The sequence below is a fragment of the Eulemur rufifrons genome, chromosome 19 (genome assembly GCF_041146395.1).
Source record: "Eulemur rufifrons isolate Redbay chromosome 19, OSU_ERuf_1, whole genome shotgun sequence".
Lineage (NCBI taxonomy): Eukaryota > Metazoa > Chordata > Mammalia > Primates > Lemuridae > Eulemur > Eulemur rufifrons.
Window position 1 is genome coordinate 43,216,208 of NC_091001.1, and position 56,946 is coordinate 43,273,153.

The 56,946-nt window shown below is 48.6% G+C and overlaps 1 protein-coding gene and 1 non-coding gene across 2 annotated transcripts; one reads left to right on the plus strand and one right to left on the minus strand.

Moving 5' to 3' along the window:
• Positions 1-361: 361 nt before the first annotated feature.
• FER1L5 (fer-1 like family member 5) lies at positions 362-53,041 on the minus strand. The gene is made up of 53 exons (XM_069494353.1): positions 52,957-53,041; positions 50,469-50,521; positions 49,751-49,842; positions 49,036-49,144; positions 47,599-47,653; positions 46,997-47,106; positions 45,559-45,687; positions 43,842-43,904; positions 43,024-43,074; positions 39,092-39,122; positions 38,369-38,484; positions 38,011-38,134; positions 37,515-37,567; positions 35,885-35,953; positions 32,215-32,258; positions 32,044-32,126; positions 31,872-31,966; positions 30,844-30,972; positions 28,589-28,766; positions 18,949-19,073; positions 17,991-18,091; positions 17,133-17,310; positions 16,896-17,051; positions 15,596-15,727; positions 14,319-14,482; positions 13,878-13,992; positions 13,035-13,137; positions 12,261-12,424; positions 11,995-12,165; positions 11,677-11,800; positions 11,466-11,543; positions 10,396-10,577; positions 10,012-10,173; positions 9,603-9,707; positions 8,427-8,573; positions 8,182-8,344; positions 8,009-8,034; positions 7,340-7,390; positions 7,131-7,235; positions 6,720-6,839; positions 6,056-6,217; positions 5,755-5,846; positions 5,156-5,326; positions 4,798-4,946; positions 4,382-4,521; positions 2,965-3,053; positions 2,610-2,705; positions 2,268-2,409; positions 1,959-2,058; positions 1,387-1,580; positions 1,099-1,208; positions 692-839; positions 362-580 (listed from the first exon to the last, which is right to left on the minus strand). Exons 1-53 carry the CDS (start codon positions 53,039-53,041, stop codon positions 362-364), a joined length of 6,153 nt encoding a protein of 2,050 aa, XP_069350454.1.
• Positions 23,036-23,143, plus strand: LOC138400384 (U6 spliceosomal RNA). Its single transcript, XR_011236278.1, has one exon. It is a non-coding gene; the product is annotated as a U6 spliceosomal RNA (small nuclear RNA).
• Positions 53,042-56,946: the final 3,905 nt, after the last annotated feature.

Consider the following 56,946-nt stretch of genomic DNA (forward strand, 5'->3'; position numbering starts at 1 on the left):
TTGTCCTCTGACTTCAAAGCCTCTGAGTGAAGAGACTCTGTGGACTAGAGGTGGTGTGTAAGGATGATATCACTCCCGGTCCCTGTGAGTCTTGTCTGAAGGGCTGTCGTTTTCAGCCTTTCATGTTTTCTTCAATCCCCCCAAATTACAAGGTGGCTCTCTGTCATAAAACTTGTTTATTTCAGTGGAAAATTACAGCTCTGTTCTTCTTGTTGAAAGTGGTTTTTGAACACAATAGCCAGAATATCCCTAGCTCCTTGCATGTGTCCCAACGACAGAAACAAGGAACTGGTAGGAAGCTCAAGGGCAGGGCTGCTGGTAGCCAGGGGAGAAAAGCCAGGCAAACATGGGAGAATTAGTCTTACGGGGCTGGAGGTTCTGGGAAAATATCACTCAGGTGATTCTTGGGTCCCTGGAGGAGTTTGAACTCACGGTCTATCATAGGCTTTAGGTTCGAATCTGGGATTTGGAGGATGGAAGAGTCGGCATTGCTGGTGTTTCGTTGAGTGATGATGTTGAATATTTTAATGGGAGGAGATAGCCGAAGTTCAGGTTTGATCCAGTGCATGGCCAAATAGTGCTAGAGAGAACAGACAACAGTTAGCCTGAGGTAGCAACGTGAAGGCGCTCTCCTCAGAGTCATCTCAAGACCAGCCAGTGCCTTTTCCCTGTCACTATGGTTGCCACTCACCGGAGCTGAATACATAAAGTTGAACAGCAGAAGTGCTATAATCACTGTGACCCCTAGGGCTAGGAGTTTGAAGCGGTAGCGTTTCCAGAAAGCACGGCAGATGTTTCGAACAGGTGACCGAAACCACTTGAAAGAGCTATCAGTGCGTCTGTCCGTGAACAGGAAAGTTGTCAGAGAACAGAGGGCAGAGGGAACCTTTGGGTCAAGTAATCCTGAGCAAAGAGCTTTCTTTTTAAACAAAAAAGCAACTTCTGCTTACCCCGAACCCCACCCTCAAGTCTGTTCTCTCCCGATAGAGCTGCGGTGTTAGGAAGTAATTACCCCTCTCCACGTGTAGGCCCACTGCTCACCACCCCATGCAAACTAAGGACAGAGGATTGGGTGCCTTTGCCCCATAGGACCCTTACAGGGGAGGATGAAGTGTAGGGTATTGGTTGGGTTCCGACTGGCCTCGCCCAGCTGGCTTGATTAAGGCTTCCTTCTCAGACAGCATCTCAAGAGTCATCTTCACTTTGCCCTAGGAACACCACAGGTGGTGGGAGGCCAAGTTCAGATAGCAGGAGTGAGGTAGTTTTAGGACCTCATCCCGGGCTCCAGAGAGGAAAAGGGATTTAGTTAAGGTCCCCAAAAGTCTGTTAAAGCCAAGTTATGTGGCAGAGCAGTCCTATTCAATAGGCACCTTCCCCAGCTCCTACCGACAAGCGCCATTTGCCATCGTCGAGGACCTGACAAGGCCACCAGCCAGTTACAATCTTCTTCTTAAAGAGGGAGAAGTGCTTGTATTGGAGGAAGGCAGGCCACTTGGAGTCAGCATCCATCATCCTGATGGAGCACTGGCTGGCGTGCCGAGCTGGGAAGGGCATGTCAGACAAATCCAGCTCCAGGACCCCTGAGCCCAGAGAAATGCTGTCAGCAAGAAGGAGCTCCCGACAGGGTGCAGTGGCTCATGCCTGTAATCCTAGCACTCTAGGAGGCTGAAGTGGGAGGATCACTTGAGGCCAGGAGTTCAAGACCAGCCTGAGCAAGGAGCAAGACCCCATCTCTACTAAAAACAGAAAAATTAGCCTGGCATGGTGGTATGTGCCTGAAGTCCCAGCTACTCAGAAGGCTGAGGCAGGAGGATCACTTGAGCCCAGGAGTTTGAGGTTGCAGTGAGCTATGATGATGCCACTGCACTCTACCCAGGTGACAGAGTGAGATTCTGTCTCAAAAAAAAAAAAAAGGAGCTTCCTGTCCTGTGGTCATAAGCCCTGTGCCAGGACCTCACCTAGGAAGTCATCAGCGGAGAAGATGTCATTGTCCCAGACCTGGATGATGAGCCGGGCTGGGAACTTCATCGATGTGGGGTCCAGGCTCCAAATGTAATCCTGGAGGATAGCAGAAGAGTGTCCCTTGGATATCTTGTTAGCCCACTACCCAGGAGTGATGGATTATCAAGAAAGAGTTTCTGCCTGAGGACATGTTCCCTATGTTCTGGAACAGCCGCCAGGCCTCTAGGGGATGTGGGGGAGAAGGAGGTCCTGGATCCTGAGGCTGTTTGTATGTTGGGGGCCCTCCACGCCCCCAGGACTGTTACCTTCTGGCTGTGGATGCACACACGCTCCGCTGCCAGGTAGTCCATGGTAAAGATGAACCGCCAGTTGAAGTTGCCCTCCCCAGTCAGGGAGTAGTAGTGGATATCTGTCTTCTGCATGTCATCCTCTAGGCCGTATAACCACCTGGGGCCAGAGTCCTTTCACCTGGGGTTCATGTGTACTGTCCCCATCCCTGACCTGGAGCCCTGTGGGAAGGGCTACCCAGCTGGCACCAGACACAGGTAGAATTGGAGAGGTGTTCCCTCAGGATTGGGAAGCCCCAGCAGAATGACAGAACTGGGGGACCACAGGGGCTCTGCCGGAGCCTGACTCCTCTCACTCACCCTTTGACATAGATGTCACTCGTCTTCTCTCCACTTAAATTGCTATCCACCAGGTCCACGTTGGCAGTCTGCCAGATGATGCAGCGCAGCTCATACCTGTAGCCACTGTGCTCTGAGGCTTTGCTGAGGAATAGCTCCCCAGCTGCAGCCTTAGTGAGGGAAGAGAGGCCTGGGAGGCTGCCCTCCATGCTCTTGCTGAATTTGGGGAATTCAGGGGAAGAAAGCTCCCAGTAGAGCTTCCCTTCCCAGTAGAGGAAAGAACTACTACACCTAGGCATTTGAGGACAGTGGTGTTCTGCACCCAGGGGAGGCTGAACTGTGAAATGCAGTAGTTAGGAAACGGGCTGTCACTCACCGTTTAGGCTTTCTGGGGCTGATGTTGACTGGGGGGCCAGGAAGCCCCAACTTCTTAGGGAAGATATCCACCCACATTTGTATCTTTCCCTAGAGCCAGGATAGATTAGTTGTTTTGTGTATTTCTTTGTTTGTTTTTCTTTTTATTTGGTAGAGATGAGGTCTCACTGTGCTCAGGTTGGTGTTGAACCCCTGAGCTCCAGCTATCCTCTGGCCTCAGCCTCCCTGAGAGCTAGGATTCCAGGCGAGCTAGGATGGGTGAGCGGTTGGGGGTTGCTGGCTTCTGTCCTCAGCAGGCTGGTCTGGGGGTCCCTGTCCCAGGTTCTGAGGTCCACTGAGGCTGCATTCCCAACGCTTAGGGGTTGGGTACAGAGGTATCAGCGAGGCCCCAGGTGACCCCCACCACTTTCCTTTTTCTTCCCTTTTTTGGCTGAGGGAATAGTGCAGTGAGGTTAGGGCACGATGGCTTCGAGGCGGATGGTGTGGTGCTGGGATTTCACTTAAGACCGGGATTTGGAGGGTTAATGCCACACAGCAGGTCATGCTAGATGGCCAGATTGAGATTGGGGGACTTCATTTATTAAGGAGCTCAGTAACCCCGAGTATGAGGCAACTAGATGATCAGTCCAGATTTCCAGATCATTTTATGTTCTGTAACCACAACCTAAGGATGTAAGGCTAGCCACAACGTACAGAGGTCTAAGAAAGAAGATAAGGGACAAAAATGGTGAGAAAAGAGAAAAAACGTGAGGGCAGAACTGCCAACATTGGAAAATAGATGTGTTCTTTCAAAGTACCTGACCTGATTTTATTCTTTTGAAGTTGACCTTGTTTGAGAAAATAGGTTTAATGAGAATGGTTTTTAAAAAAATGCTAAGCAGAGGACTTTGTATCTATAATGTGGTATCAACTTGAGAAATTAGGAGAATGAGATAAGCCGTTATGGTGGCTGCAGGGTGAATGATAATTAGGGTGTCTTTGGGGATTTTTATTCCTCTGTTTGGGGTTCCTTGCCATGGAGAAGAGACAGCCTGCAATTAACAGCCAGAACCAGGGCTGTAATGTCTGCACTGTCTGAGCTGCTGCCACCTTCCTGCCCCTCGGCAGAGACTGAAGGCAACGGAGACATTGGCTGGGAGGGCTTCTTAGTGCCGCCCACAGGGGTGCATGGCCTCGTTTCTTGTAGATGACTTTTCCAGCTCTGAATTTCTCCATTCTAAGTGGCACCACTATCACTGGAACGTCTGGCTTATTAATGAGTAAAACATACTTGTCTTCTGTGCATGTACAAACCCAAATGCTTAGCCTGGCCTTCCCCTCTCATAGTGGGCTATGTCCTGGGTGGGTGGGCACCCTTATCTCCTGATCAAGCCTCGACCCCCCCATAGGAGGCAGGAGTGGCCCCTCCAGTCTCATACCTGCTCGATGCCTGGCTGGCTGTCGCTGTACAGTGTGCGGGTCTCCACGTGCTCAGGTACCAGCCCCTGGGTGTGCAGGAGGTACAGCGCAAGGCGTTCCATCTTGGGTCCCAAACCATGAACAGTAGGGGGTTGGGGCTCTGGGTTGGAGGGGATGGAAGGAGTGGATCTCGAGGTCATTAGCCTTCCCATCACCCTGGTAGGCACCCCCACCCTCCCTACCCTAGCCTGGGAGTGGACTTGTTTGCCCTCTACGGGAGTAAAGGGGAAAGTGCTGGGCTGCCCTCTGGCTCAGGGGAGATCTTTCCTTGTCCTCCCCCTTCTCCCAACTCCAATCTGCAGCTCTTTCATTCTGGAACCTCACAGATTTCAGAGGCATGTGTCTGTGCTGTCTGACAGTGTGCTGTACTTCTCACCAAAGCTTTTCAGCTTGAAGTTTTTCCCATTGTAAAAAACAGAGTCTTCCTCAGGGTTGAACACAGGCGGAGGCAGCCCTTTTCGCTTGGCATAGCGTTCCAGGAGGTAGGTTGGAGACATCTGATCCCGCCACCTAAAGGGCCCTGACCTGTGGGGAGATATGAGAGGAAGAGGTGGGGAGGTCTGGGTCCTGGAGGACACTGCTTTGAGCTGCAGGATAACCAGTGGTGGATGCATGGGTGGAGACAAGGTGGGTCTGGGCCCTGGTTCCCAGCCCAGGATGTAGGCCTCTCCCAAGGGAGTGGTGGGCTCACTCCTCCCCACCCACACTCCCTTGCCCTGGACGTGCCCACTCACAGGCAGTAGGATTTGGAGAGCCCACAACGAGCTCCAAAGCCAGACAGGAGACGGTTTTCGAGGTCGATGACGGTGGTTCCAATCTTATCATCGGGTGACAATAGGTCAAAGTCATATAGCTGGATCTCTAGATCCTTCTCCAGGGGGATGTTGCAGGTGAGTTCAAACATCCTATGGGTAAGGGTGTTGGAGCCTGCAGAGGCTGTGGGCCATGTTGTCTCCATGCCCCGCTTGCCAGTGTCTTGGCACCCTTGGCCCCTGCTCCGCCTCCTTGTTTGTTCATGGGGAATGTGGAGAGCAGAGTGTGGGCTAGGCTCCTGTCCGCCAATAGCCATCTCCAGTTATAGCTGAAAATTTGGGATAGGGCTGGGGTGTGAGGCTCTGAGCTCCCTTCCCAGGCAGAGTTTGAGAAACAGGGTAGAACTGGACCACCTATGCATTTATCTTCTGTCTGCTGAGCACCTGGAGTGGGTAAGACACCACGCTAGGACCTCAGAGACTGGAGAGGAGCATGAGAGTTCTTTGTCTTCTGGCGCTGGCTCCTGACACGGCGTGGGTGGGAGTGGAGAAGTGGGATCGGGTGAGTTGGGGCAACTCACGTGCCAAAGATGGGGTCCAGTGTGTTGGGCTGGTACGTGTCCCGGTTGCCAAGCTCCGTATTCCCCAGTTTCAGGATCACATAAGGGTCGCACTGGGTCAGATATAAGCAAGGGAAGGATAGAAAATGGGGAGTCAGTCTCAGTTGGTCAGGGAGAGTGGGAGTGGGGCAGAAATGAGCCCCTTGTGCTGGATGGAGCCTGTGGGGAGTTGGCAGTATGTGTATCAGTGTGAGGGAGCTCCGGGACACGGGTTCAGGGCAGGGTGTCGGAGGCACCTGTGCTGGGTGGGGCTGCTCTTTACCAGGCCGTTGTAGTCCTGGGGCTGCAGGTTGATAGCTCGAACCATGTAGACCCGCACCAAGCACAGCTGAGGGAAGTCCTCTCTCTCAGGCCAAACCTCGAACTGGTTCGGGGGCGTGGGGGCTTCTGGATTCTCAGGAAATGGGTAGATCCGGAAAAGGCCCTGGTGGGGGAAGGTGGTGGGGACCCAGCCTGGCAGTGCTGGCCAGCTCTGTAAGCCCTCCAGGAGGTACCTGCAGCCCACATTCAGGGTGGCAGGGATAGAAGGCCATGAGGACAGTAGAGGCAGGTGCAGCAGAGGTGCTGGGCAGGGGTCACTGTGTTTAGGAGGGTGCTGCACAAAGGAACTGTGGTCATTAGGTGAGTTGCTGGTTTCTGCAACTTTCATCACCTCAGGTTAGGACTTGTTCTCTGGCTCTGCAGCCTTGGGAGACCCAGCACAGGCCAGAGCAGGGAGTGAGAAGGCCCTCACCCTTCCTGTGTGAGGGGAGGTCTCCCCGAGTCCCTGTGTTGGGTATTCTCTGCTCCTCTGCTCCCCAAACTTTCCCAAGCCCTCCCTCCCCAATCCTCACAATGAGCTTGTAGAACCAGGGCTTCTATTAGATTCCTCTGGGGACAGAAAGGGAACAAGGAGATGGGGCAGCCAAGCTGGGGTGGACACACACCTTGAACTCCCCTACCACAGGGCTGTCCAACTTGGGCTGCTCCTGGTAGAGCCTGAAGGTCTGGCAGAAGTCCTGCAGGCCTTGGAAGGCTGGCACAGCCTCCAGCTCACAGTCATACACCTGCAGGGGATGTGTGGGACCCGGGCTGGTAGGGAGACCATTCCCGGGATTCGGAGATGGAGGGACCACCAGCTCCTGGGTCTTGCTCCAAAGCATCTGCCCAGTCAGCGGCCCTGTCTGCTTTAGACAGGGTGGCTGGCGGAACTGTCTCCAGGAGTCTTGGGAGACAACGTGGGAACTCCCTCACTTGTTGGTTCCCAGGGAATCAAGGCTAGGTCTGCTGGCCTCTCCCAGTGGGAGATTTTATTCCATCTTTCTTTCAGCATTCTCCCCTCCTGGGGGCCTCCAAACCTTTAGAGTGTGGTAGTCTTTATACTTGTACTTGGGGGACTTGTGATCATCTCCCGTGGCCCAGAAAAGCTTGCTCCACCAATCCACTTCGTGCTCATAATGATCCTGGCAGGGAGGAGGGGCATTTTGGCCCTTGGGCAGGGAAAGCCCCCCACCTCCCTGAACTGACTGGGGTTGTTCCTTGTTCTCTGTGGCTGAGCCTACATCACCTTGGTTGTGCTCGACTTGAAGAAGAACTTTTTGTAGAGGTGCTCTAGGAACTGAAAAATGAGAGGGTCGGCAAGGTGAGGCCAGGCGGCCCACAGCGCTCGTTGGCTCTGACCTCCAAGGAGGAGAGGAGTCAAGGCTGGGGCTTACTTCCCTGGCTTCCTTGCCATTCACATAGGATTGGGGAGTAAGGAGGAGAGGAAGCAGAGTTCTCGTTTCACTGCCCATGGCTATAGACTAGACTCGGGAAGGGGCTCAGAGAGGCAGAACCTCCAGCCCTACCCCAACCTACTGAACCAGAATCTGCTTTTGATGACAATGTCTAGAGGATTCCTGCACATTAAAGTTTGACAAGTGCTGCCCTAGAGCAGTAGTTCTGAACCTTGAAAATGTTGGGATCACCCAGGGGCGGGGTGAGGGCAGCTGGAAAAAATTCTGATGCCTGGGTCCTACCCCCAGCAGTTCTGATGGAATTGGTCAGTGGCCTGGGTCTCAGAGTTTTTAAGAGTCTCAGGTGATTCTGATGTGCATTCTGGGCTAAGCATCCCTGCTTTAGCGTTCTTGTGTCCAGCCAGGCCTCACACTAGGGGCACAGATAACAGGACTCTTTAGTCTACACCCCTCCTCCCTGTCAGCAGTGGGAGAAGGTGGGGCCCCAGGCCCTTACTCACGTCTTGGTGTTGCTTCATGCCCAGCGCTGTGTGGAGAGAGTACAGCCATGAGTCTCAGGAGGGCAGAAGGCTGAGGAGGAGGGGTACCAACCGCACAGGGGAGTCTGCGCCTTGCCCCACTCCCAGGGGCCTGTTTGTGAGGCCTGGGGAAGGGCAAGGAGAGAGGGCCGTACTTGGAAGCCGTGGGGGCACGTAGTCCTGAGCCCAGGGGTCACAGAAATAGGGCTGGAGGAAGTCGATGTTGGCTTGACCCACCACAGTCTCCTGGCCGAAGATCCAAACGTCCACCACCTTCACCACAAGGGGCAGCGCGTAGGCCTCCTCCGTGGGCATGTACTGCAGCCCCAAGGACAGGTGGGGAGCATGAGGCCCCCCAAGAGAAGAGAGCTGCCCCAGCCCTTGCCCAGGGGCCTCTTACCACTATGAGGAGGAGGATGGACTCAGGGAAGTTGGGGTTGGTCTGGAAGTCACTGATGGGTTCTGTCCTCAGGGACTCCTCCCCAAATTCCACAAGGAGCTGTGGGGAGCTCACATTCTTCATGTTCCGAAGGCCCCAGGCCAAGATCTGCCAGAACAGAGAAGGGCAAGGCAAGGGGCAGGCAGCGCCTCTGTAGTGGGGTCCTGGCCAGCGTGGGGCTGTCTGTGCTGGCAGTGATGGTGCGTTAGGGAGCATGCAGGGCTGGGAGTGAGGCTGTGCGGACTCGCCAGGTCTCCCTATCCTGAGGATGGGTGCTTGTCCTCAAGCCTGGACGCTGTCTTCCCTCCCCATGAGGGAGGTGCCCTCAGGCCACTTGCTGCATCCTCCACTGTCCTCCAAAGCCCTCAACTATTGCTCTTCCTCACCTGCCGCCCTCAGTTCTCAGGCGTGAATTCCTGAGGCTGCTGCCTCTGAGGCCCACAGAAACAGTGGGTGCCCAGTTTCTCAGGGGTCTCATGCTATCTAGCTCATTGTTGACCCATGCCCCACAGGACTCTGGCCAAACAGTGACCCAGCACCCTCCAGGGAAATGTCTGCACCTTACTCATGAGTACCACTTCAGGGCCCCAGAGTGGGAACCAGCCGGGTTGCCTATCTTGGGGAAGTCTTCAGTCCCCAGAGGAACTGATCATCTTTTGCTCTTTGCCAAATTTGTGGCAGAGCACATGGGTCCTGATGTGAGGACCTCCATGCTAGCTCAAAAGAGGTGAGAAACATCCTGGCATTGGGAGTCAGACAGGGCGGGGCCTAAATTCTGGCTCTGTCCCTGAGTCCTTATATCACTGTGCATGGAATATGTTGTCTCTTGGAGCCTCAGTTTCCTTCTCTGGAAAGTAGTCCCTACTGGGCAGGCGCGGTGTGAGCCTCAAATGCCATAATGAATGCTGCAGCCCTTTGTCTACTACTCACTGCAGAGATTTGCAGTAAAATAATTTACAGTGTTATATCAGAGCCTCTGTTCTTCATTTCTCTCCTGTCTCCCTCCATCTCCCAATAGCATTTCTTGGGGTGCAAACTTTGGATCGGGCAGTCAGGGAGAACCAGCAGAGAGCTCCAGCACACTCCAGACTGCTCAGGGTGATGCTTGCCCCCTGCCCACCCGGCACCCCCCAGCACCTCAATGGCCATCTTCTTTAGCGTGGGCTGGATGCTCTTGGGCAGCGTGTAGACCCCATTCTTCCAGGGAACACTCAAGATTGGCAGCTGCTTCTCTCTGAGCCTCTGGAGGAATGAGGTGGGAGAGAAGGGAGCATGGGGCACCTTTGGGCTGTCCTGTTTCTCTGCCCCTCACGCCCAACTCCAGCGAGTCCCTCAGAGGGCTCCATGGGGGCCGCAGAGCCCCTGGGCAGGAGCTGGTGGGGGAGAGCTTGGGCAGGCCAGCATCACCAAGCCCAAAGTTCTGGTTCCTGGGCCCAGGCCCTTCCTGAGGGGGTGGAGCTGGGCCCTGCTGGCTGTGGAGACTTGGGGACAGGTGGGTGTGGGGACGCTGAGCACTATGTGTTCCAGCCAGGCCCTGTCCCAGTACCTCAGTCTCGAGGATCAGCTCACAGGATGCCAAGATCTCACCCTCTTCAGCCCCCAGCTCATTTACAATGGGGTGCCACCTCATGGGAGGCAGGGTCCGGTCATGGAGATCCAGCCAGACCACCGGGGGCCACATACTCCGTCCCCACAAGTTCTCCTTGCCCTGGAGGGGAGTGGAAGTTCACAAAGCATGGAGGCCAAGCTGGCAGGGTTCCAGCTCGTCCCCTGACAAGGAAAGGACAAGGCAAGGACAACAGCTATCTTTTATGTTTACATGTTGCTCTCTGCACGGCAGGCCTCATTGGAGTACTTTCCGTATATTTTCCTCTAAAAACCCCAACTCTTCAAGGTAGGTCTTCCTCCCGCTCAGCCCAGCCTGCCTTACCCAGGAGTCGCGCTGCCACAGTTCCAGCACCACGAGTGGTGGGCTCTCTTTGGTGTCCTGCGGGTTCTCATACAAAGGAAGGTGCTGGAAGATGAGCGTCTGGGCCCACGTGGGGCCTGCCGAGCTCCTTAGGGTTTGGGTGCACTGGCTATGGTTTAGGAAGACCACCCGAATGAAGGGCCCTGTAGGGTGGAGAGCAAGGAGAGAGTCGTGTCTTCCAGCTTCCAGGTGAGGCTCTCCTCTGCTGCTGTGGCCATTGCCCCAGGTACCCAGGGAGGCCCAGGCCAGGCAGCCACTGCCACTGCCAGCTGCTCAGAGGCTGCATCAGCGTAAGCCACAGAGCAACTGGCCATGTAACCAGAGGTGAAGGGATCATTTGGTTCCATCCATGTGAACTTCACACCTACCATGTTTGAGGCCTGGGCTTCACCAGTATGGAGGGCAGAGGCTCCTCTGGGGACAAGGCTACATGAGGCTGCCCTTCCCCAGCAGCAATGAGTGGCCCTTTCCATATGGGTGGTGATGCCCAGTGGACACAGCTCCCAGCAGACATCCCTGAAGCCATGCCACCCACTGCCCTGGCTCCCTACAAACAGTGCTACTAACAGGACAGAGCTGGAGCACACAGCTCATCTGAAACCCTTAGTGAGTCTCCCTCACGTGACCGAGGACAACCTCCTCCTGCCCAGGGCCTCCTCCCCGCCCCTCCTCTTCTGTTCAGCCACGAGTGGCACACGGTTCCCAAGCATGCCACCGTCCCTCTTGCCTGCATGTCTCATCAGTACTGCCGGGCCAACTCCTCTCTCTTCAGTGCCCGGCTAAGTGGTCACCACTGGGGTGAAGCCCCCTCAGCTCTCCTAATCCACAGCATTGGGGTCATACCTCAAGAGGAGCCCCACCATGTAGTCTTTGTTTTTACGCTTTTTCCCCAAACAGGGCCATGAGCTGCTTGGGAAGAGGGGTCTGCATCTTTGTCACCCCCATCCGAGCCACATTCTTTATACCACTGGGTGGCCATGTCACAGGGCCCCAGGGCCTGAGGACAGGGACAAGAGCTGCAGGCCGCCTACCTTGGAATGTCAGGATGTGGTTGGACATCAGGTTCCGGGCCTGGTAGATGTAGCAGAAGAGCTGGTAGTAGTGGGGCTCTGGTAAAGAGGAGCCATGTTACCACCTCCCACCAGCGTGCCCCCAGGCTGCCCTCTGGCTCTCCTACCTTCACCCTTCCCCACTTTGCTGGCCTCTGGGGCCACCCAAGCAGACTCCCAATTCAGTGCTCACTGTTGAAGATGCAGTAGATGAAGGGCATGTTGGGGGGCCGGGTGTCCTCTGGCATACGCCTCATGGAGCCCACCCACGACTTGTCTTCCTCTTCCTTCTTAGCATGCTGTTTCGAATCCATAGCCTGTGCCCAGGACAGTCCCCCCTGAGGCTCTTGGGTGCTTCTTCTAGCCCGAGACCAGGCCCCCCGCCTCCACTCGCAGGCCCTACCCTCCCAAGCCTGAGGAGTGGGGGCTCAGTCCTCCCCGCCCCCACCCAGGTCGGGCCCTCGCTCTGCTGGAGGTGGGGTTGCTGGCAGGCAGCAGGCTGAGGCTTTACCAAAGACCCCTCCAGGAGGAATATGGGTGCAACGCCCTTGTCTTTGTCAGGGGCCAGCCTGCGATGCCAGCAGCGGCGGCGGAACCGGCTCTGGGGCTGAGAGTTCAGGTGGAACTTGGAGCGGAAGGTGCCGTACTCCCAGCCCTCTTCTTCCCCCTTGGCCAGGTTGTGCTGTGGGGAGGAAAGCAGACTCATGCCCGAGCCATGGCCCAAGGTGGCCCCTGCCCTGCCATCCTGGCCAGGGCCCCTGCCCGTGGGCCCCTCACCTGCTCCAGGAAGGAGAGGGTTTCCTGCTCAAGGCCCAGCTTGCCGTGGTTCCGGAAGCGCACACGCACCCAGCGCCGCCGGCGGCTCGAGTGGTAGGTCTTCTCCACCGAGTTCCAGACCTGGGGCAGGCCGGAGGGCGGGATCCCCACTCCATACTCCCAGCCTGTGGGGGCAGGACCGTGGCCTCTGGGTCCCCAGGTGACGGCAGGCTGGGTGTCTGGGACAGGCCTGAGAGATGGGCCCTAGAGGGGCAAGCTCAAGGGTCTCTCTGGCCCTGAGGCATGGGAAGGAGGGTGTGGCCACACTGTGTCACCTGGGTGGCTTGGGCCCAACTGCCCATCTTACAAATGAGGAAGGTGGGGCTCAAAGACATCCTGTGAAGTGCGCAAGGCCACACAGCCTGTAAGCAGCAAAGCTTGGGTCTTGAGCTCAGGCCTTCAGGCTTCCAGCCCGTTGCTCCTAACCTGGAGCTACCTTGGGTGAATTCAGTCTCCACAACCAAGACCTTGCTCTGGGCCATGCCTCGGGAGGCAGCTGGGAGCTGCGCTGTCTCAAGACTACGGCCATGTGTATGGAACAGGTAGAGACCCAGCTCTCTGGAATTTGGGGGACCCCCAGGAACTCAGGCCCATCCCACCAAGAGCTTGGCTGCTCCAAGGCCGTTGGAAGCATCCAACACCCCTGCCTGCCCAGAACAGCCCCCAGCAGCTGCAGGGATGTTGAGGCCCCAGGCACTCCCACCCCCAGCCCTTGACCCTGACCAGAGAACTGACCCTCATTGTCCACTGCCCGGTTCAGCTCCACAATCCAGTTCTTCTTAAAGTGCCAGCCTTGGGGGCACTTCACATTCTCCCGGGCCTCCACGGCCTGTCCGTTCTGTGGGTGAATATCGACGGCGAACCGAGGTGTGCCATGAGCTGGAAGGAGGCCACCTCCACTCCCTCTTCCCACACGCCTGTGTGTGCCTGCTGTGGCCGCAGCGGCCTCCCACCCCTGGCTTGCCACCCATGTAAGCACTTGATATGCTTTAAGGACTTGCCTTTCTGCAACGTAAACTGCTCACTCTGTGTTGAAAAGCAGAGACTAGCATGTGTTAGAGGTAAGTTAGACCTGTGTTGTCCAACACAGTAGCCACCAGCTACCTGGGGCTTCTCAAAAATTTAAATTAATTAAAATAAGACAAAATTCAAATTTCAATTCCTTGGTCTCACTAGTGCCACATTTCAAGCACTAAATAGTCACACGTGGACAGAGCAGATATAGAATATTTCCGTCACCACAGAAAGTTCCGCTGGACAGGGCTGGGTTAGGCTAGTCTCAGATTCTCTCCTTCAGCGTAAGCACTGCCTTTGAAAGAGGCCTAGAAAGGAATCACTGCCTCCCTCTGTTGCTTCTTACAGCCTTATTTAAGGTATCTCTGGCCTGCCATCTTGGGATACAATCCCCCCTCCCCGCCCCGCACAGGGCTGGAGCGCTCACCCAGTGTCCCCTGGAATGTGTAGGGAGTGGGGCTCAGACTACAGCTCTTTCCACGGGGACACCCCAACTTCCAAGCCTCCGCACTTGGTTGCCTAGCCTGCCCCCTAATCCCCTAAGGCGACTTTGGCTCTGCTCACCACATCCGTGTTGGGGATGGCAGCGGGCACCCAGGCACCTCTGGCGTTACGGCCCTGGTTCTCATACACCTCCTCCAGCACCTGGCTCTTGTTGATGTCTATGTCCAGGAGGAGTCTAGGGCAGAGAGACCCCACATTCCCAGCACATCTCCCTGAACTTGCAGGCCCCAGGGGTGTCCTCTGCCAATCAATCACTCCCCTACATGGCATCCCTCCCTACCTTTGCCCTGGGCAAGCCAGGGCCAGGAGGTCTGGCATCCAGGGCAGGGTGGCAGGCAGGCCCCTGTCTTGTGCACCCCGGCCCACTGGGACCAGGCTCCGTGGCTCTGTGCCCACCTTGCTGGGCTGCTGCTGATTGGCCCTCCCAGGTGACAGGAAGTGTCAGCTTCGGCAGGGCATGCCAAAGGGCGCACAGGCTCAGGGCCTAACCTCCAGCCTTACCTCCTCTGAGGCTCCACTCTCCAGTTGTCCGACCAGTGCCATCCTGGGGGAGGCTGGAAATCCGTCTTGGGGAGGGCCTTGTTCCCCATGACATCTGAGAAGTTGGGGCAGCGGTACAGCCCCTCCATCCCCCACTGGTCTTTGTACTTGGCCTGATTCTCGTACTGGGGGAGGGAAAGTCTTCAGTGCCTGCCATGTCCTTCATCACATTGTGCTGGGGACACTGGGCCCCACCGTGGGCCCCCCACTCTGGCCTGCCAGTACATCCTAAAAATGTGATAGCCAGGCAAGAAAGGGCCACATCCCCACTGCACAGGTGAGCAAACTGAGGCTGAGAGGTCAACCCTGCACTCAGCTGGCAGAGTGGGGTGGATGCCTGAGTCAGAACCCGGGGCCTTGATGCGACCTGCCTGCTCACTGTCACTGCAGACCTGGGGGAACCTGGTCCTGCTGCACCTCTGCTGCCCCTGGGCCTTCCCCTCCATATTCCCCTGCTGGGCACGCAGCCCTGCTTCCTGCACCTCTCCCCAAACCCCTCACCAGCTCTGCGTCTCCAGGCTGGTTAGACATATTATATAGCCATCCACTCATGCAACTTAGAACTGTAAAAATATGTTTTCATTCAGTAAATTAAAAAGCCTGACACTCAAATTTTAATTCACCTCTGCCATCAGAGTCACCTCCTGAGCCATGTCCTCCCCGGGGAGCAAAGCTCATCACCCCCTCCCTGATTCTAGAGCAGCCTCTGGGCAGCTACTCGCCCGCTCCCTGGGTTTATGGTTCTGTGGGCAGACGCCCCATATCCTGCTCCTCTGACCATTCCAGGCCTCCCCTTCCCAGGACCACCAGCCTGGCCAGCCATGTCCCAGGCTGCCATGTGACAGATGAGGCCCCCTACAGTGCGGAGCCTGGTTCACCTCACAGGCTGTGGACGAACTGGGAGGAAGGTCCCAATAAACCTCCATCAGGGAGAGAGTGACTAGGCCCTGGAGGGTCACTCAGTCTCCCCTTGTCACCAAATGCCTATGGCTTGTCAGCATGGAACCCTGAGCTGGCAGCATCCGAGACTGCCTTAGTCTCTGCCACCTCTATCAGACCACTCTCAAGATTCTCAGATTTGGTCAGTAACGTTTTTCTCCAACTGCAGTGGGTTACTAAAGCTTCGCCCTCCCTTCCCACATGAAACGCCCTGCTGGGAGGCCATCTCTGCCCTGTGAGGCCATCTACCCCCCAACCCCCACCCCAGTGCTCCTGCCTGGGCCCTGGGCACTGCTCACCGTCTCCGCGTACACCACCATGTCGCCTTGGCGGAGCAGCTGCAGATCCTTGCTGTCTGTGACATTGCCCAGCCACATGCAGACCCGGAGGTGGGCTGGGAGCATGTCCTTCTGTCCTTCACCCTCAGGGTACTGAGCCAGAGATGGATCAATGCCATGGGGTGCCAGCCCCTGGGTGTAGGGGAGGGACACGGCATACACAGCCAGAATGGGTCACCCCTGCCCCTTCCCTCTGAGCCCCGGGAGCAGGGGCCCTCACACTGAGCTAGGTGCTGGAGTTGCAAGTGAATGGTATGGAACTCTGCCTTCCAGAGTGGGATGGCTACGCCTGTGAGCCATGTGACGCACAGAGGTAAGAGGAATGGGGAGATGGGCGACGCTGCCTAGGGAGCTTGGGAAGGCTCCACAGAGGAGCCGTGATAATGGGGACATCATAATGGTACTTGCAGTCATTTATTGTCAAGTATGCCTTGATCCTCACGCCCTGTGAGGCAGGCATCATAAGCACCGGGCCCATTCTACAGAGGACCACACTGAGGCCTGGCCGGGTCAGGAGTTGGCCCAGGGCCACACAAGCCAGTAGCAGCAGAGCCAGCATGCAAGTCTCAGTGGTTCTTGCAGGATAAGAAGGACTCGGATGGGCACGGCAGGAGCCTTGCACATTGGTGGGAAGGGCACGGGCCAAGTATGTCTGGGGCCGGGAAGCCAGAGTGGCCTGGCTGTTCAGTCTATGGGCCAGAGGGAGCTGATGCAGTACGTGGCTGGGGGCCAGGCCAGGGAGGCTGCACCTTCTCAATGCGGAGCTGGGGAGAGTCTCTGGGGAGGGAGGGAGCAGCCCCCCAGTGCCCAGGAGGACTGGAAGCAGGGAGGCTGTGGTCACGGCCAGGTTGGTGTTCAGGGTGTTTAGTCTTATCTATAGCTTGATCTGATAGGATGGGCTGCTGCCTAAACCTTACAGGTGTTAAATATTTTGGGGATCACCCAATCATGGTCCAGGGAAGAGATGACAGAGGCTGGACCAAGTGGTGGCCATGCGGATGACAGAAGAGACAGATTTTAGGAACATTTATGAGGGACATGGACTCGGTGTCAGCCCACACGCTGACAGCCACAGGCTCCCTGCCTTCCTCTGGGGACTGTTTAAACCCCATTCTATCTGGTAAAGGGCCAGAGAGAGGAAGTGGACCATGCCCTGGGAGAGGCCCCATGGGGACTGTCCTGCGAGTTCAGGGGCTCCCCCGGGGGTGTTTCTGGGCCCTGTCTGTCCACCCCCACCCTGTGAGGACCCCCTGCTCCCCACCTGTAGGAGGAGTGTCTGTATTTTCCCACAGAACCTGCCGGAGTACAGGCCCCCTGCCTGGGAGAACAGGACGGAGTGGGCGGGCACCCGTGCGTAGGCCACTCGCTGCTCCTTGGCCATCAGCCAGATCATCACGTCTGGGAGGCTGATCTGGGGCTGTCGGGGTGGGAGGACATCAGGCCCTATGTGGCCAGCTCCCAGCCCTGCTCCCGCCCGGCCAGTGTGTCCAGTGCCTACCTCAGGGAGCACAGTGTTGAGGTGGTACAGCCAGCCCTCCACGGTGGCCACCATGTCCCTGGGCTTGGCATGCTTGGCCTTTTGGGCCAGTTCCTGCAGGAGGAGGCTGCGGAGCTGCCACCTCTTCCTATCCAGGTTGGTGGCTGCGGGCTGATCAGTCATGCACGGCAGAGGGCGCCTGTGGCCAGGACAGGGTAGCAGGGGCTGGACCTCTCTATTGCCTCCCAATGTCACCATCTCTGGTCCTTGCTGGCCTCAAGATCCTGCCCCATTCATGGCTAGCCTGCCCTGGGAGCCCTTCCCACCCCTCCTCAGGAAGCTTGCTCACTGCGGCTCTGGCTCCAGTTCCTCCTCAGCCCTCTCCCATCCTCCCAGCCCCTGCAATGCACTAGGCCCATGCCCAAGGACCTCCTGTGGGGAAGAGTGTGTGCTGTGAGACAGGGTCAGGGCTTGGAGAAGCTCTACGGTGAGTCTTCCAGAATAGGCAGATGCCTGAGGAGGGCATTTTGGATAGAATTAGCCAGCGGTGGGGGGAAAATGTGCAGAGATGGGTCTGTGCAGGCTTGTCCGGAGAAAGGGGAGAGGCTGATTAGTTTGGTGGGAGCCTCAGGCACAGGTGTGGGACAGCAGGGACCATGCTGATGGGGAGGTCAGGGCCGTTTTATGGAGGAGCCCGAACGGAAGGGGAGAAGTGACTCTGTTGTTTGGCTCCCGGGTTTCAAGCCGGGGAGAGATCTGAGCAGCACTCCTACTTCTGAGGAGGTGGGCGGGGGGGGGGTGTTCTGTAGCCACCAGCCCCCTTTGTAAGCCTGATCTAGCGCAGCCCAGGCCGGCCCACCAGGGGCGCCCCAGTCCTACTTGCAGTCCTGTACCAGCTCCCGCAGCAGTTTCTCCCACTGGCGGAGCAGTGCCGGGTCCTTCGGATTCCGCATGGATTTCAGGGTGTCCAGATTGGCTTTCTGCCCAGCGGGAGAGAAACAGCGAGAGAGCTGACGTCGGAGTGGAACTCATCTGGGACAGGCCACAGAGCTGACTGGCCCGAGATGTTTTTAAGGACCTTGGGACCTTTGGGGGGCAAGCTGGTGATGTCAGTCTAAGGTTGTCACATGCCCTTGCAAGGCTAGGACCAACCCCCACTGCCACCCTTCCCACTACCCAACAGAAGAAATGAGTGGCAGAGAGGAGCCAGGATGGGGTGGGACCGGGAAGCAGTGCAGCGTCCTGAGCCCCCGAGTAGGTGTGAGAAAGTCATGTCTGAGGTGGAGGCACCAGGGCACTCCCTACCCTCCTTGACAGGCAGCTAAGACCCCTTATGATCTGATCCCTTCTAGCTTCTCTGCCCTTATCTTCATGTCACCTTCATGCCTTCCCTCCCCCCTGAACTTCAAAAACTGGCACATTGCCATGGCTTTGTATATTATTCCCTTCTACATACCTCCCCCACAAACTCCTATGCATTCCTCAAAACTCTGCTGAAATGTCACCTCCTTTGCAAATACCACTGGCTATCCTCTCTTCCCCTCCCCTCCCGCACCCCCAATCCCTCTGACCCCATAGCTCCGGGTACCTGTACGCCCACTGCTGCCCTAGTTGCACTGCACAGTAACTGCATATCCAACTTCCCCAGATGGTGAGGACGGGGCTGTGTTTCTTCATCCGTGTGCCTCAGTGCCTAGCCCTGCGTCTGGCACATTCGTCTCAGTAGTGTGGAACGCGTCAGTGAGCTATGTGACTGGCTTCCTGACTGTGATGCAGTTTGCCAAGTCTCCCACCCACGATCTGAATCCTTCCCTGCATCTGCTTCCACGCCACTCACCAGGCGGTCCCGAGTGAAATGGAGGAGGTTGAGGCAGTTCACTCGGAAGCTGATATCCTCCCAGCTGGAGGTCACAGCCACGACAGGCTTGGTGTTGTACCAGGGCACATAATGGTAGATGTTCCCTGAGACACAGAGATATATGGGGTAGGGGCGACTGAGGGACTCTGGGAGGTCTCTCACTGTGTCCCCTCAGAGGACTTCCCCTGGGCCACTTCACTCTCAAAGATGCGATCTGCTAACAGTGCTAACTGGAGCCCTCCAGACAGAGGCTGGGCTGGGGACAATTGAGAATGTGTGCTCATTGTGTGTCATGTCACATGGCCTGTCAGAGTCCCCAGTTTACAGTGGCAAAGTCCAGGCTGGCCAAGGGAAGCAGAGTGCCTGAGGTGGCACATCCCTCTGGTGGTCATATTCTGACCCTCAGGTGAGATGCCAAGGCAAGTGGCATGCCTCAAGGTAGGACTGGGGCCATGGGTATGGCAGACTGGGTTCCTGGGCAATGTTCCTTATTGAAACAAGGGGGAAGCTAGATGAGACACAATGGATTCTTTTTCTCAACTGCACTGCTGAGTTGGCCTCAAAGGACGAAATCCACAGAAATAAAAAATTAAAAAGACAAAAAGTCTGTGAGGCAAGAGAAACAAAGCTGACTTTTGTCCTCTGACATTCCGGAAAGTTCTTGGAGAACTTGTGTTCCTCTGGGCAACTGCAGAGGCACTGGGGGCAGGAAGGAAAGCCCAGGGCTGCCCACGGTGGGCAGTCTGCAGAAGGTCCCACGTGTTACGGGCTGAACTGTGTCCTTCCTGCATGAAGAAGTGTTCAAGTCTGAAACCCCAGTACCTCAGAATGCGACTTTGCTGAGAGATGGGGTCTTTGCAGAGGTCATTAGTTGAGAAGAAGTCATATTGAAGTAGGGAGGGCCCTTAATCCAAAATGACTGGTGTCCTTATAAGAAGGAAGACAGAGATGACAGCCATGTGAAGACACAGAGAAACAGGGAGAACCCCACATGAAGACAGAGGCAGAGACTGGAGTGACGCGTACACCAGATAAGGAACACCAAGGATTGCCAGCAACCACCAGAAGCTGGGAGAGAGATGCGGAACAGATTCTCCCTCGGAGATCTCAGAAGGAATCAATGCTGACACCCTGATCTCTAACTTCTATCCCCCTGACCTGTGAGAGAATTGGTTCTGTTGCTCTAAGCCACCCAGTCTGTGGTACTTTGCCGTGGCAGCCCTAGGAAGCTAACACGCCATGCGAAGCTGGCACTCTGAAACCCAAAGCCTCAGGGCCGGAGTGAATGAGAAATAAGCTGTCACTCAGAAGGAAGCGGTGAGGAAGCTTGCTTCTCTCCGGTGTGGCCCTGGGTGGCAGGGAAGAAAAATTTCCCCCAAAGTAGTAACAAGTGGGCTTCACACAGGTTGGCATTCTGAGTTCACACTGTATAGTCTGAAGAATATCAAACAAAAAATTTAGTGTGAAGTGGTCCCTAGGCTGGGCACGGGGGCTCACACCTGTAATCCCAGCACTTTGGGAGGCCAAGGCAGGAGGGTCATTTGAGGCCCAGAGTTCAAGACCAGCTTGGGCAAACAGCAAGACTCTGTCTCTACAAAAACAAAAACAAAAACAAAATTAGCTGGGCATGGTGACCCGCGCGTATAGTCCCAGCTACTCTGGATGCTGAGGTGGGAGGATCACTTGAGCCCAGGAGTTTGAGGTTCTAGTGAGCTGTGATGGGACCACTGCACACCAGCCTGGGCAACAGAATAAGACTTTATCTCTAAAAAACAAACAAACAAAAAAAGTGGTCTCTGCTTGGCAGGGCCCCAGGTAACTGGAGGAAGCAAAGGCAAGTCCTCTCTGGAGAATGCATCTTTAGCTAGAACCAATGCGCATGCTCCCTAACCTGGCACTTCCACACCCCATGGAAAGTCACACAAAACAGTATCTAGAGACATGTAGAAAAATGTTCAAAGCAGCTCCAATCATAATAGCCAAAAATTGGAAACAGCGAAAATATCTCTTAATAGTAGAAGGGATAAATAAATTATAGTACATTCATACAGTGGAATGCCCTCACAGCAAGGGGAGTAAATCAGCTACAACTATACCCAACGTCATCTAGATTTGTGAACACATTTCATGAATAAAACAACGAGCAAAAGAAGCTAGATACAAAAGAATACATACTATATTATTTCTTTTATATAAAGTTTAAATACACAGAAAAAACAAAATGGAGGTGAGGAGAGTGGTTGCCCTTGGGGCCTCTGGGCTGTGGCCACTCTACTCCATGAGCTGAGCGCTATCACATGGGTACACGTTGGCCTCATGATTCATCGAGCTTGACACTTTGATTCGTGTACTTTTCCATAGGTGTATTATACTTGAACCAAAAGTTTACTTAAGAAATTAAAACATAGTGGGGGCAAAAAAGGACAAAATATATATGTAAAATACAGTGTGTGTCAAACGGTGGAAAATGCTATGGAGAAGAATAAACGGGGAAGCGGGAAAGGGAGCTGCCACGCAATTTTAAGTAGAATGGTCACCTAAGGCCTTTCCACAAAGATCATCTAGAAGAAATTATCCAGGATGCAGCCCAGAGGGATAACAAGATAAAAATATGGAACAGAGATTTTTAAATATAAAGGACAGAATGAGAAGGTCCCCAGAGGATAGAGTGAGTTCCAAAAAGAGATAAAAGAGAGAAGAGGAGGTCATTTTCAGGGAGAAAATATCGTACAATTTTCCAGAATTGTTGGATGACAGCAGCTTCAGACCCTGGCACTGAGTGAATCATTAGAATGATAAATAAACAAAGATCCGTGACTGGGGTTCTCAGTATGAGCATAGGATACAAGATGGCAATTTTCCTCTTCTGCTCTTGGATGGCTTACAAAAGCAACAAAGAGAAGGGAAATAAAACTCCATTTTCATCAAAACAAGGAGACAGATATAATCTGCAGACCCAAAATACACATAAGGACTGCCAAAAGCAACTGTGATCATCACAGAAGCCCTGAAGGGTAAAGTGCAGCAGAAGCCACCTGGGGGAAAGTGAACAGCAAGACAGATAGCAGCAAGCACAGCTTGATGGCAGCAGATAGCAGAAAAGGCCGGCAAAAACACACTCCCTGAAGGAGCTGTGAAACACATGAGGAAATGTGAGCCAGCGGAACTCAGAAAACAAGTAGAAGAAAAAACAAAAACATCAGAGAAAGGAAGACAACAGAAGAAGCCCACGGGAGATTAGTCCCTGCAGACAATGAATGAGAGGCATAGAAATAAGGATAGAAATAAGAAAAGTGACCAAAATGAAATGGAAAGAGTCAAAAAAGGATCAGAAAGACAGACATAGAGAAAACCAGAGAGAACCATTAAACCTATAAATGGAGCCCCTGAAATAGAAAATTAAAAAATGAAACGGAATGAGTATTTTAACACGGGACTTATGAAAACTTACATAGGGAAAAGATAGGCTTTGCCACCTTGGGTAGAGTGCAGTGGCCAGATCATAGCTCACTGCAACCTCAAACTCTTGGGCTTAAGCAATCCTCCTGCCTCAGTCTCCCAAGTAGCTGGGACTACAGGTTCGCGTCATCACACCCGGCTAATTTTTCTTTCTTTCTTTTTTTTTTTTTTAGTAGAGATGAGGTTCTCACTCTTGCTCAGGCTGATCTTGAACTCCCAACCTCATCCTCCCACCTCAGCCTCCCAGAGTGCTAAGATTATAGGCGTGAGCCATCATGCCCTGCCAACGATATCTTTTTTAACAAATGGTGCTTGAACAATTGGATATCCATATGCAAATTAATTCAAAAGGAAATCATAGAGCTAAATGTAAGAACGAAAACTATAAAACTTGAAAATCTTCATGACCTTGGGTTAGGCAAAGAGTTCTTAGATATGACCCCATAAAATAAAAAATAAATTGGATTTTATCCAAATTAAAAATGTCTGCACTTCAAAAGACACCATTAAGAACATGAAAAGACAAGCCACAGACTATGTGCAAATCATGTATCTGATAAAGGACTTGTATTCAGAATATATAATGAGCTATTATAACTCAATAATAGTGCTCGCTTTGGCAGCACATATACTAAAATTAGAACGATACAGACAAGATTAGCATGGCTCCTGCGCAAGGATGACACACAAAATTTGTGAAGCATTCCATTAAAAAAATATATATTATAACTCAATAATAAGAAGAAAAACTCAATTAAAAATGGGCAATAGATTTGAATAGATATATCACCAAAGAAGATGCATGAATGATTAATGAGCACATGAAAAGATGGTCAGCATCGGCCGGGCGCGGTGGCTCACACCTGTAATCCTAGCACTCTGGGAGGCCGAGGCGGGTGGATCGCTCGAGGTCAGGAGTTCGAGACCAGCCTGAGCAAGAGTGAGACCCCGTCTCTACTAAAAATAGAAAGAAATTATATGGACAACTAAAATATATATATACAAAAAATTAGCTGGGCATGGTGGTGCATGCCTGTAATCCCAGCTACTTGGGAGACTGAGGCAGGAGGATTGCTGGAGCCCAGGAGTTTGAGGTTGCTGTGAGCTAAGCTGACGCCACGGCACTCACTCTAGCCCGGGCAACAGAGTGAGACTCTGTCTCAAAAAAAAAAAAAAAAAAAAAAAAAAAAGATGGTCAGCATCATTAAATATTAGGGAAATGCAAATTAAAACAACGAGATACCATTATGTGCCTACTATAATAAATACAATAAAAAGGACAGGAAGTAACAAATATTGGTGAGGATATGGAGAAACTGGAATCGTCTTAAGTTTCTGGGAGAATGTGCAGTTACCATAGAAAAGTTTGGTAGTTTCTTAAAAAGCCATTCCACTTCTAAGTATCTATCTACCCAAGAGAAATGAAATCAGATGTCTGCACAAAGACTAGTACACAATTGTTCATAGCAGCTTTCTTCATAATAGCCAGGAAGTAGGAACACTGTCCATCAACTGATATGATGGAACACTATTTGGCAACAAAAAGGAATGAAGTCCTGACGCTCCACCGTGGATAATCCTTAAAAACATTATGCCAAGTAAAAGAATTCAGATGCAAAAGACCACATATTGTATAATTTCATTTATATGAAATATCCAAGGGAAACTATATAGAGACAGGATTAGTTTAGTAGCTGTGTGGACCTGGGGATGGGAACAAGGGAGTGACTACAAATAGGCATGAAGAATCTCTTGGGGTGATGGAAATGTTCTAAAATTGAGCATGAGGATGGTTGCTCAATGCTGTAAATTTACTAAAAATCATTGAATTGTATAAAACAAGTGAATTTTATGGTATGTAAATTACACCACTAAATAAATTACTAACAAAATAAAAGAAGATTTCACTCATAAACATAGATGTGAAAATTCTAAACAAAATATTAGCAAACTAATTCCAGAATGTATAAAAATGGTAAGGTATACATGTAATTATACTGTTATAATTGCATTGTATATTATATAATAAAACATAATTGGCCGGGCGCGGTGGCTCACGCCTGTAATCCTAGCACTCTGGGAGGCCGAGGCGGGTGGATCGCTCAAGGTCAGGAGTTCGAGACCAGCCTGAGCAAGAGTGAGACCCCGTCTCTACTAAAAAAAAAAATAGAAAGAAATTATATGGACAACTAAAAACATATATAGAAAAAATTAGCCGGGCATGGTGGTGCATGCCTGTAGTCCCAGCTACTCGGGAGGCTGAGACAGGAGGATCGCTTGAGCCCAGGAGTTTGAGGTTGCTGTGAGCTAGGCTGACGCCACGGCACTCACTCTAGCCTGGGCAACAAAGTGAGACTCTGTCTCAAAAAAAAAAAAAAAAAAAAAACATAATTATATTGTTTATGTGAAGTGGTATAATAGTAACTCAAGGTAGACTATAATAGGATAAAGATCAATACTGTAATCTCTTGAGCACCCACTAAAAATAATCTAAAGGTATATAGCCAGTAAGTCAATAGAAGAGATAGAATACGATACTAAAAACAAAACAAAACAAACAAAAACACTTGATTAAAACAAAAGAACACAGGAAAATTCCAGTGGGCTTTTTTGTAGAAATTCTCAAGCTTATGCTAACCCTTATATGAAACAGAAAGGAACGAGAATAGCCAAAATTATTTTGTAAAAGAACATCAAAGTTGGAGGACTTACACTACCTGACTGCAAAACTTGTATTAGAGCTACAGTAATCAACACAGTGTGATAGTGGCATAAGGATACACGAATAGATCAATGGAACAGAATAGACATTCTAGAAAGAGACCACAATACACGATTAATTGCTTTTTAACAAAGGAGCCAAAGTAATTCAATGTGGGAATATGAATAGTTTTTTCAGCAAATGGTGAATTAGATATCTGTATAGAAAAAAAGAGTCTCAACCCCTCCCTCATGCCATATGCAAAAATCAAGTCAAGGGCCTGGCACTCAGTGGCTCATGCCTATAATCCCAGCACTTTGGGAAGCCAAGATGGGAGGATCACTTGGGACCAGGAGTTCGAGACCAGCCTGGGCAACATCGTGAGACCCCCGTCTCTACAAAAAAAAAAAAAAAAAAAAAATTAGCCAGTGTGGTGGCACATGCCTACAGTCCTAGCTACTCAGGAGGCTGAGGCAGGAGGATCACTTGAGCCCAAGAGTTTGAGGTTGCAATGAGCTATGAGGATGCCACTGAACTCTAGCCCAGGCAACAGAGTGAGACCCTGTCTCAAAAAAATAAGAAGAAAAAGAAAGTTATGTGAATGGCCAATAAGCACATGAAAAGATACTAAACATCATTAATGATTAGAGAAAGGCAAGGTAGAAATTACAATTAGGTACAATTTCACACCCACTAGAAGGACTCAAATGAAAAAGATTGGCAATACCAAAAGTTGGTAAGGGTGTGGAGCAACATCGTGTGTGGGTGTAAAATAGTACAACCACTTTGGAAAACCCAACTTTCATTCCCTAGCTATTTACCCAAGGGAAATGCAAGCATTTTCACAAAAAAGACTTTTACAAGAATGTTCATAGCAGCTTTATTCATAGAACTCCAAAACTTGAATCAATCCAAATATCCACAAACAGGCAAATGGATAAATAATCATATTCATATAATGGAATACTAACAGAAATAAAAAGGAATGAAGTACTGCTCTATGCAACAAGACGAATGAATCTCTAAAACACTACGCTGAGCAAAATAAGCTACAGAAAAAGTAAGAGTACCATAGTATGATATTTATGTAAAGTTATAGAACAAGCAAATCAAATCTACAGTGGTACATATCACAGTGATTGCCCCCCAGGGGCTGGGGAGATTTACTGAAAAGAAGCACATGGCAGCTTTCCGGGGTAACGAAAATCTCTACCCATGGTGGGTATACACTTAGATTTGTCAAAACTCATCAAACTACATACTTTAAATCTGTGAATTTTATTATTTGTAAACAAGACTTAAAAAAAAAAAGTCACCATTAAAAGAATGAAAAGCCAAGCCACAATCTTGGAGAAGATATTTACAACACACACGTCTGGCAAAAAATTGTTCCCCGGGAAAGAAAAAAGAAAGTGCAAATCAATAAGAAAAATATAGCCAAATGGAATAATAGATAGAAAATATGAATAATTTTTTTACAGATGAGGAAAAACAAATGTCTGTATATATATGAAAAGATGCTCAACCCTCATTTTTAATCAGGAAAATGCAAATTAAGGCCATATGAGATACCATTTCACATCCACCAGATCGGTAAAAATTAAAAGACTGGGCAACATCAAGTTCTAGTGAGACAGCAGAGTAACAGGAATTCTCATACCATGCTGATGAAAGTGTAATTTGGTATCTTTTGCTTTGAGTTTCTCTTCCACTCCTAGGTATATAATTTAGAGGAAGTCTTGCACTTGTGACCAAGAGACATGTATAATAATGCAACAATGTTAACAACAAAATTATACCAGCAAAAAAAAAAAGATATAACCTAAATGTCTACATATACCACATAATTGGTGGTATAATCATATAATGGAATATACACAGAAATAAAAACGAACTGCAGTTACACATACCCATATAAAAAATTTAATGTTGAGCAAAAGATCTAAGACAGATAAATACAGACTGAAAGAATCCATTTATATAAAATAAACAGTATGCTGTTTAGGGTTTTCTACATAGGTGAAGAATTAAGAAGAAAAGCAAGCAGATAATGAATGCAAGAGTCAGGATCATGGTTATTTTTTGGGTGAATGGATCTGCAAACAACAAACAGGGACCTTCTCAGATGCTGACAATTTTCTATATTTTAAGCTGGGTGGTGAGTTTATGGGTACTCATTTTATTCTTCTCTAAATTGTACATATACATTTTGGATACTTTTGTGTATATATATTCTATAATATAAAAAACAAGTATAACATTATGCTAAGTGACTTAAGCCAGTCACAAAGGATCACATATTATATGATTCCATGCATACGAAATGTCCAGAATAGGAAAATCTATAGACACAGAGAGTAGACTGGTGGCTGTATAGGGCTGGGGAGGTGGGAGAGAAATGGGGAGTGACCGCTAATGGGTACAATGTTTCTTTTGGGAGTGAGGAAAATGTTCTAAAATTGATTGTGGTGATGGTTGTACAAGTCTCTGAATATATAAAAAAACTATTGAATTGTACACTTTATATGAGTGACTTGTATGGTATGTGAATTGTATCTCAATAAAGCTTTTATTTAAAAAAGCAGGTAGATAAGTGGGATGCACAGAAAGGCTCTGAATGGGTGACGAGATGCTAAAGCTGACCGAGATGACAGTGAGACAGTATTACTCTGTAGCAGTAGTTCTCAAACTTTAGCATGCACCCAAATTACCTGGAGGGCTTGTTAAAACACAGACTGTGGGGTCTCATCCCCATATTATCTGATTCTGTAGGTTTGGGGTGGGGTCAAGAATCTGCATTTTTTCCATTTGTATAAATTTAAGGGGTACAGTGCAGTTTTGTCACATGGATATATTGCTTAGTGGTAAAGTCTGGCTTTTAGTGTAACCATCATCTCAATAATGTACATTGTACACTATTACATTAAGTAATTTCTCATCCCTCACCTCCCACCCTTCTGAGTCTCCAATGACTATTAAGAATCCGCATTTCTAACAAGTTCCTGGGTAATGTTGAAGCTGCTGGCTCAGGGACTTCACCTTGAGAACTGCTACTCTATGGTGTCCAATAAAGGTGTCCAATAAATACACATTAGATGAGTGGACGAATGGATGGATAGGTGGTTGGCTGGATGTTTGGGTCAGTAAGAGCTGAATGGTTGGATGGATAAATGGATGGATAAAGGGTGAATGGATGGATAGGAGGTGGTTCAGAGTGGCAGGTCAAAAGGCAGGGTTGGGGAAGGTGTAATGTGGAAAGTAGTGTAAAGAAGGAGTTGAAGTCAAGACCTAGTTTCTACTGAGTTCACCACCTACTAGCTACGCAGTATTTGGCAAGGGACTTCGCCTTCCTGAACCTCATTTTTTCTCAAGTGTGGGTCAATAATGCCTATGAATCTTCCATGAGCTAATACCCTTACAGTGGCTGCTCTCTACTCTTTGCTTAAATCTGACTATTACCATCATATATCACTGGGCTGTACTGTGTGGTTGAGACAAGAGGCTTGTAATTCAGGTCCAACTTGTTTCCATAGTGGCCAATGCTGACCTCGAACTGGATCAGGTCATTGAAGTTGGGCATCATGGTACAGGAGAGGAAGATAACACACAATCCATACTTTTGGCGGTTCCGGTGCTTCTAAAATGATACCCGCCCCCCCCATCCCCAGTACATGAGCCAAGGGATGAGCAAGACTATACAGACAGGCAGGGAAGCAAGGATGAGGTGCCCTGTTTCTTTGAAAAGCAATCTTTGCTTCTCTTCAGGGTGAGCTAGACCATAATTGAAACCCCCCTCATCACCTGGCCCACTCTACTCAACCAGCCATGGTTCCTTCCCTTTCTGAAATCAGGCAGGTGGGGGGAGTCTCCCTGGTCAGGCTAGGCTCTGAGTTGGGCCACCCCATCCTTATTTCAGGCAGAGGTCCCTCTCCCTTTTTGCCTAAACTCTCTCCCTCAGAAGAGACATAGTGAGGAGTGTACAGCTGAGATTCAAAACACATACACATACATACACACACAAACATGCTTACATCTGCTCTTCATGGCTCTTCTCAAGCTCCCCTCCTTCCAGAAAAGGTTAACCTTTCCATTTCCTGCCCCAGCTGCCTACTATCCTCCCAACTTCATCTGTTCCCAGCATGCCTCCCATGTGCTCAGGCCCTCTATCCATCACATCAGCCCCTCTCTTGTTTCTGTTGCCAACCTCCAGCCTATTCTTGCATTCCCCCAGTTTGTTGACTAGTTCAAGTCTCCCCTATCTTAAAAAAATAATTCTCTTTCTTCCATCTGAGCCCCTATTTAGCTGTCACCTCATCTCATCTCCTTCAACTTTTTAAAAAATTAATTTATTTTTATTTTTTAAAGATGGGATCTTGCCATGTTGCCAAGGCTGGTCTCAAACTCCTGGGGTCAAACAATCCTCCCACCTCAGCCTCCTGAGCCTTGCTTTCTTCCACTTCTCAGCTAGGGGAGTCAGCCTTACTTCTTATGTCCTGTTGGCCTCTGGCTCTGACCATTCTATTTTCAAAGGGTCTCTGGGACTTGCCTCCTCCTCCCAATAAGGCTTTATCCCCATTTCTCTATTTTTTTTTTTTTTTTTGAAACAGAGTCTCACTCTGTTGCCCGGGCTAGAGTGAGTGCCGTGGCGTCAGCCTAGCTCACAGCAACCTCAAACTCCTGGGCTCAAGGGATCCTCCTGCCTCAGCCTCCCGAGTAGCTGGGACTACAGGCATGTGCCACCATGCCCGGCTAATTTTTTCTATATATTTTCAGTTGTCCAGATAATTTCCTTCTATTTTTAGTAGAGACGGGGTCTCACTCTTGCTCAGGCTGGTCTCGAACTCCTGACCTCGAGCGATCCACCCGCCTCGGCCTCCCAGAGTGCTAGGATTACAGGCGTGAGCTACCGCGCCCGGCCCTATCCCCCTTTCTCTTGATTGAATGACCCCAACTTACTCCCCTCCAGTCTATTGTTTTTTTGTTTGTTTGTTTTTTTTTTTTTTTTTTTTTTTGAGACAGAGTCTCACTTTGTTGCCCAGGCTAGAGTGAGTGCCGTGGCGTCAGCCTAGCTCACAGCAACCTCAAACTCCTGGGCTCAAGCGATCCTCCTGCCTCAGCCTCCCGAGTAGCTGGGACTACAGGCATGCGCCACCATGCCCGGCTAATTTTTCTATATATATATTTTTAGTTGTCCATATAATTTCTTTCTATTTTTAGTAGAGACGGGGTCTCGCTCTTGCTCAGGCTGGTCTCGAACTCCTGACCTTGAGTGATCCACCCACCTCGGCCTCCCAGAGTGCTAGGATTACAGGCGTGAGCCACCGCGCCCGGCCCCAGTCTATTGTTAATACTGCCCCTCCTACCCTTTCCTGCTTCAGTGGTCCTCCACTGGCTTCAGGAAGAAATCCAAATACCTTAGATTGTTTTACAAAGCCCCAAGAAACTAGTTATTTGTCTTTAACTAGATTAGATATTTGTTAAACTGAAATCTTATCTTGTCTTTACTGGATCCTCTGACCATCTGGGACTTGGCACAGCATGAAGTCCCCAGCAGAGGTTTCATAAATACTCAGGCAGATTGATCAAGCATTCTTAAAACCCAACAGCTTGTAGCCAGAGCCTCTAGCAGGGTCAGAAACTGGGGCCCACAGTAGATCTGGGGCAGGCAAAGGAGCTCTCTGTTTTTCCCTGGGTTACCTGTTTCCTGTGGTTACCTCTATCATGTTCACTTCATGGGAGAGGTCCTTCATCCTGGAGTCTTGCTGGGACTTGATTTGGGTGATTAACTCTAGGAAGACTCGGCCTCGATAAGCTAAACCATCTCTAACAGAGTCAGAAATACACTAGGGCAACAGGGAGGAAAACGGAGAAAAGGGATGAGAGAAAAAGCAGGCAAATCTCCCCAGAAAGCCACTGCGGCAAAGACAAAGTCGTCTGCTGACTGCTTGCCTGGGGCTAACTCCAACCACAATCCCAGGGAAGAACTCCTGACAGCCCAGGCACCCCCATGCCAGGAAACCTCCAGGCCCTGAGCCACGCCCTGAGCACTCACCACTGCCGTTCACACACCGTACTTGACCGCAACTCCAAGGCCCCTGCTCCCCACAGTGCTCCAGGCTGGGCGGGGACTGCCATAACCACTGAGTTTGCGCCTCTGTTCTGACCAATCAGGGCATACCCCGCCTCCTTCACAACAGTGATTGGTCTAAGGTGAGCACACATGACCTGAGGAGGCCAATTAGAATGCTTCCCGGGCTTCCCTATTAGAGGCAGGTGACCAAGTACCCTGCTTGGCTGTGGTAGGAGGGGATAAGGCGAGGGGGGACGTCAACAGTGGGAGAGTGAGAGTCTCCTAATGGCATCCAGGCTTTGGGGACTGCGGCTCCTCCTCACTCAGAATCCTTTTTTTGTTTAACTCATCAAGAGTCAGGTTTCTGGCGTTTACCACCAGTCTTGAATATCCTGTGTGCTTTCCCTCATTTACCTGTGCTGTGTCCTTTGTCTTGCATGTCCTTTACGCAAGCTGAAAATCTTACCCAAGGTCTCATCTCAAAGCCCCTTCCTCAGTGAACGCCTGGAACACTCCATCTGTTCCTTTCTCGTGCCCCAGGTTTCACGGCCTCTGCCAGAGTGTGGTGGATGGAAACCAGGGCCAGGGCCTCCTGGGCATTTCCCAGGCCCCAGTGCTTTAAACGTGGTCGGTTTTACCTTCACTCTTCCCTAGTTGACATGAGAAGCTTACATCGCCTTCTTCCTGGATCCTGAAAGGGGCCTTTTTCCCCCCATGGAGAGTCAGGAAGCTGGGGCCAAAGCAGGGTAGGAAGCCAGAGGACACTCCTGGAAGAAGAAAGGGTGAGAGGGAGCAGGGCACAGGTAGGAGAGGCGCGGGAGGTAGGGTCCAGGGCTTTGCTTGCCTTCTATCTCTTCTCCAGTGGACGAGATCTGGTTGAGGAACAGGCTGGCAGTACCAATCTCATCCTGGCAATCCCTCCTGGAGCTGGGGACAAACACACTCTGCAAGCTGAGCCCTTGCCTGGCTCTCATTTCTTCCTTGTGTGTGCTTCATCCTCTGCCCAGTTGCTCACCAGTCCAAGACTCTGAACTTGATGTAGCTGGAGAGGCAGGGCAGCTGTGAGGAGAAGGAGAGAGGAGCAGTGGGTGCACACTCAGATGGTCTGGTCCTCGTGAAGAGTTTGAGAGCAGTTGGGAAGTCCTGAGTCTGGGTCCAAGGCCTGGTTCACTTACTAATGAGCCATTTAATCACAGACAAGCTGGATTTAGCACAGAGCTTATGGAGCTTTGGCTTTAGGGTCTCCCACTTGCATGGGGCCTGGGACTTGTCATAGATCATTTCTTAAATGCCCCCCTAATTACATAAGCTTCAAGACCCTTGAGACGTGGGTCTGCCCTGGCTGTGGATTCACACAGCCCTTCACAGTCTGAATGCACATTCACCAAACCATCTTCTGGAGAGGTTGTAGGCCTAGAATGTCTTCTTCAAGTCTAGCAGTTAACTTTTTAAACAGCAGGACATCTATCTCCTCAAAGAGTAAATGATAATAGCTGCCATTCCAGGAGGATTTCTGTTGTCCCTTGCCTGTGCTGAACAAACTCCATAGACCAGCTGAGTGAATTCTCCCAACAGCCTCATGAACCAGGTTCTATTAGTGTTCCCATTTTCATATGGGAAAACTGAGGCACAGAGAGATTTAGTCCCTGATATTCTCATGCTACATGAAGGTGCTGAAATCTCAGAGCTCCTGACCAGTCTGCCATAACCCAGCGAGAGCTGTGAATGTCCCTATATATAAAGACATGGAATGAAGCCCATAGAGGCAGAGGGACCTGCTCAAGGTCACATAGTAAGCGGTGGAGTCAGGATTTGAACCCAAGCTTTGGAGTCTTATCTGTACTCTGCGATATGCTTCCCTTAATTATTACAGACACACACACACACACACACACACACACGAAGAAGAAGGAGGAGGAGGAGGAGGAGGAGGAGGAGGAGGGAGAAAAATTTAAAAAATGGGAAAAGAAAAACCCATGTGTAAAACAGAGCTGCTGTGGTTGAGTCCAGAGTAAGACCTCAAATCCTCTCAGCTGGGGCCTTTTCTCCTTATAGCAGTTCTTGGGACAGAACCTTCCAGTTTTCCACTCTTCTTGTCTATTCTCCCCCTGCCCTGGTGGCTGAGGGGCCAAGGAGAATTGAGGAAAGGGCTTTTCAGGTGGACACAGGTTAATAACAAAGAAGGAAATTGCCCAGGTTAAGAAAGGACAATGGAAGGAGAGAGATGGGCACCACAGGTGGCCAGGTCTTCTTCTTCTTTTTTCTTTTTTGAGACAGAGTCTCACTCTGTTGCCCAAGCTAGAGTGCCGTGGCGTCAGCCTAGCTCACAGCAACCTCAAACTCCTGGGCTCAAGTGATCCTCCTGCCTCAGCCTCCCGAGTAGCTGGGACTACAGGCATGCGCCACCATGCCTGGCTAATTTTTTCTGTATATATTTTTAGTTGTCCATATAATTTCTTTCTATTTTTAGTAGAGACGAGGTCTCACTCTTGCCCAGGCTGGTCTCGAACTCCTGAGTTCAAACGATCCACCCGCTTCGGCCTTCCAGAGTGCTAGGATTACAGGCGTGAGCCACCGCGCCTGGCTCAGGTCTTCTAAAGTTACGAATCCTCTAAATTCAGATTTATGGCTGAACCATCTTTTCATCCACCCTGCTGAGACTTCTCCCCTTCCTCAGTTCCTCATCTGGTGTGCTGTCTCCCCTCCTGCCCTGGGACCCTCGGACTGGCCACTGGCACAGGCCCATGCTCAGCAGTGCCCTCAGCTGTGCTCCCTCCTGACCAGCCGGCCTCAGATGCTCCCATTTGTGTGGCTCCTCTAAAATGTCTTCCTCCTTTACGAGTCTATAAAATCAGTGCACCTATAGTCCTAGATAATCGGGAGGCTGAGGCGGGAGGATCACTTGTACCCAGGAGTTCGAGGTTACAGTGAGCTATGATTGCACCACTGCACTCCAGCCTGGGTGACAGAGTGAGGCTCTGTCTCTAAAAAAAAATTTTTTTAAAAAGAGTCTATAAAATCATCCAAGGAGGGGGGGATTATGAAGAATGGTTGAAAATAATGACTCACCAGGAGGTAGACTGGGGAAGCTTCAAGAAGCAGCAAGGAGGGGGTTTAACACACTGACTGTCATGTGAGTTGTATTTAACTCAGGCTAGTTTTGACCCCGGGCTGCATGAAGCAAAACTCTGCAATTGGTTCGTAAAAACCTTACTTGTTGATGTTCTTATTGTTACAATTAATATTGACAATTTAATTCTAAAAATGTGGATTCTGTTGCATATGACTCACGTAAAGAAAACAATAAAAAATAACAAATTAGAAAGGATCATTTTGTTTTAATAAAACACTGTGGCCCCAGGGAAAATTTTTTTTCCCTAGTGTGGCAGTCAATGTGTTAAAGGAGGGAGGAGGGGAGCTTATTAGCTAAGGTTGTATCTCAAGTAAATTACAGGAAAGCTGAACACTCTTTGGGTAGCAAAATCAATGTCACATAAAGTGCTATACACTTGTACTTATGAGAGAACTCAAGTTCTCCCAGCACTGTTTGTCCTTATTTTACACACAGCTTTTAGAAGCCTGACATAGAGTCAAAAGGCCAATGAGATCCACCAGAGCTTCAAGAGAACTGTACAAAAGCTGATAGGTGACTAAGAAGGACTGAAACACTATAAAAATCAGACTATAGAACCCCACAAAGAAGAGCATCTTGGGGCCATTTAGTGTAAGGACAAATAGCCCTGTACCACATATAGCCCATATAAAAACTGTTTCCATAGTGCCTCTAGGCCATCATCAAAGAGCTGTAATTACACCATTCAGGGCAGTTTGCCTAGAAGATAAGAAAATGTATGATATAATTTAGAATGACTCTTTAGAGTGATTTGTTTTGTTTTGTTTTTTAATGTGTATGAAAGAGCACATTTAAGTTCTCCAGAAACTTTAGTGTTGCTTAATACTGGATAAAGTTAAACATAAACCTATCATACCATCAGTCATTCTGCTGCCACATATTTTCCCAAGAGAAATGAAAGCCCGTGTCCACACTAAGATTGGACACAAATGCTTACACAGCTTCATTGTAATAGCCAAAACCTGGACACTATCTAAACATCCATCAGCAAGAGAATGTAGATGCAAACTGTGGTGCATCTATGCAATGGAATAGCACTCAGCAATAAAAGGAATGAACTACTGATACACACAGCAACATGGATGAGTCTCAGAATAATTAGGCTGAGTGAAAGAAGCCAGATCAAAAGGGGCGCATCCTGTACGATTCCATTTATACGAAACTCTGGGAAATGCAAGCTGACCTATAGTGAGATAAAGCAGATCAGTGGGTGCCTGGAGATGGGAGGAGGGATTGCCAAGGGGCACGAGCAACTCTTGGGCTGGTAGATGTGAGAGATAAATTCATTATCTTGATTGTGATCGTTTCACGGGTGTGCACATATTTAAATGTACAATTTGATATGCGTTAAAATATGTACAACTCACTGTATGTCAATTGTACCTCGATAAAGCTGTAAAAGTAAAGCTTTCCATAACATATCCTGGGCTTCCTCATGCTCCCTTTCAGCCAGAGCCCCCCTTGCCGTGCTTGTTGCCCCCCTCTTCCATCCACACCCCTACACCTGAACTTCCCTTCTGTGTGCAGGGCAGTGGGGATAGGTCAGCCATACCTGGATCTGGAAGGTCAGGATCTGGTTCCATATCGGGTTGTCAGTTGGGGCCGGTACATGCGTCTTGAGCTGGGAATGTCCCAAACATTGTTAGTGCCAGCCTGTCCCCTCATCCCTCCACTGGCCTCACCTTCCGGCCCTTCCTGTCTGCACCACAGAGGTGAACGGGCTAATTACTGGTCTAAAGACACTTGGACAATTTCTCAGCAGCTACAACTTCAGTCCTTTGGGTACATATCTCAAAGAGTTTGGCAGATCCAGATTCCTCAGTATTTTTCTTTAAATCAACTTTCAACTGACTTAATTTTTAAATAGGTATAGGTATAATAACTTTATTATATGAGTGTAACACATAGATTTTATTAGATAAGTTCCAATATCCCAACAGAAAAATAGGCAAAAATACAGCCAATGGCAGCGGCAATACCCCTTTTAAAACCATCAATTGATTTAATTTTTAAGCCTAGCCTTATTCTAAGCAATGATATCTGTAAAATCAAGTGTTAGTTGGCCTTGTTAAACTTTTTAAGGTACACTAAGACAAACACAGAAATATCAAAATTTTTGAAAAATCTGTATCACTTACCACCCAAGAATATCTCACCTGCCTCCAGGGGTACCCAAACCACTCAGCAGGAAAACAATATTCAATGAGCTAGTTTTAAATATGCCCAGAGGCCAGGCGCGGTGGCTCACGCCTGTAATCCTAGCACTTTGGGAGGCCCAGGCGGGTGGATCGTTTGAGCTCAGGAGTTCGAGACCAGCCTGAGCAAGAGGGAGACCCCATCTTTACTAAAAATAGAAAGAAATTATATGGACAGCTAAAAATATATATAGAAAAAATTAGCCGGGCATGGTGGCGCATTCCTGTAGTCCCAGCTACTTGGGAGGCTGAGGCAGAAGGATCGCTTGAGCCCAAGAGTTTGAGGTCACTGTGAGCTAGGCTGACGCCACGGCACTCTAGCCTGGGCAACAGAATGAGACTCTGTCTCAAAAAAAAAAATACATATATATATATATGCCCACAAATTATTTGGAACGCCTCCCTTCAAAAGGCGGACATTAATTTCCCTTTCCTTATGTATGGGCTGGATTTAATGACTGGCTAGCAACAGACAGAGTGTGGTAGAAATGATGGTTTGTGAATTCTGAGAAAATACATTTAACTTTAACTCAGCATTCACCAAATTAGGGCCCTTTTTTATGCATAACAGCCATCAGCACACTTTCGAAAATTCTAATTTGTATTCATAGAGGTTTATGGAATGTCAGCAACTCTCTTGCCCAGAACCTTCAATTTACAGATGAAGAAACTGAGGCCCAGAGGGGTGGTGACAGTTTTGGTGTTGTTTGTTTGTTGGCATGTTGTTTTGTTCACTCATTCATTCCTCCATGTGTATTTGGTTTTTAGTGGGCACCTTCTCCATACAAGGCCCTGGCACAGCTCTGGCATGCCGAGGGGAGACGTGGCCGCCACCTCCACAGAGTTCCAGGTCCAGGTCACACTGCCCCTTAGTGGATGAGCTGGGATACAATTCCTGGGGTCCTGCCCATAAGCCCACTCTCTTCCTCCACACTAGTTTTTCTAGGTGCCAATTTCTCTAGGTCTCACTTTCTTTTCTACACTTACCTTTTCCCCAATTAGTTCCACCTCCAACATAGGATTCGCTGACTGCAGTTTCCCTGTGAACAAGAAGTTAAAAGAATTCTGAGACAGCAGCATTATTTTCTTTTCAGAAGGAGGAAGTGGGGAGGTGACAGAACTTAAAAACCTTCCCCCATAATTTAGTTTGGTGCCCCCTGGGCAGACCTGTCTCAAGTTACCACTCTGTTCCTTCTCCATCCACATAAAGGCATGGGGTGGGGGTGGGGGGCCATAGGGAACCCTGAGTCTGCATCTGGGCAACAACAGGCATCAAAGACAGGTCGGGGGCCGAGGGCCCATTAGAAAGCGTGTCCACGGGACCCTCATAAAACAATTCTTGGCGGATTTCAGTCTCAGCCTGCCACCCCACTCCAAAGCTTAAGTTACTGTCAAAAGGAATGGGGAAGCTTCCTGAGGATACAGGGTGCCACTGTGTAGGGAGCCTCAGGGCCACTCCCTCCCCTGCCACCCTGACTCTAACTGAAGTGAAGGTCCTCTGCGCAGTAGATGAAGAACTGTAAATAAGCCATGTGGATCGGAACTGCCGCTGACTTGAAGATCTGAACTTCGGTGTCATCGGCCCTATAGGGCAGCTTTTGATCTACCTGGAGAGACCAGAGAGCTGATAAAGTCAGGGCCATGGGAGGTCACAGCCAAGGCCACCAGATCTTGCTTCCCCAAGCTCCCACTTGGTGCAGGGGGAGTGGGACAACCCTGCAGTGACACAGCAGGCAAAGGAGGGATGTGAGGGTCCATGGCCAGTTTGAGAGCCGAGGGATGCCCCCAGGAAGTAGCCAGGGTAGGAATGTTACTGAGGTGTGGGGGAGGGGCAGCCTCACCGGGGCCTGGTCTCCCACACCAAGAACAGAGATGCTGACTTTCAGGTAGCCTGTCACGCCACTGGCAGGTTTATTTGGCTGGCAGAGGCCTAACCATTTCCTCAGGAGCGAGTGACCTGGAGAGGCAGTGGGAGAAGAGCCCACCAGTCTTTGTTTCAGGAGGAGAAGGAGGTGGAAAGCTATCTCGTGTATTCCAATTCCCACTCAGTGGCAGAGGAAAATGGGAGTCACTCCGACAACAAAGCAATGAGAGTATACCCTCAAGCCTGCCAACTGTGGCCTCTAGGAAAGAGGGATCCCCTTTCCACCCTGGGAACCTACTGTTGTTACTGGCCTGGTCTGGAACCAGACACTATAGAGGCAAGCATTTTTCCCAACCCGAATCCAAACCTCAACCTTGTATGTATGCTATGGTAAGATCGTGGTGGAAACCTCCACTGAAACTTCAGTCTCCCAGTACTGGCCTCAAAAAATAGAAATCCAACCGAGGCTTGCAATAAAAGGTTAGCATTTGACCCAAAGGGATACCCTGAGTTTTTCAGAGAAAGATGCTATTGTTATAAAATAAGATAAAATACTATAAAATACAGTAAAATATTATCAAGTACAGAAAATAATTTGTACCCGCTACTACTCCCCCCACCAATATGTTGAACATAAGGATTTTGACCTTTGGCTAGATTTTTCTCAGAAGACATATATGTTTGCAACAATGTTACCTACCTGGAGAATGGTAGACAAACCCAATATCTGTCTGAAAAGACAAGAGTTGCGTGAGGATTAGTTAGGGCCTCCAGCCGAGATTTGTAATACTGGCTAACTGGATGAAAACACTAGCTACCAGTGTTTGAGCACGTTCTCTGCTCTAACTCATTTAATCTTTACAGCAACCTGGAAGGTAGGTCCATTATCACCTCCACTCTGCAGAGGAGGATACTGAGTTTGAGAGAAGTGCCCAAAATCTTACAGCTAGGACGTGAAAAAGATCCTTAATGCTATGTTGCACCACCCACCTGGCCAACACAGCCTTGACTCTTCCCTATCCCTGGGTGGGAGAGGGTGTCGCCCATCTTGGGGGAAGAGCATGGCCAAGGTAGAGTTGGCAAAGAGAGCACGGGTTTTCCCTTTCCCCTGGTAGACGGTTTCTGATGAAAGGCTGAGGGATGTGGTGCAGGATTGGAGGTGATATGTGCAGGGCAAGGCGCCACAGAGCATTCTGGCGACGCTTGTAACCCACATCTGAAAGCTCCATAGATCAATCCCAACATTCTATATGTAGGCCTGCTCTAAAACTCAGTCACCCCTTTGGGTTAGGTAGGCAAAGACTTCTTAGATACAACAACAAAAGCACAATCCTAAATAGAAAAGCTTGATAAATTGCACTTCATCAAAATGAAAAACATCTGCTCTTTGAAAGACACTGTTAAGAAAATGAAAGGGCAGTCATATACCGTGAGAAAATATTTGCAAATCGTATACCAATAGTTAGAAAACAACCCAATGAAAATGAGCAAAAGATTTGAACCGACACTTCACCAAAGAAGACATAGATGACAAGCACATGAAAAGATACTCAACATCATCAGTCATCAGGGAAGCATAAATTAAAATCATAACAAGATACCACCACACACCTTCAGAATGGCCAAAATAAAAAAGAAGGACTATATCAAGTGTTGTTCAGACTGTGGAGCAACTGGAACTCTAGTATACTGCTGGTGGGCATATAAAAATGGTACCTGTTTGGAATTTTGGGGGAAAAACTGTTTAAACATAGACCTACCACATAATTTAGTCATTCTGCTTCTACATATTTACTCAAGAAAAATAAAAGTATATGTGCACACTAAGATTTGGACATAAATGTTTACAGCTTCATTGTAACAGACAAAAACTGGACACTATCTACATGTCCATCAGCAAGGGATGGAGAAGCCAACTGTGGTGCACCCGTGCAATGGAATAGCACCCAGCAACAAAAGGGAATGAACTACTGATACACAACAGCAACATGGATGAATCTTAGAATAATTATGCAGAGTGAAAGAAGCCAGACAAAAAAGGGCACATACTGTATGATTCTACTTATATGAAGCTCTATGAAATGCAAGCTAATGTATAGTAAAAGAAAGCAGATCAGTGAGTACCTGGGAGGGGCCGGATGGGAATGCGAGGGAGGCATTACCAAGAGCACAAGGCAACATTTGGGAGTGACAGATGTGATAGATATATTCATTATTTTGATTGTGATTTTGATTTCATGAGTGTGTATGTATTTTTAAATGTATCAAATTGTATATTTTAAATACATGCAATTTAGTGTATGTCAATCGTACCTCAATAAAGCTGTAAAAAAAAAACAACACAGAATAAAATCTCAGACACCCCTAATGAAGCAAAAGATCTAGGCAGTGGCCATCAATAGCTGTTAACAACATTAAAAGAGAGACCAATATACATTCTGTGCCTCCTGCTGAAGTCACTTTGCCAAATAATTGACCCAAGTCTGACCTAGGCTCTAGATAGGAAAAAGGGAGCAGGGTATACAAAATGATCCCCTGGAGATGAAATCAGCAAAATCCAGACTGGGGAAAATGCTATATAGGTCCAACTAGCCAGTTTCCTTAACAAATAAACTGCAAGTTAAAAAAAAAAATAAGGCAGAGAGGATCAACAGAATAAAAAAGACTTAAAATGCCTATTAACCAACTGCAATGAATGAACCTGGTTTGGATCCTCATTTGAACAAACTAAAAGAAATTTGTAAGACAATTAAGGGAATCTGAACACTGACTAAATAGTTAATGCTATCCAGGCATTATAAAGGTTTTTAGATGTGATAATTGTATTGCGGTTATACTTAAAAACATCTTTACGTTTTAGAGCTATGTACTGAAATATTTAAAGATAAAATGATAGAATGCCTGAGATTTGATGCAAAATAATCCAGTGAAGAAGGGGAAGGAGGCTGAATGTAGGTAAAACACGAGTAACTATGAAATGATGAAGTTGAGTGATAAGGATGTGGGAGCTCATGATACTATTTTCTCCAATTTTGTGTATGTTTGGAATTTTCCAAAATAAAAAATAATATTATGCCTAATATTTTAAAAATTAGCTTAGCAAAGGTCAGGTTTTCTCTGACCTCTACAACTTATTCAACAGTTTATTTTTGGTTGTTGTCTGGAAATTGTGCAATGGCCTTTATCAAAAACACAACATTTTTTTACCTCCTGTCATCTAACCTCACTAGAATCTTTTCTTTTCTTCTCTAGAGAAGGGTCTCACTATGTTGCCCAGGCTAGACTCAAACTCCTGGCTCAAGTGATCCTCCCTTCTTAGCCTCCCCTGGTAGCTGGAACTATAGGCATGTGCCATAATGTCCACTTAACCTCTCTAGATTTTAATTTCTAATCCTGACTGCTTCTGTAACCACATCAGACAAATCTGGTTCAACTTTTATGTAACAAAGTTGTGAGTTGTTTTTCAGTTGCCACGGACCCCCAGGTTGAAGGTCCCTCTAAATTTCTAAGCTTGCCCAGATGAACCAAGTGTGCAATCATGGGTGGAACCTAAGTGCTCAGACTGAGGAGCAGGGACTGAATTAAGAACGGGACACTGCATGGCAGGATCCAGGATCCAATCAGATTCAACCATGGCATCACCTCAACAAAAGATCCAATCAGATCATGCCTCATTACCCTCTGACTATAAAACCTGCACCAACCCCCAACTCCAGGGGACAGATTTGAGTCTGAGTCTCTGCAAGTACCAGGTGCTTCGGTGTTTGGCTTTCCACTGCAGGCAGGCAAAGTGAACCCTTCTGTGGGTGAAATGGGGTAAGGGCAGATCATGACTCTTCATGTGATTACAATAAGTAGTGAGAAAAAAACCTTACTTCCATTTGTCTTAACTTTGCCTTTCCCAAGTGTGGTGCCCCTTTCCTAAGATTGCCAGATTTAGTAGATAAAAAAAACAGGATGCCCACTTAAATTTGAATTTTTGATAAACAACTACATTAGCTACATAGTATACAGTTAGTATACTTATGTCCCTGCAATATTCGGTGAAGAGCCGTGCAATATTTGGGACATGCTTATATATTAAAGTATTTTTTGTCTAAGTTTCAAATGTAACTGGGAATCCTGTATTTAATTTAGCAACCTACCTTTCCCTGATCTTCTTGGATTTGGAGAATCTTAGTTTAGCCCATCATAACTGTGTAAACTCTCATCTCATCTCTCAGCCTGTGTCTTTCCAAATCACATCTTTTCACCCTGTCCTCACAGGCAACAATCTTTCTCTGGGTTTCTCTAATACTTAGATTGGCCTTTTTGGATGCTCTGTTTCCATTTCCTGGAGATTTGAACTGTGTCCACAGTATTAGGGATGTGGGGAATTCAACATGGTACCCAGCACTTTCATAAATGTTATGTACTTTAATTCTCACAGTGACCCTATGGGTTGGGTATATTATTATCCCCATTTTACAGATGGGGAAGTAGAGGCTCAGAGTAACTTGTCTAAATCACTCAGTTGGTAGGGGGATCCAAGTCTAGATCTTTGAAAATCCAAGTCTTTCCACTAGAGTTGAGCATGGAGCCCAGTGTGAGTCTCTGTCTTTCACCAAACCTGCTCCCTTATACAGTGCTCACTTGGAATCTCCCAATCTCTGCTTTATATCTCATCACTGCGGAGTTCACCACCTAGAAAGGAGTTTCCAGAAACATCTTAATTATTCACAATCCCAATTTCCCTCACCCCCCACAGAATGAACAGTAAGGACACATCCAGGATCCTCCAGAATTTCTCAAATGCTTCCTAATGGCTGACACTTGCACACAGGTTTTCTCATTTAATTCTGAGAGGAATGCTGTGGGGTTTAGATTTTTAGTTCCATTTTACTGGTGAGGAAATTTATCAAAGAAGCCAATTCACTTGCCCCTCTCTGGAGTCAATGCAAAGCAAGGTGTTGCACTCAGCTTTATCCATTACATGTCCTGGTGGTTTCCTCTGTGCCTATGTTACCAAGAACATGTAAATTCTTCAGAGGAAGGGGCCTCCTTGTTCTCCTTAGCCCTGTGCTGGGCACATAGCAGGCACCTGATAGACCCATGTTCATCATTGTTACTGGGCTCCCTCTGGCCGGGGAATGGAGTATTCACTCTGAGGGGCCTTTGGTGGCAGGAGAATTCTGGCATGTAGGAAGGGCTGCTATGCTCACTTCAGTGCCTTGTTTAGGGCCTGGCAGTTTTCATTCAATCCATAATGTTTGTTGAATGAATGAATGAATGAATGAAGAATCTGGGGTACCAGGGGTTGAAGAAAGATGGAGATGCTGGTTTGGGGTCATAAAGACAATCTGGGGTGACCCTGGCTCTGAGGCTGAGGACTGGGGGCTGAAGTGCTTCTCAGTGTTGGGGTGGAACAAGAAAGTGGGCCCATCATGCCAGGGACCAGTCTGGGCCCTCACCTGGATTAAGATGATCTCATCGAAGAACTTCATAGGAATCTCATAAAAATTCTGGAAGAAGAGCTGAGGCAGAGAAAATTGGGGTGGGGGAGATGATGTTTCTTCTACTATTTCACTCAGGGACTCAATAGACCTGAAGGCTCAGAATAATGTTCTTCTTTGCCCATTTCAATGACTTTTCTTTTTTTTTTCTTTTTTTTTTTTTTGAGACAGAGTCTCACTCTGTTGCCCGGGGTAGAGTACCGTGGCATCAGCCTAGCTCATAGCAACCTCAAACTCCTGGGCTCAAGCAATCCTCTTGCCTCAGCCTCCCGATTAGCTGGGACTACAGGAATGCTCCACCATGCCCGGCTAATTTTTTCTATATATATTTTTAGCTGTCCATATAATTTCTTTCTATTTTTCAGTAGAGACGGGGTCTCCCTCTTGCTCAGACTGGTCTCGAACTCCTGAATTCAAATGATCCGCCTGCCTCGGCCTCCCAGAGTGCTAGGATTATAAGCATGAGCCACGGTGCCCGGCCTTCAATGACTTTATGAGTACAGGTTGAGAACCCCTAACCTAAAAATCTGAAATGCTCCAAAATCTGAAACGCTTTGAATGCTGACATGACACTCAAAGGAAATGCTTATTGGAGCATTTTGGATTTCAGAATTTTAGATTAGGGTTGCAGAATTGATATAATGTAAATACTCAAAAATCTGAAAACAATCCAGAATCTGAGACACTTCTGGTCCCAGCATTTTGGATAAGGGATACTCAACCTATATACTATCACTCTTGGGGGCCTCCGAGGCTCCTGGAGAGTTTTTTGTCCAGAAAGGGTAGGGGTAAGGAATCCCTGGAGAACCTAGCAGTCCAAGGCCCAGCTAGCTGCCCAGGATGGAGATTTGAGCACGCACCTCCTTCTAGATTGCTCTGCTAGTTCACTCTACCCCTACTCCCTGTGGCAGCCAGAACCTCCTTTCCCAAATGCAAACCTAGGCCTGTCATTCTCCTGCTGAAGTCCTCATGGCTCCTGGGTGCCACCCATGATGAGACCCCAGCCCACACTGTAGGCTCACCTCCAGCCAGTCCCCTCCAGCCACACCCATATTTATGAAGTCCTGCCATCAAGTCATGCTACTTCTCACTTTGAAAACACTGTTCCTTTTTCCTGAATTATTTTCTCCCATCCTGCCATCTTTCCCTGGTAAACTCTTCCTGCAAGGTTTCTGGAGTCTTTTCTGAGTGCTCTCCCGTTCCCCGGGCCTCATTACTCACTCCTCCCAGCTGCCACTGTGCTCATCTTTTATTTGTTTGTCTACGTACCAATTAATTCAACAAGTACTTATGGAGCACCTACTGTGTTCCAGACACAATGCTATAATCTGGGGCTCCAGCAGTGATGGACTGTAGGTGGTCTGCGCCTGCTCTCATGGCTCCATTAACAGTGCTCCAAGACCTCTGTCCACCCCAGTCTGCCCCGTTGTAATTGCTTATGTGTTCACATGCTATGCCCCTATCAGACCACCAGCTCCTCAAATGCAGGACTCTGAATGATCCCATCAGCATTCCCAGTGCCAGGCACAGCGCTTGGCCCTCAGTAGGTGCTCAGTAAGTGCTTGTGGAACACAAAAGTGAAGACATGTGAGTGAAGACGCAAGCTTGCTGGCTGCCAGCAGGAGATGCCCAGCCCCCAGTGGGCCCGCTTGCCCGCTGTGCCCATTCCACCCACCTCATCGAAGAAAGGGTTGTTTCCCATCTTGATCCGGGTCTGCTGCTGCTGGCCCCCAATGGACAGCTTCACCACCGGCTTGATGTCGTTGCCCATGAGCTGTCGGGCTTCAAACACCCTCACTCGAACCTGCAGAGGAGAACACCTTGGCCCCACTTCTCCAGCAGGGACTCTTCCCCCAAGAACAAATGTCTGATAAGAAACATTCTACCCATTATGGATAGAAAGAGAACCCACAGGAGAAGGCATGGAAGAGGTGGACTTGGAGAGAGAGGTTTGGGTTGTCAAGGGCTTGGGCAGCCGTTGTAAGGAGCTGGGTCTTGTCCCGAGGACATTAGGGCTTTTTTTTTTTTTTTTGAGACAGAGTCTCACTCTGTTGCCTGGGCTAGAGTGCCATGGCGTCAGCCTAGCTCACAGCAACCTCAAACTCCTGGGCTCAAGCAATCCTCTTGCCTTAGCCTCCCGAGTAGCTGGGACTACAGGCATGCGCCACCATGCCTGGCTAATTTTTTCTATATATATTTTAGTTATCCAGCTAATTTCTTTCTATTTTTAGTAGAGATGGGGGTCTTGCTCTTGCTGAGGCTGGTCTCGAACTCCTGACCTTGAGCTATCCTCCTGCCTCGGCCTCCCACAGTGCTAGGATTACCCGCATGAGCCACCATGCCTGGCTGACATTGGGGCTTTTTAAGCAAGTGCATGGCATGATGAGAATGACCTCTTTGGCTGAAGAATGGAAAGGAGAGAGCTGGAGGCCAGGAGTTCAGGAGGAGGTGACTGATGTGGTCCAGGGAAGCAATGGTGGTGGCTTGGGCCAGGCAGCGGAAATGGCAAGGGAGAGGTGGGGGCAGTTGGTGACATTAAGAGCTAGGACTTGGCATCCAGCTAAGATACAGGAAGAGGGCAGTCAAGGAGACCCCCAGCCTCCTGGGCAAGCAGGGAAGCAGGCAAAACCATGGCCGGAATGTCAGGACTCAGGCTAGAAAGCAGAGGGAAGTTGGTAAGCCATGGGATGGGGGTTCCCGAATTCACAACAAACCGTAGACCTTCCCACAGGTCCCCCATACACTTCTCAGCCTCTCCTGTACGGTTAATTTAACTTTGCATGTGCCTCGCCTTATTTTGCCAACAATCTGAGGACTCTGGAAGGGCGAGATGCCAGCCTTCCTCACTGCCTTCTCTGCATCTACCAGGGCCTGCGGTGCACAGCCAGGCCCTCCTACTGCCTCTCTGGAGCTGCTTCTAGCTTCAGCCACAGGCAGAAGTTCCCTAGAATGGCCCCTGGAGGAGCAGAGGATGTGGTTGGTGAGGGTCTGAGGACCTGAAGCTGGGTCTGAAGCTCTGCCCTTCTACCATGACCTGCAGGGAGGAGGAGACGGCCAGGGAGCACAGCAAGGGTGTCAGGTGGGTCACTTGGACTTTCAACCTGAATCCTCACCTGGAAGTGCTGAGGCTTTGAGCACAGAGCCCTCTGCATGGCAGAGCTGAGAAGTGGCACGTTCTGCTTGGCTGCCTCTCTTGTCATTATGCCCAGGCGGTCTTTATACCCTGGGGAAACACAGTCCAGGTGAGCTCAGAGCCCCAGGGCTCAGGAGGTTTGGGGGCATTTCCCCCATTTCATTGTTCTTTCTCTAATACCCAGCTCCTGGCTAAAAGCACCCCAAGAGGTCCTGATAGCGGCACATGTCCTCCCCAGTACATCTCCATGGACCCCTCCTACCCTCAGTAACTATGGACCCCTGGACCCCACTCTCTATACACTGGGGCTCTTGGAAATAACCATCCTTGTCTCCCTCTGCAGCCCATTGGAGGCTTATGTCTTATATCTTATGGGTCTTATGTCTAGAGATGATGAGTGGACATACTGGGGTGGCCTCAGCCAGACGTCTGCAGATCTGGTCTCTAGCCCCCTGTAGCTTCCAGAGACCCTAGTGGTCACATTCCTTTTGTAGGCCTCAAGGGGTAGGTCTCAAAGATCCCAAAGAGCCCATCCAGCTCTACTTGCAGGAGGGCAGAGGTAAGCCCTAGGGAAGGACATACCTTTCTTCTCAGTGTCTCGGTGGGTCATGTGGGCTACCTGTAGGGTGATAGTACACTGCAAGGCAAAGGCGGGGGAGCTGTAAGCCAGACACTGTGATCCTCAGCCAAGTCACAGCACCCAAACCCTGTGCAGCCTGGCTGGGTTTATACTCAGGGTTTATACTCCTGGGGGGAGTGACGCTGGCCATGGTAGGGTACCACACCACAGGCACCTGTGCAGTCTGCATGGAGGGAGGTTATATGCTGGTGAAGTGAGAGCAATGGTTGATGGTGGAGGGGATTTGGAGGATAAGGAGCCACATGGTGGTGATGGTGGCAGAAGAGAATGCAGGAGAGTGGGGAGGAAAGGGAGAAGTGACTTGGGACAAGTCCAGAACCATGGATGCTAACAGCTTTTCCCCTAGCCCAGCATCTCATAGCTCATGTGGGCACTCCTGCACACGCCTCCTAACTGACCTCCCGCCTCCAAGCTTTCCTGCTTTCTATCCAGCCTCCAGACATCACCAGGCTTGCCCCGTAAACAACCCCTGCGTGTCTTAAATGATCAGAGTAAAGTCACAACTCACCAGCATTGACCACAAGGCCCTTCATCTCTGCCCTGGCCGGCTGCCCAGCCTCAGCTCTCCCACCCCTGCCTATACCCGCTACCATGGGCCAGGAATGCAGGCAGTCCTTCCTCTTGTAAGGAGTCAGACTTCTATCTCTAGCAACAATCCAGGAAACCAAACAATAAAAATCTGCCCCAAATGGCAAGGACTTGATTAATAACTAATGGCTGCCATGGTTTTTGTCTCCACTTCCAACTTAGGACCAGCCAAAGAGAGCCGAACATTCCCCCTAACCACTCACACAGGAGGCCCCATTCCTAGTAACCCACCTTTGGCTTCCCCAGGCCAACTTCCCTTCTGTCCACTATGAGGCTTTCCCAGTCCCCTGCCTGCCTCCGTGTTTCTGCCAAAGCACAAGTGCTGGTGGCCAAACTCCTTGCTAAGGCGAGCTCTGAATACATAGCCTTTGCTTATTCTCGTTTGGTTGGTCTTCATCTATTTCCATACATCTTAAACATCACCTCCTCTGTAAAGCTGTCCATTTCCTCCCAAGCAGAACCCTTGACTCTCTCCTGACCTTGGCGGCCTAGCTTTACTGAACCTGTCCAATGTGTGCTGGAGTGCTTGTCACTGTGAGTGGCACCTACTCTAACAGACTGTGGGCTTCAGTCAGTTCTGTCTCCCAGTGCCTAGTACAATGGCTGACTCCCGGTGGAAGGCCAATTAATCCATTTAAATAGATGGGTGGAAGTGAGGATGGGCAGATGGATGGCAGGAGGGAAAAGAAGGAGACGATGGCAGTGTGATGGGGCCCCCCAAGGTGGAGCACATCACCACCTGTCCCCATTCCTCCAGCTGCCCTGCCTGGGCCTTCCTGAGCCTGACTCACGTCTGTTTGACTCATGGAATGGTTGAGCAGGGTCAAGTCCTTCACAAAATGGACCTTACTCGGATGTTTCACCAACGGCTTGAGCACTACTGTGGCCAGGCCAATGAACCTGAGGAGAGGAGGAGCAGGTATGAGATCCTGAGGCAGGGGAAAGGGTGTCCTCCTCTGTCCCAAGCATGGCTTTAGCTAGAGATGGTTTTTCTCCCAGAGGCCATGCTGTCCATGCAGGTTGGAGAACGCAGCAAGGTGGAGCATCCACTAGAGGGCGCAGGGCTCTTGACTCTGGGAATTGGCTTGGGGCTCCCAGCGCAAGTAACAGCTGATTGGATCACGGGGTGTACACCTGGCCGAAGCTGAACCACTCAGTTTCTCTGTCCTAGGAATTTTGACCCTTCATGCCACAGCTTCAGTCTCAGCCAGGTGTTGGTCTCACTTGGGCACTAGAATGAGGCTGTGATGAGAAGGCAGGGTTAGGCAGAGAAGCAGAGATTCGAGATTTGTGCTGCTGGGTTCCCAAGTTTGTAACCCTAGCTAATTTGTACTCTCAGCCTGGTTACCCTTCCAATATCTGCCCCTCTTTTTTTTCCCTTCAGCTGACTGGAGTGAATTCTGGTCCTTGCATCTGAATGAGTTATGGATTAGAGACAAGAATTACATCACCTGCCATTGCTTTGGTCACAGGGAGTTAGGCTCCTTCTGCCTCTCTCTGCCTCACCTTTCTTTCTTTTCTGAGCCCATGTCCTGAAGGGTGACTTGCAGGAAGGAGTTGTTTTTCAGGGGGCGGTTCCAGAGGTGCCAGATTAGGGTCTGTGGGGAGCACAGGGAGGTCAATATCCTTCCTCTGCCCTTCCCACCCCATCCTTCTAGGAAATGAGGAAAGGTGTGGGTAATGGGCTGGTGCTGTGTTTCTCTAAAACCAAGGAACCTCCCTCATCTCTAATTTCCTAAGGAGATGGCATTTGCTACCTTTCACTAAGGTGTGGGGCATCCTACCTGAACTTCTGCATCTTAAACTGCAGTATCATGCTCATGTTAGGAGTTAAGGGGTTTGGTGACAGCAGGTGGGGGTAGGGCAGCATGGATGGATGGAAGAGGAGAGATGATCCTGCACAGGGAGCTTTTTCTCTGCTTTGAGCTTCTAGGAACATCAGGATGGCCCAGCTGGACTAGTTCCTGGGCCATAGAGTGGTCCATACAGTGGTCCATCCCTGAGAGAGAAGGGCCAAGAACAGCTATGGGCAGATGGGACCTTTGTAGCTTTGTTGGATTGGAGGCTACTACTCCCAGGCTAAGATACTACTCCTAAGCCTTGAGGAAAGCTTGTGAGGCTCCCTGTCTGCTCCCTAGACCTCTGAGCAGCTGCCTGAACTCCACCTCTGCCCCCTTGCTATTGGAGTTGTCGTTTCCTTCTCTGGGCTTGCCCTGGTGTCTACCTTGTTCCATATGGGGTCATTCCCTTCCACCACATGAGTTCTCTTCTCGATATCTGCAAAGAAACCAAAGGGCTGGCATTGGTGGTAGGAAATATTTCAATGTCTGGGATTGAGTAGAATAAAGAGAGGTAGAACACTCTAAGAAAACCTCAAGTCTACTTTAACAGGTATGATATGGCACCAATTTTTTTTCAAGAGACAAGGTCTTGCTCTGTTGCCTAGGGTGGTCTTGAACTCTTGACCTCAAACAATCCTCCCACCTCATCCTCCCCAGTAGGCAGATTATAGGTGCAAGCCACTGCACCTGGCTTCAATTGTTTCTTTCTCAAGGAGTTCCATAATTTCTCACTTTTTATCACCCATGGGACAGATAATGCTATGTGTTCATCTCATTTTCTTCCTAGCTACATATTCCCAGGATCTTGCAGCCAAGTGGGGCTGTGTGACTCATTTTGGCCAATGGGGTATGGGAGTGATATTTGCCACTGCCAGGTGTGGCTCCTAAAATCTCTGTGAGACTCTCCAACTTCCATCTCTCCTCTCCCCATAGACACCATCCTCATGACCTGCTGGCAGGGTTGTGCCAGGGTGACTCCACAGCCACAGGGGGCAAGCAGCTGGTCCCTACACTACTATTTGGAGGAGCCACCCAGGTGAGCTGTCTGACCAGCACCATCCACGCAGGATTTGGTGTGAGCAAGAGGTAAACTTTTATTGTTAAGCCACTGAAATTCAGAGTTTATTTATTACCAGAGCAAAGCCTAGTGTACACTAAGACATCCCCAAATATCTATAGTAGGTTGAAAGCTCTCCATCCACTAAAACCTCTCCCCTCAGAAATATTGTTAGCAGACGACAGTCTATATAGCCCTTTAAAAGAGTCTCTGAATTGTTAAATTACTTTGAGCTTCTTCCCAGAGAAAGAATGTGAGAGAGTATGTGTGTGTGTGCACGCGTGTATGTGGTGTGTGTGTGTGTGCCTGTGGGTGGTGAGAAGGGGTGCAGGGTAGTGGATGGTATATGGAAGAAGAGGCTGGGAAGAACAGGGACAAAAGGAATAAAAAATATCAAACATAAACATGTAATCATAAGAATTTGTGGGTAAACCCAGAGTTCTGGGTTTTAGGCATCTTTGTAAGAGACATTTCTAGAAGGAGAAAGATGGTGCTTCCGAGGTGATGGGGAAGATGGCTCAGAGTCAGGGCAGCATCTTCCAGTCTCCTGCCTGGCTAACCGTAAAATCAGTCACTCAGGGAAGACACATACTGAACGCCCACTACACTCTTTAAACCTGCCAGGGGACGCGAGTGTGTACCACCTTGTGAGCCTGGAGTCCCAAATGTCCAGTCTCTGAGTGTTGTCATGTTCGACAAGCAGAAAAAGATGAAAGGAATTTCACTCTTTACTCATGTCTCTTATAGGAACTACTGTGTCCTCTTTTCTCTTGGACCCGACTTTCTCCCTCCCAGCAGTTCCTGTATCCACCTTGCATATTCCCCACCTGTAGACTTTCTCCACCATTTTTTCTTTTGGCTCCCAGCTTTTTGATATCTAGATATACTTTATATCTTTCATTTTCTCTCATAAATTCTTTCACCTCCATCTTCCCCTTCCTTCTTGGATTTCTTTTTACTTATGTATAAAAAATGGAGATGATTAAACTGACCCCACCTATCTCTGGAATTGCTGTGAGGAGCAGGCATCATTATATGTAAGAAAAGGCTTTGTCGATTGTAAAAGTAACTGATATTATTGCACAGTTATTACTAGAAGTTGTAATAAATCCTGGATGTATATTACCTTTTAAAATTCCCATATAATTTCTATGAAGGAGGGACTTTTTTTCCCTTTAAACCTTAGTTTATGGCAGAGCCCTAGTTCATGGAAGTAGGTCAAGAAGCATTAGTCTGGCCGGGCGTGGTGGCTCACGCCTGTAATCCTAGCACTCTGGGAGGCCGAGGCGGGTGGATCGCTCGAGGTCAGGAGTTCAAGACCAGCCTGAGCAAGAGTGAGACCCCGTCTCTACTAAAAATAGAAAGAAATTATATGGACAACTAAAATATATATATACAAAAAATTAGCCGGGCATGGTGGCGCATGCCTGTAGTCCCAGCTACTTGGGAGGCTGAGGCAGTAGGATCACTTAAGCCCAGGAGTTTGAGGTTGCTGTGAGCTAGGATGATGCCACGGCACTCACTCTAGCCCGGGCAACAGAGTGAGACTCTGTGTCAAAAAAAAAAAAAAAAAAAAAGAAGCATTAGTCTTCTTTTTCCCGTAGCCTTTCCCTGGCAAAACAGGGATGCAGAGAAGTCATAATAGAAATAATAGCAATATGTTTTGATAAGTTTTGAAAGAACCAGACAGCATCTACTTCATCTTGCGTCACACAGGGCATCTTTTACATGGTAGAGGGCTGTCAAGCTATTTTTGCACTGAATGTGTCTTGCCTCTTGGGGCTTCTCTCTCCCATTTGGACCCTGGCTCTCACCTCTGAAGTTGACGGACACGCAGGATTTGGGTGGGGGGGTTAGGGGCGGGTCAATCTTGGCTGACTCCACGACAAGCCGCAGCATCTCGGAGACCTACTTCCTTCCCTCCTTCCCTCCTTCCCTCCTTCCCTCTGCAGCGCTACAGCTTCCTTCTTGGAGCTCCTTGGTCCAAGGCTTCCCCCAAGGCCTCATGGGGGTGAGTAGAACCCCCACTTCTGGTGCCTGTTGCTTAGCAACAGAGGAGATGTCACAAAGACGGGTGGTTCTTGGTTCTGGAGAGGAACCCAGGGGAATGAGAGGACGGAGAAGTAGCAATATAGGTGGCTGGGCCTGTAGAAACAAAACAACCGGCTGCTTTGCACTTCCTCTTTCTTTTCTCTTTTCTTTTATTCTTGCTGTCCTGTGATTTCAAGCTTAGGCATAGGCTAATGTTTTCTCTTTGTACGAGCAAGTTATCTGGAGTGAATCATTGCCAAAGTCACACAATTTAGATGAGAAAATAAGAGAAGTGAGGCAATCTGAGAAAAGGTATAGGGAAATCAAGAACTGTTTCAATGAGGTCTGTGGGGAAGTCCTTCCTAACGTGGAAGCAAAACATTTGCCTAAAGTTAGCATTTGAATTAATGAGCTCTTATGCTGGCTGGGTTTGTAAGGTTAAAGAAAAACCTCAAAGCCAATACAGTTTTGGGTGGTTGTTTTTATTGCTCTCATCTGTGAAGATGGAGGTGGATCATTTACTTCTGTTGTCCACAGTAAGGCCTTTTTGCTTTAGGGTTGAATATTGTATAAATTACAGCACATCCAATGGTTAAAGTGAAAATTAATGAATATTTTTAAAAATGTGTATTAGGTGATGAAACAGCTAATTAGCAGTAAGCAAACTATGCATTCTAAAAAATGCTTGGCATTCAAAGACTAAAATGCCAGATGTGTGAGTGTGGTGCTAAGATTGCTTTCTAGTGCAGCAGATTTAAAAGAAAAAGTAAAGTACTTGCTGGCAGTTTTTCTTGAAATCTAAATACAACACAATGCTTTTTGGTTTGTCAATGTTTTTCCAAACTAAGCATGACACAAAAGACCCCATAAAGAAAAGGCTGACAGATTTGACTGCATAAAAAATTAAAAGTTCTTTAATATTCCATTGAATTGATAGAAAAAAATTTTTAATTCCTATACAGAAAATACACCTTAATGTTAAAAGACAAATGTCAAAGTAGGGAAAACACTTGCAACATATTTAATGCCCAAAATTATTTAATAAGCTTTTATAGAGCAAGCTCTTATAATTCAATAAGAAAAAGATGATGACCCCAAAAGAAAACAGGGGCAAAGTTTGTATCAGATGATTGCTCAACTGGACAAAAAAAGATATAAAAAAAAGTTCAGTCTTTCTAATAATCAAGGAAACACAACGAGATGCTATTACCACTTTGCCAAATTGGATTCAAAAGCCAAAAAGAAAAAAAAACCACAAAAGTCAAAGAAATTTAAGCTCATTAATAAGCAAAGAAATGCAACAAGATACCATTTATCCCCTCCCAAATTGGCAAAGAATTAAAAAAATAATAAATTCAAATGTACTGAGGAAGGGAGGGGGAAGAGAAAAGATACAAATCTATTAATATACAAAGTGCTAATGGGAATATAAGCAGGAAAACAGCAGAACTCTGGCCCAAGACAAGTGCTTGGGAGAGAGTTAAGGGTATAGAGAGCTGGGGCAGGGACTGCTTTTTTTTTTTTTTGGTTGTTTCTAATGATATTGACCTCAATATTTCTAAATAGCATATTTAACTAGTATTCCTGAATTCTTCAAACGCATCAGGTATTTTCCTAGTTTTATTGTTTTCCTTAGGGTATCCCTCCTGGTGTTCTCTTCTCCTCCAGGCTAGCCTGGTGGTTCCCCAGCCCCAGAGCACAGCTATTGTTCTGGGACTACCCTTCACCGTCACCTTCAGAATCCTCCTTGTCTGTCTCCTGTGTTGGCCCTGCTTCTCAGATCCCAAATTCCTCCTTCTCAATTTACAATTTACTCTCCCATCTTGGTGGAACACAGTTTTCAGTAGCTTTCTGAATTTTTTGAGCATTTGCATGTCTGTACATGTCTTTATTCTGCCCACACAGTTGATTGATAGTCTGACTAGGTATCAGTCAGGATGGGCTACGTTATGCTGAGTAACAAACAACTCCAAAATCTCAGTGGCTCAAAGCACTAAAGCTTGTTTTTTTCTTTTTCTTTTTTCTTTTTTTGAAACAGGGTCTTGCTTTGTCACCTAGGCTGGAGTGCAGTGGTGTCATCATAGCTCACTGCAACCTTGAACTCTTGGGCTCAAGCAATCCTCCTGCTTCAGCTTCCCTAGTAGCTGGGACTATAGGTGTGCACCACCACATCGGCCTAATTTTTCTATTTTTTTGTACAGATGCCTTCTCACTCTTGCTCAGGTTGATCTCAAACTCTTAGCCTCAAGCCATGGCCTCCCAAAGTGCTAGGATTACAAGCGTGAGCCACCACACCCGGCCAGTAAAGCTTTATTTGAAAATAGCAGCTTTGCTGACATATAATTCACATACCATAAATTCAGACTTTTAAATGATATGATTCAGGTTTTTAGTATATTCACAAGGTTGTGTGACTATCACCACTAACTAATTTCAGAAAAATTTCATCACCCTAAAAAGAAAACTCATATCCATCAGCAGTCACTCCCCATTTCCCTCTTCCCATAACCCTTGGAATCCACAAATCTACTTTTTTATTTTGCAGATTTGCCTATTCTGGCTATTTCATATAAACAGAATCATATAGTATGTGGCATTTTGTGACTGGCTTCTTTAACTTAGCATAATGTTTTCAAGGTTTATCTATGTTGTAGCATGTATCAGCACTTCATTCCTGTTGGGTTTTATTTATTTAATTATTTATTTATTTATTTTTATTTTTGAGACAGAATCTTGCTTTGTTGCTTGGGCTACAATGCCGCGGTGTCAGCCTAGCTCACAACAAGCTCAAACTCCTGGGGTTAAGCGATCCTCCTGCCTCAACCTCCCAAGTAGCTGGGACTACAGGCATGCACTACCACGCCTGGCTATTTTTTTTTCTATTTTTAGTTGCCCAGCTAATTTCTATTTTTTTTTTTTTTAGTAGAGACAGGGTCTCACTCAAGAGTGAGGCTGGTCTCGAACTCCTGACCTCAAGCAATCCTCCTGCCTTGGCCTCCCAGAATGCTAGGATTACAGGCGTGAGCCACTATGCCCAGCCTATTTATTTTTTGAGACACAGTCTTGCTCTGTCACCCGGGCTAGAGTGCCATGGCATCATCCTAGCTTTCTGCAGCCTCTGCAAAGCTCTGGATAAACATTTCTTTTCTTTTCTTTTTTTTTCCTTCCTTTCTTCCTGCCTGCCTGCCTTTTGTTTCTTCCTTTTTTCTTTCTTTGTTTCTTTCTTTCAGCTTTAATTTTTAGAACAGTTTTAGGTTCATAGCAACTTTTTTTTTTCTTTTGAGACAGGGTCTCATTCTTTGCCCAGGCTGGGGTACAGTGGCATGATTATATCTCATTTTAACCTGCAACTCCTGGGCTCAAGTGATCCTCTTGCCTCAGCCTCCCAAGTAGCTGGGATTATAGGCACAACTTTATTTTTACTTTTATTGTGGCTGTTTCTTCTCTTTAAGAGTAAATTTTTGGCTGGGCATGGTTGCTTACGCCTGTAATCCTAGCACTTTGGGAGGCCAAGGGGGTGGGAGGACCACTTGAAGCCAGGAGTTCAAGACCAGCCTGGGCAACATAGTGAGACCCCATCTCTACAAAAAATTAGCCTGGCGTTGTGGCGCGCACCTGTAGTCCTAGCTACTCGGGAGGCTAAGGCGGGAGAATTGCTTGAGCCTAGGAGTTCGAGACTGCAGTGAGCTATGAACTCACCACTGCACTCCAGCCTGGGCTACAAAGCGAGACCTTATCTTGAAAGAAAGAAAGCGAGAAAAGAAAGGAAGGAA

Excerpts from the sequence above, each read along its gene's own strand:
- FER1L5 (XM_069494353.1), bottom strand. The coding sequence starts at position 53,041 with ATGCTGCGGCTTGTCGTGGAGTCAGCCAAGATTGACCCGCCCCTAACC. Across the intron at positions 10,174-10,395 it reads TGTGGCAGCGCGACTCCTGG|GGCAAGGAGAACTTGTGGGG; the intron begins GTAAGGCAGGCT and ends ACTCCCCTCCAG. Across the intron at positions 7,236-7,339 it reads TCAAGTCGAGCACAACCAAG|GATCATTATGAGCACGAAGT; the intron begins GTGATGTAGGCT and ends CCTCCCTGCCAG.